This window comes from Nelumbo lutea, chromosome 1 (assembly GCF_056320005.1).
Source record: "Nelumbo lutea isolate HS-2025 chromosome 1, American lotus-T2T, whole genome shotgun sequence".
In the NCBI taxonomy this organism is placed as follows: Eukaryota; Viridiplantae; Streptophyta; class Magnoliopsida; order Proteales; family Nelumbonaceae; genus Nelumbo; species Nelumbo lutea.
In genome coordinates this window covers 137,376,478-137,437,834 of record NC_142684.1, presented here as the reverse complement: position 1 = coordinate 137,437,834, position 61,357 = coordinate 137,376,478, and the positions used below count along the sequence as shown (strand labels likewise).

Genomic DNA, 61,357 nt, shown 5'->3' with positions numbered 1-61,357 from the left:
AAAAAAACTTGTTGATATTCAGATAGCACAATTCCAAACAAGATATCAAATACCACAATTCCAAGCAAAGAGAGACACGATATTTAACGTGGAAAACCCCTCCAATGTGAAGGGTAAAATCCACGGGCCAAGGAGACCCAACAAAAAATCTCCACTAATAACTTGAGGTAACAATTACATCAACTCAAACACCACAATATGCTCACAAACTTAGAGCAAATACAGATTCTCAAACATACAAACGAGAATACCAAAAGCGGTGAAAATAACAGTAAAAAAAACTCACAAACGCGGCTACTATTCAGGCCACAACATAGAGACCTTCACTGCTCCAAATCAGATCTCCACCGTTCAGATAGTAGGATTTTGAGTTTTGAACAATCCCACCAAATTTCAGCCAAATCGAACCACAAATGGCCATTGATCAGAGTAATTGATGAAGACTGCCGCGAGATGTTTTCTTTTTCCGAACAACTACGAATTTCTTCTGTTCGACCTCAAATAACCGGCGATTCAGAGCTCCGATCAAAGATCCGATCGTTCAGAATAAAGAAAAATGAGTCTTCCACTTACTATGCAAATTTCTGCTCGATCGGACGGTGGATCAGAAAGTTCCGGCTGTTTGATGAATTCTGTGCACTGAGAAATCTGCACAATATTTCGATTTCTCTCTTTTCCTCTCTCTCTTCAACACACTGCGCGCAAAAAAGGATCTAACCCTAGTTTTTGTTTTTCTTTTTTTTTTTTTGAAAAACAAAAAAAACAATTGGCTAAAGGAGAGTGGGTTATAATATGGGTCAATATCCCATAATGAGTTGGGCCCAACAATTCTCCCCCTCCAGCCCATGAGAGAAGGGAGACACTTCAAAAAAGTCAACTATGCAAATTTAAGGCCAGCTGCTCCGGCATACAGTTCAAGCTTCTCTCGAGGCACCACTTTTGTCATCATGTCAACAACATTTTTGTCAATGTGAATCTTTTCAAGCTCAATCAACTTTGAATTCAAAACATCTCGAATCTAATGATATCTTACATCAATATGCTTCGATCTATTATGAAATGTTGGATTCTTACCAAGATGAATAGCACTCTGACTATCACAATATAAGACATACCTCTGTTGGGTGAAACCAAGTTCATGCACAAACTTTTTCATCCACAGCAACTTCTTACATGCTTCAGTAATAGCGATGAACTCAGCCTCAGTCATGGACAATGCAACACACTTCTGCAACCTAGACTGCCAGGCCACAGCTCCCCCTACAAAGGTAATCAAATAGCCAGAAGTAGACTTTTTAGAATCAACATCCTCAGTCATGTTTGAATCTGTAAAACTACAAAGAATAGGTTTCCCAATTCCAAAACAAAGTTTTAAACAAGAAATACCCCGGAGATATCTCAATATCCACTTCACAGCAGTCCAATGTTCTCTACCTGGATTGGATAGAAAACGAGTAACAACACCAACTGCATGAGCTATATCAGGCCTTGTGCAAACATTTGCATACATTAAACTTTCTACTGCAGATGCATAAGGAATACGTTGCATTTCTCCTTTTTCTTTATCACTAGAAGGAACTTGCTAGTACTAAGCTTAAAGTGTAAAGCAAGAGGTGTACTTACCACTTTAGCCTTATCCATATGAAACCACTGAAGTATTTTCTCAATATACTTCTCTTGAGATAACCACAACTTCTTGGCCTCTTTGTCACGAGCAATCTGCATGCCAAGTATATGTCTTGCTAGTCCCAAGTCTTTCATTGCAAAAGACTTACTAAGCTCATTTTTCAACCTGTCAATTTTAGAACAGTTATGGCCAACAATCAACATGTCATCAATGTAGAGCAATAAAATGATAAAGTCTTTATCATAAAACTTCTGCACAAAAGCACAATGGTCTAAGGTTGTCTTCTTGAATCCCTACTGGATCATAACATACTCAAACTTCTTGTACCATTGCCTCGGGGCTTGTTTCAACCCATATAGACTTTTCTTCAATCTGCAGACATAGTCTTCTTTTCCCTTCACCACGAAACCTTCTGGTTGCTCCATGTAAATTTCCTCCTCCAAATCACCATGAAGGAAAACAGTTTTTACATCCATCTGCTCAACCTCTAAATCAAGACTGGCTGCCAAACCAAGAACAACTCGGATAGAAGACATTTTGACAATAAGGGAGAAAATCTCCTCAAAGTCAAATCTCTTTCTCTGACGATAGCCTTTGACAACTAATCTAGCTTTGTATCGTGGATTAGAAGTATTCTCCTCAGTCTTTAACCTGTAAACCCATCGATTTTGCAAAACTTTTCTGTCCTTAGGCAACTTGACTAGCTCAAAAGTATGGTTGTCAACCAAAGATTTCATCTCATCATTCATAGCGGCAATCCATTCTTTCTTGTGCTCAGACCCCATAGCCTCTTTGTAGCATTCAGGTTCTCCCCCATCAGTGAGAAGCACATATTCATTAGACGAATAGCGAGTAGAGGGAATATACTGTCTAGAAGACCTTCTAAGTGAGGCAATAGGTTCACCAATAGCACCATTGGTAGAAGCATCAATATCATCAACAACATCATCATCATTATCTTCAACCAAATCATCATGAATATGATTCTGGCCATTATCATAATTACCAACCTCAGCTACACTGGACATATGTGTCTCAAGAACTGGATTAAGATCAGCCAACCCATCAGTACTCGAAGACTCTGATTTCTCTGCCTTATCAATATCCTTAATGGTCTGAACCTCCATAAAAATAACATCACGACTTCTTACAAGCTTCTTTTCAATTAGGTCGTACAATCTATAGCCAAATTCATCATGATCGTAGCCAATGAAGATACATTGTCTTATCTTGACATTTAACTTGGACCTTTCATCTTTTGGCACATGCACAAATACTTTACAGCCAAAGACACGTAAGTGGTCATATGACACATCTTTTCCGTACCACACCCTATTAGGAACATCAGCTTGCAAAGCAACAATATGAGATAAATTAATAACATGTGATATCACTTGTTGGGAAGAAACTAAGTTTATCCACGAACTATTTCTCAAAAAAAAAATTGTTGATATTCAGATAGCATAATTCCAAGCAAGATATCAAATACCACAATTCCAAGCAAAGAGAGACACACACGATATTTAACGTGAAAAACCCTCCAATGTAAAGGGTAAAAACCACGGGACCAAGGAGACCCAATAAAAAATCTCCACTAATAACTTGAAGTAACAATTATAGCAACTCAAACACCACAATATGCTCACAAACTTAGAGCAAATACAGATTCTCAAACATACAAACGAGAATACCAAAAGCGGTGAAAATAACAGTCAGAAAAAACTCACAAACGCGGCTACTGTTCAGGCCATAACATTGAGACATTCACTGCTTCAAATCAGATCTCCACCATTCAGATCGTAGGTCTGTGAGTTTTAAACAATCCAACCAAATTTCAGCCAAATCGAACCACAAATGACCCTTGATCAGAGTAATTGATGAAGACTTTCGCGAGATGTTTTCTTTTCCCGAATAACTGCGAGTTGCTTCTATTCGACCTCAAATAACCGGCGATTCAGAGCTCCGATCAAAGATCCGATCGTTCAGAATGAAGAAAAATGAGTTCTCCACTTACTTTCCAAATTGCTGCTCGATTGGACGATGGATCAGAAAGTTCCGACCGTTTGATGAACTCTACACACTGAGAAATCTGCACAGTATTTCAATTTCTCTCTTTTCCTCTCTCTTCAACACACTGCGCACAAAAAAGAATCTAACCCTAGTTTTTATTTTTCTTTTTTTTTTTTTAAACAAAAAAACAATTGGCTAAAGTAGAATGGACTATAATATAGGTCAATATCCCATAATGGGCTGGGCCCAACAGTGGAATAGCCCGAGAGAGAGAATATTCTTGAACCACTACCATACTACTAGCTAGCGATAATCTTGTAACTGTAATACAAATGGAATGGCGAGCACGAGCAGCACATCCGGGTTGCTCGCCAAATTGTGTATATGTAATGGGCCTACATAACATAACACACTAGTGTTCATTGGCGAGCAGCACATCCGGGTTTCTAATACATGAACCTAAACACAGTTGTCATTATTTCATTGGATAAGCTCCTTCTTCGATGGTTGGTCCCCGTCAGTCAGGATTTGCTGGGCGCGCTACAAATAAACCTTCCAACATCGCCCATAGCCATACATCTCATCTCTGACATGATTGCGAAACACGTTTGAGGATGTGCGGCTACAGATCATGTTGGAAGCTGCGTTGGTAGCACAAGTCCAGACCACTCAATCAAATGATACTACTGGAGGAGAAACGTTGGTTCGACCACATATATCTTTATGTGTTTTTGTTTTGATGGATGATGGATCCTCTCGTCGAATCGCTTATTGGCCTCTTCTCTTATAATGCTTTCCTCCCTCACGTTTATTTTGGCTTTGCTCTCTGCTATATAGTCTCTACCACCCCCCCAATTCTGCTTTATTACGACCGATTTGAGTTTTCAGCAGGATTTGAAGCCATACACAGTCACGAACTTGGATCTTTTTCTAGGCTCTTCGTCCACTCTCTCTCTCTCTACCCAGCCGCTCGCTCTCCGCCGAAACACTTCTGTCTGTCTGTCTGTCTCTCTCGCTTCCCCATTGGGCAGTCGACATGGGTTATAGTTATGTATATCCTGTTCTGTTTTTAGTTTTGGTTTGATCGAATCGGTGATTGACATGGAATCCAGATTCTAATTTAAAAAGTTGGATCTTTTTCTTCCTAGCTCGTTTCTCATCAACTTTAATCTGTTTTCTTTTATCTTCTATTTTGCTTTTTCTTTTTGTTTGTCAATCCATATCTCATCTATTTCCCGAGAGAGCGGGCGGCTGGCAGCAGCAGGCTTTCCTCCTTTCAATTTTCGGCTTTAAATCCAGCAGCATCGAGCAAGGGAAACCTTGTTTCTCTAGTTCGTACGTATCAGAGTTTGTATTATTGGTGCAACCGACATGGCAAACGTCAACAGCCGTAGCACATCGAAACAGGGATGTGGTGAGACTCAGGACAAGGGCAAGAATCCGGTTAGCTTAGAGGGGCGCCAATGGATGCCGGTTTTTGAGGGGGCGTCCATTTCACCCAGGCCTCTCAAGAAGATTCGAAGCCCTGAACGTCAGAATCCTTGTAATTCTTCTGTTTCAATCACAGGTCAAGCAACCCACGTCTCACTTTTTTCTTCTCCTTCTACTAGTACAGCTACTATAACAGATACGGTGATTACTCAACCTTCTTCCAGGATTGTATTCCCTTTTGCCTTTGATGGATCTCAGCATACAGAGATGACCAATCATTTCGGAACAACACCATTTGCTCTGTTCCATCAACCCCATCCACAGCACCAGCAGATGATTTCATTCACTCCCCAGAACCATGGGATGGGTTACTACCCGCCGTTCTTCGTCGGAGAAGGGCAGTCGACAGAGCAACAGCGACAGCTTCTCCGGTATTGGAGTGACGCGCTCAATCTCAGCCCGCGGGGTCGGACGATGATGATGAACAGATTGGGACAGCATGGTAGGAACTTGTTCAGACCTCCAGCTCCTCCAGGATCCACCACCAAGCTCTACAGAGGAGTAAGGCAACGCCATTGGGGTAAATGGGTAGCCGAGATTCGTCTCCCTCGCAACAGGGCTCGCCTTTGGCTCGGCACCTTTGATACAGCAGAAGATGCCGCCTTGGCCTACGACCGCGAGGCCTATAAATTAAGAGGGGATCATGCTCGCCTCAACTTCCCCGAACTCTTTCTTGGCAGGGACGGTGCTGCGACTGCTCCAAGTTCATCATGTTCATCACCCCCAACTCTCAATTCAAATCCTCACCAACCCCGCCAGCAGCAACCGTTGCCGCCTCAGCCTCATTCGGAGTCTCAGCATGTGGAGACTGCGCCCATGCCTCCCAACAATCCAAGCGATGATGGCCCAGAGAAGCCCAATTTTCAGGGAAACTCTCCTGCCGGAATGGGATCGGGATCGAGTGGTTCCGTAACTGGGGAAGGGATTTCTGCATCTTCGGAGTTGGTATGGGGAGACATGCAAGAGGCCTGGTTCAATGCCATACCAGCTGGCTGGGGTCCAGGTAGCCCTGTTTGGGACGATATCGACACCACAAATAATCTACTTCTACAGTCCCATCTTGCTATGCCCACCTCTAGTCAGCAGGAACTTCAAGCCACTGACTTTCAAAATCAACTCGACAGCCCAACTCCTTCTCCCTCTTAATCTTGTCCCTTTGGCCATTTGGATGCAGAATGGAACCTGCCTCTCGTTGGCTCATCCCACCAGACTCGATCCAGTCGTCAATTCTCTTCCTTCTCCATCCCCAGTTAGGCGTTAGCATTTAGAAACAAATTAGAACATCCTTCGAGTTCTCTCACAGGTTGCAGATTTTTTAACAAGGACAGCCCGTGATTTCTTAGGAATTCTGTTAGTTTTTCTTATTAGAAACCCAGTTCATGCTTCTTCCTCTTCTTCTTCTCGCTTTCCCTCTCTTGTCGATGCCAATACACCCCCCCTCCTCTTCAACACTTGAGTATTCTATAGATTTTCAGGTTCTGCCACTGCTGAACAAAGGCTGTGCATTTTTTATTGGGCCTTACAGCAATGGCGGGTCTTAAATTCCAACAAGTTCGATCTCCTGTCTTCCCCTTTCTCTGTCTTTCTTTTCCTTCTGTTTTCTTTATTATTTTTAATCTTCACATTTCAGGATTCCAGCGAAGTAGTAGTTAAAGTAGTTATAGCCTTATTGGCCCCATATCAGTGGTTGTTTCTCTGTTTTGGATCTTTTGGTTGTCGTTACAGTAACAAAGCACATGTATTTGAGTTGAGATGCTACTGCGTGGGACCTAGGAGGACGCTGAGACGGTTTTGTGATCTCGCTCTCCCACGCTTCTGTCCATTCCATCACCAGCCTTGCTTCTGTTCTTCCACTACTGCACAGCATAGATGATTTGTACAATGTGGGGTTTTCATCAGGTAGCATGTTCATACTTTTGTAGAAATAAAATTGAAGCTCTCTCTCTCTCTGATTATTTTATCAAGATGAAATTATCAGTTAGCAGAAGGGCTTATTGTTGTTGTTGTCAGATTGTTGCTTATTGATCATAATATTCTTCTGGTTTCATGTTAAAAGGCCAATATACAATGACAAGACTGAACCGACGTTATGTTAATCAATCTGGGTCCACTAAATTACACAAACTAGAGCTGACATTGCCACCATCAATGAAATTGCCTAGATCCATCGTTTCATATCAGAGCCCTTCCTCATTGTGCGTAGGATATCTAGCTAGCAATAGTGCAACGGAACAGATCTGTGTGCAGCATTCCTTGAAGGATGTTCTACTTGCTACCATTTATAAGCTTTTCAAAGCTGCTTAAATGTGCTTCTGTGTTGAGGTAGGAGCAAAAGGGGTGCGTGCAGATCAAACACGGAATTCAGATTTGGTGAAACACTACGACAGAAGTACTTTCAGCTAGCACTGGAACTATAGCTTTTCAAATCTTAAACGCTTTCATTGAAATAGCTTTCCTAGGGACAATTTAATTGCAGCTATTTTGCTATCCCTTAGTTATAAGACTACATCACTATATATATATATTCAGGTGCTGCCAGAAACTAAGCCAGATTTTAGAATTAAGACCCAGTTTTCTGTTGATCCACTGATGTCTTAATTGGAATCACCACAATCCAAACTAAGACATAAGGAAATTGCTTTGTTCGCCAAACTTATTTCCATTTTTGCCAGCACACTATAAAACAACATTCATTTGAAATATCATCCCAGCTTAAATATACATCATTAAAATAGCCTTCTGCAGGCTCTGTAGAGCTTGCACCAGAATCATAAAGAAAACTCCTGCACTCTAAGAGCTTCCATTAGTTGAGTGAAGTCCATTCATCAGAGCTACAAACCCATTATCCATCATCTCCAGAGTACTCACTTTTTCAAACTTTCATTGCACAGAAAGAACCCATGTTATATCTCTCACAATACAACCGAAGTAATCAAACTTATGAACATTCAACCCAGTCAATAAGTCATTCCAGCAAACACACCACGACCAAACGTGAATTGACTAATCAAATCAATACCTACTGAAACAAAATTTTAAACGTTGATTCTGGACCCAACACCTGTCCCATCTTCAGGGAACGATGGTGGTTTCTCATTTGAAACCTGTCCTTTCTCTTGAAGAAAACATGTTCCATTAGGATTTGTTAAACAGGGGAATCTCTGTGGAACTTCAACAAATACTTCTCTAATCCATTGTTTATTGCATTGACCTTGAAAAGAGAGAGGGAGGGAGGTTAAGATGAAATATTATAATATATGCACGGATGGGTGAGGCGCCGTCCCATGAGATCATCAACCGGATTTTTCTTATTTGTATGAAGGAGGAGCTTTAGGGAAAGATACAAAAGCAAATGGGATGAGATAATCAAGGTCTTGAAAACAATTTCTTATCTTTTCAAAGCCTAACCAAGCCAACATTCATGTCATGATGCTCTGCGCCTTTGGTTTGTTTGGATATGCAAGCTTTTGTCTTTCCTATCCTGTCATTTGTCTACTCTTCAATCATTTATGTATGTTTGGGCTATTATGTGGGTGTGGGTAAATAAAGCCCACTCTTCTCATGGTTGCACCGGCACCGGTGATGGTAGATTATTATTTCTTATATTTTCAGGTTTGATTTGGTTTAGTTTATCGAGTGTGACATTTGTGAAGGCTGTAATTCCATGAAATACCATCTCAACCCAGTCAATATTTCTTAGAATTTACTTGGCCCCTACCCGGTTGAAAATGATCACTCCTGACTTTATGAATTAGGGGTTTTGGGTTTAGATATGAAAATCAAGGGGAGGCTGAAAATGGACCGGCCCAGGCTGGGCTGAAAATGATTACTCCTGTCCTGACTTTCTTTCGAAAGACCATCCTAGTTGGCCCATCTCATTCGTCCTAATCATGAAGATATTTAGGGGTCCGTTTGGTTTTTTAGAATTGGAATTGGAATAGCTCATTCTGATTTCAACTGTTTGTTTGGCAAGAATGGGATTCCGATTCTCATTCTTGGGGGAATGGCCATTCCAGGTTTCCCCTCCCCTTAGGGAATAGGATTCCCATTCCGAAGTCTATCAAGAAGTAAAGAACTTATGACAAGAAATCGCCCAAACACTAATATTAAAAAAATTATAAAATATTATTAAATCAATAACAAGTTAATAGTAATAATAATAAATAATAACATATTGGTAATAAAATAATCATAAATTAATGATAAATATTAAGATATTAACTATTAAACATAATAATAAAGTATAAATAAAACATTAATACAATAGAATTAAATTAGTAATAAAATAATAATATATTAATAAAATATTCATAAGTTAATGATAAATACTAAGATATTAATTATTAAATATCAGAAAATAATAATAAAAAATAAATAATAAAAGAAAATTACTATTTATTAAATAACAACAAAGTACTTTTAAAATCACAAACAAAAATAATAGAATATTAATAAACTAATAAGAAGATGACAATAAAATAATAGAATATTAATAAAATATTCATAAATTAATGATAAATACTAAGATATTAATTATTAAATAATAATTATATATTCATAAAATAATAATAAAATAAATAAATAGACTAATATAAAATTGAAAATTTTCAATTGATTCTGAATCCAACTCCAAATGAACCAAACATCAGCAACCAGAATCTGATTCCAATTCCCAACCAAACCAAACAAAAGTCGGGAATAGGTGATTCCGATTCCAATTCCTGAGGATTCTGATTTCGATCTTTTCTACGAACCAAACAGACCGTTAGTATGCCAGTCATATGATCTCGAACATTTAGGGCCCAGCCCCCAGATGTCAATTGGACCGGATAACCAGACCCAGCTTTGGCCTTGTGGCCTAAGCATTTGCCGTCACAGATCATCAGATTCGACTTTATATCTTGAACTTAAGGCTGTTTATGGCACTGTTTCATAGATAAGGTTGTTTCCTTGATATAAACACTTACAGTCTCAGAGAAATTTTTAATAAGAAATAGTTTGCATATATGAAGACATGTTGACATCACCTTCCTATCCCACCTTTCTTTCCTCTTTTATTCCGAATAAACCAAACATGTGTTTTGTTCAAGAAAGTGCTTTTCTTATGGGTTAGAGAAAACCAAATTTTATTTTGGGAAGGCTGTTTGGTAAAGCTAGTTTCTTTTTTTCTTTTTTCTTTTATTTAGGTAAAGAGAAAGATAGGTTTGAAGTGGGAAAGAAATTCAGGAAAGGAGTTGTAAGAAGATTTTGAGTCTGTAAAGTAACTTTCATACTTCCTTAAGTTTTTATCATTAGTCTTGTGTAGCTTTCTAATTGTTCCAGTTTAAGAAGAATAAAGGAGCTTTTGAAGGCAACAGTCATGGCATCCTACAAGTCTACAACAGGAATTTCTTGTTCCACAAGAATGTCACAGCTCCAAAAACTGATTTCAGGGTTGTCAGTTAGCCAAGACAACTCTTCTTGTTCACATGCCCGGGCCTCAATTAACGACCCTGAACAGAACTTCCGTGGGCTCAAGTCCAATCCAGCCCACAAGCAATTCTGCCTGCCTATAAGTATTAGCTAATTAAGTACCCGTTTGCGAGGGCTTTCACACAAGGCTTCTGGCGTCACATGAGTTGATAAACCCAGCAATCTATGAAGCCGTGTCTGGTAAGAAACCAGAAAGCCAAAAATAAGCTTAAATGAGCCCAAAAAAAAAAGATTTTTTTGTAGCTTCTCCAAAGCGACTCCATCTGATGCAGCTCAATTACGCAAAAGCCCTCCCAAATAGGTCCTAAGATAACAACTTTTTTTGTGAGCTGCTTTCAACAAGTTCGAGATCAGATGCTTTTTCTAATTCTATTACCTTTTCTGATGCAGTCAAGACGTGTAAAGGTCATCTAACTATGTGGAATGGAGCGTTGTTGCTGGAAATATGAACGAGGAGTAGTAAGTAAGGCTGTGTTTGGTGGTAGTACTAATTTATTTGCACGAGTACAAATGTATGGGAATATAAATGTAAAAAATGCAAATTCTTGTTTAATTTTGTTTTGGATTTTCATTTATACTGCAATCAAATAAAATAACCTAAAATTTGAAACAAAAATAAGTCAAAATTTACATTCAAATCATTTACACTGTCACAATTTTGCAACTAAACACAGCCTAAAAGGTTTAAGTTGCTCTTCCTTGAAAGTAAAGATGGAAGCATGGTAGTTTTCATTTTTCGGTCCCCCAGACAAGCTTACACAGGGGTTTCTGGTGCTGCACTTTGCTGCCTACACATTTTCTCCATCCCGTTCATAATTCAGACTTTTTATACTTGATCTATTGTAACTTTAGGTTGTGTTTGGTTTTGGTATCATTGTTGTTTTTGCCTAAAATATTTTAGATTCATTAATACAAATTAATGAAAAATATGTATATGTTTGGCATAGCTTTTGTTTATTAAATAAATATTTGTACTTGATTTGTCTTCAAAAACCGAGAAAATTACTTGATAAGCCGTTTATTAACAACTAAGCGGCACTAGGCACCACATCAGTGGAACAATGAATAAACACTCAACTGTTGGAGGAAGCATTAAAATGAAACTTCCCCCCTGAAAGAATGGTAGGATCCATCTAATGGATGCCAAGAAAGGTGCAGAATGGGTGGGCGAATTTCAAAAAAATTTCCTACCTTCTTCCAACTGGGAATCATATTCCTTAAATTTAGAATACATTATTCAAGGATTCTACTTGAACCATAATCAAACCAGATCTGAACCAAAAGGAAACAGAAATGATTATACTTGATCTGGAGAAACAATATCTCCCAAAGTTGGTGTTCACACCCAAAGAAAAAACCAAGATCCGCTCCTGCTGAAGATGACACAGCTGTGGATGGAACGGAACCAGTAGGGTGCATCCTACACACTGGATTCTTCACAAAAACCCTCTGGAAACCTTGAACACCGAATCCTTTTTGTCTTTCTTGCAAGACTATTGTCAAAAACTGATTTCTTGACTTCCTGTTGCTGCAAAGATCCAATCTTCCAACAGGGAATGACAGCGGCTGAAGGAGGAGAAGTCCAGGATGTGTTTCTTGCTTACTCAAACCCCTAGTTTGAAATCTGATATTTCTGCTGGGGTTTTCTCCTCTTTCTTCTTGATTAAGAAACCTCCCAACATTTTGGGAGTTATCCCAATCCAAATCAGTATTTGGATAGGGGTTAATCTTAATCCTATTTGTAGATTAAGTTAGTTAACTCCTGATCTTATCAGGAGGTTTACTAGATTCAAATCTAATTTGAATTTGGTCTCTTAGAGTGGATAAGGTTAAAGACCCAATCCTTTTACTAACATTAATCTCAGATTCGCCCCATGAACTGGTGATCATATCAGCCCAGTTAGAAATGGGCTTTTGGCCCATTAAGTGTTCAATGTTTAACTAGTTTCCAATCTGTTGCCCAGTTGGGCTTCTTTGTATGGCGTGGGACCCAAGCATTGATCTACACACCAGCCACATGGGTTCGGCCCTGCCTTTATTACAAGGCCCGACCGAATTCACTAAAAGACTCAGTGACCCCCTTGAGCTCATCACATGGACCCTATGGGCCCAACACTTACATTAAGTGGCCCATGGGCCAAGCCATCTTATAAAAACCCAGGGATTGTGGGCAGGTGCAAGATTAGCCCATCAGGTATTATTCTAAATGGTCTTACACTTAACCTCTCAGCCCTTAATGATCAAGAACTGCCCGACAAGAGAAGACCTCTCCCTCGGCTAGAAGGAACAGTGCCGCACTCTCCACTCACATGGATCCCGGGAATTAAAACCTTTTGCAAATCTTTTGAAACCGTACATATACATATATATATATATATATATATATATATTGCAAAACAAAATTCCAATGATTGAAATCAACTGCCGGCAGTTTGGTTTCCATTAGAGAGAGTGCATTCCCGATCATTACCATTGTCCGACAAAGGGGCTGATCCTGTCACTATGACCATTCACTCAGATGAATTCTCAGACTGCCCCAACATGTCCAGGTTTTGACCCCCACTAAGGATCTCACTGATTGACACATCAAAGACAGCCCGATCCGACACCTAGTGATGTGTCATAATCGAGTCTAGGGGTCAGGTGTAACTTTCCAGTTTTGCCCATCTATCTCCAAGGTCTAGGGCAATGCTGGAAATCTGGTCTGGTTCAAGGGTTCAAACAATCCTATACTGCATGTGCCTTGGGTCTTACCCTGATGGCCCCAACACTTGGTGGCACATCAGTATCAGCCTTGGCAAGATAAATCTCCCCAGACTTATCCAATGGCTGTGAACATTTAAAACTAACACAAATTTTTATAAGTGTCCAGTTTTAAGGTCTTACACAGAATTATACCAAACAACATGAATCAAACATGCACTTTTATTTATTTCCACTAAATAATAAAGTACATCAAATCCGATTGAAGCTAAGGGCATACAAGACTGTCTAACAGCTCCCACTTGCACTTAGGTCCAATCTGGTACAAGATGGTGTCCCATACTTTCCACGTGTTTCTCAAACACCTTCTATGTCAGTGGCTTAGTCAATGGGTCTGCCACATTATCAGCTGATGCTACCTTCTGAATTAGGACGTCCCCTCTACCAACGATCTCCCGCAGTACATGGCATTTCCTCTTGATGTGCTTTGACTTCAAGTGGGCCCGAGGCTCTTTAGCCTGGGCGATCGCTCCATTGTTGTCACACAACAACGGGATGGGTGATGTGCTGGACGGAATCACTCCCAATTCGTGTATGAATTTCTTCATCCACACGGCTTCCTTGGCAGCTTCACTTGCGGCAATGTACTTGGCCTTGGTTGTGGAGTCTACAGTGGACCCCTGTTTGCTGTTTTTCCAGCAAACAACACACGATCCTATTGTGAAAACATACCCAGATGTAGACTTTCTATCATCTGGATTCGATTGGAAATTGGCATCGGTTTACCCCAGAACTTGTAGTGAACTACCATCGAATACCAGACAAAACTCTTTTGTCCTTCGAAGGTATTTAAATATGTTCTTCACAGCAGTCCAATGCTCCTACCCTGGGTTAGCCTGGAATATGCTTACCACACTCACCGCCTGAGCTATGTCCGGGCGTGTGCACAGCATGGCATACATGATGCTCCCTACGACTGAGGCATAGGGAACATCGTTCATGCCCTCGATCTCCTCAGAAGTCTTGGGAGACATCTTCTTGGAGAGAGTTACTCCATGTCTGAAAGGAACATTTCCTTTCTTGGAGTTTTCCATGCTATACCTTTTGATAATTTTGTCAATGTAAGCAGCCTCGGATAATCCAATTATCCGCTTTGATCTATCTCTATAGAGTTGAAGACCTAGTATATATGAAGCTTCTCCAAGATCTTTCATGGAGAACTGCTGTGATAGCCATACCTTGACTGAAGTCAACATTCCCACATCATTCCCAATGAGTAGGATATCCCCACTAGACTTCCTGTAAACATAGGGCTCATCCGGATTCTGCTCAAAGTCAAACGTTTTGATGGCAGAATCAAAACGGATGTTCCAACTCTTAGAATCCCGCTTAAGTCCATATATGGATCTATTGAGTTTACATACCATGTGTTCCTGACCAGCAGCAATGAAGCCTTGCGGCTGCTGCATGTAGATATCTTCACTAAGATCTCCATTCAGGAACGCGGTTTTGACATCCATTTGCCAAATCTCGTAGTTATGGTATGCTGCTACAGCTAGCAGGATCCTAATTGATTTAAGCATGGCCACGAGCGGAAAGGTTTCCTCATAATCGATGCTTTCTTTCTGAGTATACCCTTTTGCCACCAAGCGAGCTTTGTAGGTCTCAATCCTGCCATCGGGGCCCTTTTCCTCTTGTAGATCCATTTGCAACCAATTGCTTTTACCCCGGAGGGCGGATCTACTAGAGTCCAAACTCCATTGGTCTCCATCGAGTCCATCTCAGCTCTCATGGCCTCCACCCACTTCTGGGAATCTATGTCTAACATAGCTTCCGTGTAAGTCACGGGATCCTCTTCACTAGTCAAGGCTTCCACCAGGTGGTATCCTGGTTATAACCATATCGGACTGGTGGTCTGGATACTCGGGTGGACCTTCTAGGTTGGTCACTACCTGAAACTTGTGGGACATATCCCACTGCTCGTGAGCTCTCCTCATCAAGAACTATTTCCTGACGGTGAGTGTCCATGATGTATTCAGATTCTCAGAATTGGCCGTTTCGACTGCAGAACACTTTCTGCTCACTTGGGTCATAGAATAGATAACCCACTGAATCCTTTGGGTAGCCTATAAATAGGCAATGACTGGTTTTGGATTCCAACTTGTCCGCACTTGTTCTTTTAATGTGTGTAGGACAACCACAAATCTTCAAGTGTCTTACACTTGTCTTCCTTTCGGTCCATAGTTCATATGGAGTTTTCGGAACTGATTTGGTTGGAACCCAATTCAGCACGTAGATAGCAGTCTCTAATGCATATCCCTAAAAGGATGTGGGTAATTCTGAGCGTACGAGAAGTGATCGGACCATGTCCAACAATGTCCTATTCCTCCTCTCTGAACCGTTGAGTTGAGGTGTAGCAGGAGGAGCTAGTTGTGACACTATCCCATTGTCCTTTAAGTAGTCCCTAAATTCGTCAGAGAGATACTTGCCACCTCGATCCGATCGAAGGGCCTTAACTTCTCTCCCTAACTGTTTCTCGACTTCCTGTCTGAACTCTTTGAACTTTTCAAAGGATTCAGACTTGTGTCTCATTAGGTACACATAACCATATTGTGAAAAATCATATGTAAAGGTGATGAAGTACACGTGTTGATTCCGTGTCCTAACACTCAGGGGACCACATACATCAGCATGTATTAGGTCAAGTGTGCCTCCAGATCTTTCAGGCTTACTGTCAAATGGCCGCTTAGTCATCTTTCCTTGAAGGCAAAGCTCACAAGTGGGAAGATTTTCTACGGTTAGAAAATTCAAAGGACCATCCTTTACGAGTCTTGTGATTCGGTCAACACCGATATGGCCAAGTCGGTAATGCCAGAGGCACGTGGGATTAACTGTATCACGATTCTTTTTCTTGGGATTTTTGACCGACGTAGTTTTGGTTAGGTTAGTTTTCTAGAGAAGGATGTAGAACATAGAGACCATTCTCCAGTTCCCCGCATGTGATGAATTTGTTATTCCATTTAACAGTAGTCATATTACTAAAATAAACAATATATCCATCAGCACATAGTTTAGAAACAGAAATTAAATTTCTTCTCAAGTTCTATACATAAAGACAATCTTTAAGTACAATGACTCCTTCTCTAAAAACTAATTCTACAGTTCCTATCGCCACAGCTGCAACACTTGCAGTCGTTCCCAAGAATAGTGTCACTTCGCCATCACTCAATCTTCTGCTAACTTTGAACCCCTGCAGTGAGTTACACGCATGAGCTGAAGCCCCAGAGTCAACACACCAGGACACAGAAGTAACTAACATATTAATTTCTATGACACAAGTTTCGATGTTAACTTTCTTAGATTCCAGGTAGGCAGGATAGTTCATCTTCCAGTGGCTGGTCTGTTTGCAGAAGTGACAGACATCAGATGCCTTGTTCTTCTTCTGCTTCTTGGGTTTGGCAGCTTTCTTCTGGGGCTTCTTTGCCTTTCTCTTTTTCTTGCCCGATTTGTTAGCTTTAGCAAGCATAACCATAGGCTCATCCTTCTTTAAAAGATCCTCGGCCCTCTGCAACATATTGTTGAGTTCCTCGACGTTGACATTCAACTTATTCATATTGTAGTTCATAGTGAACGCATTGAAGGAAGAGGGCAAAGAATTCAGAATGGCATCCACTTGCGTGCCAAGATCTAGCCCGGATCCAAGAGCTTCGAGTTCGTTAATGCATCCTATCATCCGAAGACAATGGTCATGAACTTTCTACCCCTTGGACATCTGGGCGGTCATGAACAATTTCAGGACCTTCTATCGAGTAGAACGGTTCTGCTCTTCATACATTGTTCTTAGACTGTCCAATATGTCCTTGGCTAGTTTGATCTGATCGAACTGCCTCTGTATTGAGTTGTCTAATGAGGCAATGAAAAAGCACCGAGCTAGGGAGTTCTTATCCTCCCAATCTTGATAGTCCTCCTACGGGCCTCAGAAGCCCTATCACCCGAACGTTCCGAGGTAGGATTTTTCACCTCCTTATCTAACTTTTCAGAAGTTAGGACCAGCATAAGATTTCTGTACCAGTCGGCATAGTTTGGGCCCTTAAGCTTGTTATCGTCAAGAAGCTTTGCAAATTGACCGTTTTCCATTTTCTGATAAAACAACAAAAACGTTAGTCCACAACCTTAGTTTGATTCATGTTACCTACATAGATATGGCTTTTAATCTATGTTTCATTTCCATTTATTCATCTCTAAGATTTTCCCTCCCTTCTCAGTGACAGGGACGACGGAATGTCTCTAGAAATGTGGGAAATCACATAGGGTGCATGAAGCCAACTATTTCAGCTGCATAACCCCATCGCCTTTCTGTGACGGATCATATCCACTCATCAAATGAGTTTCCCTTTGGCCTCTGTCAGACAAGGTTCAGAGCCGTTTTCAGGTAAACCTTTCTGTCCAGTGAGTGCACACCCATCATATTTAGGTTACGCCAAGGTACCGTGAGAGAGTTCCCATTTTCTGGTGAAGCCCCTCCCACATCGGTCTATGACGCCCTTATCATCTAATGAAACACTCTAACAGATCCAACAGCAAATGCATAGCCCAATTTTATGGTGTGTTTCCTCATTACTGATGGACCCATCATCGTGCTAATGACAGAAGGCTTTTAGAGAGTCCATCAAATGGATCTTCCTATCACACGCACTCATATTTGCTTGGAGGGGACAAAATTACGCCCTAGTTCTAATTTAGGACAAACCAAAGTGGCTCCCACTGACTTTCATAAAGTCAGATTTCTGGTGGGCCTCAATCGGCTAGGGGTTCTGTACGCATCCCTTTTTAGGGTTGTGGGGCCCACCAAGTGAAGAGGGGTCATCCAATGACCTTAAGGAACACCATGGCAATGATGTGCATTCAGCCATGGTGTGCGCAAGAGCCACTAACAAGTCAACACGGGCCAAGTGCTTATGGCCCATGGTCGCAACACATCAAACATCCAAACATCACATGTAAAGGAGGAATTGATCCAATCAATTAACTACTGTAAAGCCCATTGAATAGCCCATTTAAAACTTAAAGCATTAACAATTAATATCTACTAGGTGTATGGGCTGAATAGCAGTTAGCAGTTCGATCCATACAGCTTTTCTCACAATAATGGGCTTTTGCAGTTTTAACCCTTTAAAACTGGGCTTTACAGGTGGGCCGAATTAATCCCTGTAATTGAACATCAGATTTGGAATAACCAGAAAAATGGACTGAAAGACAGCCCCCTATGAATCTCAGATTCGGTCCAAACAATTTTGGTCCAATCTAGTCCGAAATGGTCCAAAACTGATTTTCAATTCAAGAATTTATTCATGAGAGATCTGAAATTAATAATTTTTTATTTTAGACAATCACAAATCAAAATATGGACTGTTTGCACCACCTGCAAAACAGAGGTTAATCACAAAAGTTACAGTTTCATAAATTGTAAATTGCAGTATGCGATTTCTCCATCTGCAAATCTCCAGTGCCGCCATCTTTTTCCTTCTTCTTTAATCAAGAAAATAAATAAAAACCAAAAATCCTATTTCTATTAATTAATTACATTATTGATCAAATCCTATACATTCAGTCTAGAAAAAAAAATTTACAGACCGAATAATAATAAAAGGAAAAAAAAAAGGTTGCGCAGACTATCTGCGCCAAACCTGCACTGCGATCTCCAGGTTCAAACAATCCATTAAATCAAAAAATAAATAAAGAACAATTCTAAATAAATTTTTGGATTTAACAAAATTAATTTCAAATCAATCGCCCTTAACAAGAAACCATTTCTTGAAAAAAAAAAATAAAGCAATTTGCGTAGATCTTGGCAGAACATCTTCTGTCCATCTATGCAGGGTCAGATCTGATTTTCTTTTGGTTCAAGATTTGAACCTGTAGCTTTGATACCACTAAAAGAATGGTAGGATCCATTTAATGGACGCCAAGAAAGGTGCAGAATGGGTGGGCGAATTTTAAAAAAATTTCCTACCTTCTTCCAAATGGGAATCATATTCTCTAAATTTAGAATACATTATTCAAGGATTCTATTTGAACCATAATCAAACCAGATCTGAACCAAAAGGAAACATAAATGATTATACCTGACCCGGAGAAACAATATCTCCCAAAGTTGGTGTTCACGCCCAAAGAAGAAACCAAGATTCGCTCCTGTTGAAGATGACACAGCTGTGGATGGAACGGAACCAGCAGGGTGCGTCCTACACAATGGATTCTTCACAAGAACCCTTTGGAAACCTTGAACACCGAATCCTTTTTGTCTTTCTTGCAAGACTGTTGTCAAGAACTGATTTCTTGACTTCCTGTTGCTGCAAAGATCCAATCTTCCAACAGGGAATGGCAATGGCTGAAGGAGGAGAAGTCTAGGGACGAAGAGGGCAGAACTGTCTCTTCTCTCTGGAGTCTGTGAGAGATCTTATCTCAATTCGTAGGATGTGTTTCTTGCTTACTCAAACCCCTAGTTCGAAATCTGATATTTCTGTTGGGGTTTTCTCCTCTTTCTTCTTGATTAAGAAACCTCCCAACATTTTGGGAGTTATCCCAATCCAAATCAGTATTTGGATAGGGGTTAATCTTAATCCTATTTGTAGATTAAGTTAGTTAACTCCTGATCTTATCAGGAGGTTTACTAGATTCAAATCTAATTTGAATTTGGTCTCTTAGAGTGGATAAGGTTAAAGACCCAATCCTTTTACTAACATTAATCTCAGATTCGCCCCATGAACTGGTGATCATATCAGCCCAGTTAGAAATGGGCTTTTGGCCCATTAAGTGTTCAGTGTTTAACTAGTTTCCAATATGCTGCCCAATTGGGCTTCTTTGTATGGCGTGGGACCCAAGCATTGATCTACACACTAGCCACATGGGTTCGGCCCAACTTTTATTACAAGGCCCAGCCGAATTCACTGAAAGACTCAATGACTCCCTTGAGCCCATCACATGGACCCTATGGGCCCAACACTTACATTAAGTGGTCCCTGGGCCAAGCCATCTTATAAAAACCCAGGGACTATGGGCAGGTGCAAGATTAGCCCATCAGGTATTATTCTAAACGGTCTTACACTTAACCTCTCAGCCCTTAATGATCAAGCACTGCCCGACAAGAGAAGACCTCTCCCTCGGCTAGAAGGAACAGTGCCGCACTCTCCACTCACATGGATCCCGGGAATTAAAACCTTTTGCAAACCTTTTGAAACCATACATACATACATATATATATATATATATATATATATATATATATATATATATATATATATATATATATTTTTTGCAAAACAAAATTCCAACGATTGAAATCAACTGCCGGCAGTTTGGTTTCCATTAGAGAGAGTGCATTCCTGATCATTACCATTGTCTGACAAAGGGGCTGATCCTATCACTATGACCATTCACTCAGATGAATTCTCAGACTGCCCCAACATGTCCAGGTTTTGACCCCCACTAAGGATCTCACTGATTGACACATCAAAGACAGCCCGATCTAACACATAGTGATGTGTCATAGTCGAGTCTAGGGGTCAGGTGTAACTTTCCAGTTTTGCCCATCTGTCTCCAAGGTCTAGGGCAATACTGGAAATCTGGTCCGGCTCAAGGGTTCAACCAATTCCATACTGCATGTGCCTTGGGTCTTACCCTGATGGCCAAAACAAGCCATCCCAACACTTGGTGGCACATCAGTATCAACCTTGGTAGGATAAATCTCCCCAGACTTATCCAATGGTTGTGAACATTTAAAACTAACACAAGTTTCTATAGTGTCTAGTTTTAGGGCCTTACACAGAATTATACCAAACAACATGTATCAAACATGCACTTTTATTTATTTCCACTAAATAACAAAAGTACATCAAATCCGATTGAAGCTAAGGGCATACAAGACTATCTAACATTGTTGTTTTTACCTAAAATATTTTAGATTCATTAATACAAATTAATGAAAAATATGTATATGTTTGGCATAGCTTTTGTTTATTAAATAAATATTTGTACTTGATTTGTCTTCAAAAGCTGAGAAAAGTACTTAATAAGCCGTTTATTAACAACTAGGCGCCACTAGGCACCACATCAGTGGAACAATGAATAAACACTCAACTGTTGGAGGAAGCATTAAAATGAAATTTCTCCCAACGGTTGATGCACACATATATAAAAATCCACTTTTATAAATATCAATGCGTATTGACGAACATGATGAAAATATTGCTGATTTGGCGATAACATGGTAGAGTTTTGATAAGCGCTTATCATAAAACGTCCATAGAACAAAAACACATGCTATGTATTGTCACATATATTGTTTCCAACCTGTCATTGACCCAGATGGTTCTAACCATTCAATATTGCCTAGCCCCTTTTCCAAGTTCAGATTTTCTAAAAACTGGAATTTGACCAAAACTCTTGATTTGATCAAAACCTGTCTGACTTGGATGGTTGAACAATTGACCATTTGACCCGATCATCAAATCACAATATATAAACTTTCGGGAACATAACTTTGTATTCAATTATCCAATTGGGGTGATTTATTAGTTTAGATAATTTTTCAATATCTATGCATTCCAAGGTGTTGAGCCTATGAGTTACTGATTTACCCGACCTGATTGGTTGGACCACTGAAATGCAACCTGAAGTCAAAAACGATTTAACCTTCGAGCCAGTTTTTAAATCATTAATTGCAACATGCATAAAAGAATCACTTCAACCAGATAAAATGCGTGTATTGAACTGATCATTGGCGTTTATAGTTGGTAGAAACGGCAATGGATGACATGGGATCATTGTCTTGTGTAACTTCATAAAATGGAGTCTTGTTTCTGACAGTTGATGGCTTGATGTCAAGCAATAAAGGGGCAAAAATAAATGAACGAGAAGGAAATTCATTAGCTTTTGGGAATTCTTGCACAGGATCCGAGCTTTTATAACAATTCTTTCTCTTTAATCAATTAACCATGCAAAAATTTCAGAGCACATCATATCCAGATTCCAGAATATGTTCTCTCAGATTCAAAGCTTACTGCTTCCATAATTTATGGTTATTGCTCTCTTTTTGATAGACCAAAACCAAAAGTGATCTAAGATTTCATTCTTGGACGTCTCCATTTCCAAGTTTAAGTCCTGTACTCTACTTTTGATTGATTGGAGTAAACATAGAAATGATAATAGACTTCATTCTTCTACTGCAGAACTCTAATAAAATCAGCAACTTGGGCTATGGATCTTCTCAGCTTCCTATTGGTTCCTACTTTATCTGAACCAGCAGTTCCTCCAGCCAATGATAGAATGTAATTAATGCCGGCAGCTGTTGGAGGTTTGTAGCTTCAAAACCAGACCTGTTCATGGCCAGGTAGCCCGACGGATAGGATTTTAGGCTCGTGGGTTTGGGCTCGATCTCGGGCCTAAAACATTGGACCTAATTGAGTTTGGAATTTCTTAAAAAAGCCCGGCCTAAGTTTGAAGAATACTTAATAATGTATTATATAATAAAAATATATTTTATATAATAAATATATATATAATATTTTTTTCTTTATTATTCTTCTCTTTTTCAAGTAATAGTGAGATCTTTCATTTCAATAAAAAAAGAAAAAATATTTTTTTCAAATTTCTGGTCGGACTTGAGCTCGAGCCTGGGCTTCGAGCTTTATATAAAAATCGGACTCAAATTCAAGACCTAGGCCTAATGGTTGGGGCAGATTTGGACTCAGGCCTGAGCATATTTTATTAATATAAAGACAAAACTCAGCCCCGAACCCAACCCATAAACAGGTCTATTCAAAACTATACCTTTCCTACAATATCGTCCAAAACCTATCCACTATTTGTTTGTTGGTGAGGCATTTAATTAAATTGTCAAGCTGGTTTGGTGAAAGGTCGGTGTGTGACCACACCCTTAACAATAATAAGTAGAGCTGGGCCAGCTTACGCCTGATTCCGGACCGACATCGATATGTTGCTAGAAATTAACTAATTTGGATTGAATAAGTAAAATGGATTATCAGCAGCTGGTTCAACTGCTGACCCGGGGCTGTGATAAACTGATAATTGCTTTTACTCTAAAGTAAGTCTAGTTTGGGCTTTGATGGGGTGGCAGAGCAATAAGAGCTCAAAGGTCGGCCAATGTTCTACTTCATTATTTTGCAACGACCAGATCTACTTTATTAGGTTTTAGTTGTAATAAGGGCAGCAAATTGAATGAGCTAGCAGCAATGGATGGTCAAATGGTACTTTATTAGGTTTTGTATTGTATCCATTTGTATTTACATCAGGGGTAATCATGGGCCGGGCCAGGTTCACGACTATATATATATAATGTACATATATAATATTCTATATTATTATATAATATAAAATATTATCATATAATATATACTACAAGTGATATATATATAGAGAGAGAACATAGAATAACATATATACATACATATAGGGGTGTTCACGGTTCAGTTAAATGAACCGTAGACCTTTTTTTCCAAACCCAACCAATTGTACCGGTTTTTAGAAAATCAGTAATCAAAACCAAACCAACATCTGGTCAATTAGTTTGGTTAACCACCTGTTTGATTCATCGGCTTTTTGGTTTTTTGATTTTCATAATATTATATAAAAGACTAAAAATACATATAAATATTATATTATAAATAATAAATAATATATTAAATAATATAAAATATATATGAAAAATATATAATATACATAAATATATATATTATAATAAATATATGTATATTGGTCAGTTCAATTAACCACTGGTTTTCTATATTGGTTAACCAAAACCAAATGGAACCTTCAGTTTTTCCAAAATACTGAACTGATCGGTTCGATTAACTGAAATTTTTTATTTGATTTGATTTTTCGATTTTTCTTGTTCACCCCTACATACATATACATGTATCTAAATATAGGTGGGCCTAAAATACAAAACCTAGGCACAAGAGTTCGAATGGACACCCCACAAGCACTCCACTACACATTGCCTTCGTGCATTGTGAACATCTCCGACACTTGTGGACACCCCACAACACAAAGGGGATGTGTTGTGGGGTGCTTGTGGAGTGTGCCTAGTGGGGAGCCCCTCTGAACTTTAGGCATAAGCCCAAAATTTCTGAACCAAGGTTGGCCAGGTGGGGCCGATTCAGGCTGAAATGATCACCCTTAATTTGAACTCTTCCCAAATTGGGCCTTAGGGTCCATTTGAGAGGCTCAGCTATTTCAGCTCCTTTGAAGTATTCCGAATAAGCCATAATGAATGACTAATAATCGATTTGGGTTCTCCAAATTTCTCACCATACATATCTTATAGGTTGTTTATATAGGGGCCACATAAGCCTTGCACTTCAGCCCTCCCAAAGGGCCACTGAAATGATTACACAAGGTGGTAGGATTTAATGACCTACCTATAGTTGGATTATGTATGATTTTAAAGAGGCAAATCAACCACCACCACTGAATTTGACAAATTCGCCTATTTATTAGTTTTTTTTTTTTTTTTTTTTTTTTTTTTTTATGAACAAAATGCAAAGTCCTGGTCCTTTTGTACAGCACGAGTATAGTTATGTAGCAAAGTATGTTCCTGTGGGACATTTTTACACCATTTTGCTATTTGATGCAGAGGAACATTATACCTTCTGTTAATATGTAATAGTTGGAAAGAAAGTAAAATCAGAGAGTAAGTTCTGAGTTTCAATCAAAAGTCCTAAAGACGACTAAGGGAGAGAGAGTTGATTTTGGAGAGCTTGGATTATAACTTGAGAGTCTGAACAAAATATCGGATGAGATTTTCCAATCTGTTGTATTGAGATGCTCCCTTGGTGGATTGCAAACAGTTCAACTTCTTCTATGGATTGCAGCTCTTTCTTTCCTCCTGAAATTTGGATACATTGTAATTGAGTATTGAGTACAATAATTTCATATGAAAATAAGGAATGATTAATCTTTTATGCATCTGTAAAAATGAGACAATTAGTATTTAAGTTAAGCTTTAAGCACAGTTGGGAGGGGAAAATTATATCTGGGGATGACTGTAAAGGAGAGCTTGAAATTGCCTGAAAAATAGAATTAGTTTTTTGATTAACCCAAATATTAGAAATATATGAATCTTTGAAGATCTTTTCATTTCTAGAATGCCAAATGTAATATAAAGCAATAGCATACCGGAAAAGTATTACTCGAAAAGTACCTTTATCTAGACTTTTATAATCAATATAAAGGATACAATCAATCCAAGATGCAGGATTCATTTCTATAAAATTGATATTCCAAGGAGAAACAGACAATACAAACTTTGTGAAAGAACATTCAATGAAGAAATGATTTGAGGTTTCAGGATGCTATTGACAAAAGACACAAGATAAATCTTGAGAGTCAAGAAGGATTTTCATCTTGACAGGGATATAGTTATGGATAATTATCCATAAAAGAAGTTGATATCTTGGAGGGCAGGAGAGTTTCCAAATCCATTTAGTACAAAATTTGACTTGATCGGGAAGAATAAGCAGAGAGTTTTGAATCAAGTCATAATAGGCAACTGAAGTCTTAAACATCCCAGAAGAGTATTTTGTCCAAATCCAGTGAGTGGGAGAATTTATAGGTAATATGGGAGTATTTAGGATTTGAGACAATTGATGAAAGTCAAATTGACTTTGAATAAATCCAGAGTTCCAATGACCATTTATTATGAGATCAGAAAATGTAGTATTTATTAAATGATTAGGAACTGGTTGAATGATTACATGGAATTGATGATTTTCTTGAACCTAATGAATTTGGATTATATTTTCTGTAAAGAGCTGGAGACTAAAAATCCTATCTCTAAAGATAAATTTTGCAATTTGGGAGCTACAGATTTCCAAAAGTAAGAGCTAGATTGAGGAATTCTATATGGAAAAACTATATTGTGAGGTAGATATTTGGATTTCCAAAGTTGGGCCCACCATTGATGCTGATTATTGAGTAATCTCCAAGTGAGTTTCTTGAGAAGGACAAGGTTGATTAATTTGGTTTGGCGAAAGCCTAAACCACTAACTGATTTAGGAATAGCTAGTTTACTCCAAGAAGCCCAATGGTAGGGATGGGGATTTTTTTCAGATTTATTCCACCAAAAGTTTTTAATGATTTGATCAAATTCAGAAATAGTTTTCTTAGGTGATTGAGTTATAGATATGGAATGGGTTGGAATTGATTAAAGGACTGATTGTATCAAAACTCGTTTACCTGCTTAACTAATGGTAGAAGCTTTCCATCAATTAAGTTTATTCTTAAGGTTATCCAAGAGGAAAGAAAATTGGGAGTGCTTATTACGTCCCCAAATTAAAGGGAAACCCAAATGTTTTGAATTCATAGGAGGGGGTTTCATTTGGAGCTGTCTTCGAATCATAAGCTGGTGTTTTGGATGTCTATTTTTACTTTAATAAATACCAGATTTATCCAAGTTAATTAATTGTCCTGAGAGATTCTGAAATTGGTGAAGTAAAGTTTCAACTAAATCCAGTTCATCTCTATGGCTTCTCAAGAAGAGAAGAATATCATCAACAAATAAGAGGTGAGAAGGTAGGGGCTTGAGGTGAAATTTTCACACCTTGAAGTTGGTTATTATTCTCAGCTTTGGAAATCACTCGACTAAAATATTCCATGGCAATAATGAAAAGATAAGGAGATAAAGGATCTCCTTATCTCACCTCTAGTGGGTGATATCCTACCCTCTTCTTCCCTTCTTTTTTCTTCTTCTTCCTCTTCTTCTTCTTCTTCTTCAATACAACCAACCAGAAGACAGAACACAAAAGGATGTGATTTCTGCCTTTCATGAGGGGAAATATACAAGGCAAGGAAGAGGGTTCATTTTGGTGTTACACATTTAAATAGAATTGTAAAATCAACTACAGAAAACATGAATTAGGAAAATGGGATGTTTCTTTGAGTTCTAGGTGCCCATAGCACCTTGGAGAGACCGAAACCACTACCAGAGGTTGAAGCACCTGCCTCTGCAGAGGCAACAACAGTGGATGCCGTCAAGGTTGAAATAGCGATCGAGAAGCCAGCCGAAATTAACCCACCTGCCAGCAAATCCTCCACCTGAGGCTATAAATCCTGATAAAACAATGTTTCCATAACCAAATGAACTAGCCCCAGTTGTAGAACCTACAGGACCACCACCAGAAAATACCCGTGAGCCTATAAAACCACCAAAATCTAACCCACCACAACCTAAAGCAAGAAAAAATTCAGTCGATCCATCATCATAACCAACACAAGTTGACTCTGAAACTTATTGCAGAAACTGTGATGCAGAAACTTATTACGGAGGTTAAAAAAAGAAGATTGGAAGAAGAGGAAGTTCATAAGTGAGAGTGAGAGTACCTTTTTTATGGTTACCACTAGATTTCTTACCAGCCGATGGATTTCACATTACTAGGGCTCAAAGGAGAGGAGGAGATGAAGGGAGTTCCAATGAAATCCCCTGAGAAGTTATTCCTTTTGTGTTCGATTCGACGGGGTTCGAGCCACTAACGAATGAAATCCGTTAACTTTATGATCAATTTGAAATGCTGACATATCACATTTTTATTGGTGGGTTCATGCGTCCAATGCACCCATTGGTGCACAGAATGCAAATTCCAAAGGGGAGAGAGAGGAAGTGAGAACAGCTCGATCAAGTTTGTGTGCGGATAATGGGGAGACCAACTTTGGCCATTGAATTAGAGGTGTCAATTGGACTGGATTTGGTTAAACCTGATCTATTCCAATGTGAGTCCACTTTTGAATGGACTGGACTCAAACTTTTATGACCCTTTTGGCATTAAAAGTCATAAAAGTATACTTTCATAGTAAAAGCACTTTAATGAAAGTACTTTCATAAAAGTATTTCCATAGAAGTGCTTTTATAAAAGTGCTTTTGTAAAAGTATTTTTATAAAAGTACATTTTGTAGAAGTGTTTTTATAAAAGTACTTTCATAAAAGTTCTTTCATAGAAGTGCTTAAAAGTACTTTTGTAAAAATTCTTTGTAAAAGTGCTTTCGTATAAAGTGCTTTTGTAAAAGTATTTTTATAAAAGTACATTTTGTAGAAGTGTTTTTATAAAAGTACTTTCATAAAAGTTCTTTCATAGAAGTGCTTAAAAGTACTTTTGTAAAAATTCTTTGTAAAAGTGCTTTCGTATAAAAGTACTTTTATAAAAGTGTTTTTATTAAAGTGCTTTTATAAAACTTCTTCTGTAAAAGTGCTTTCATACAAGGAATTCTATGAAAGTGCTTTCATAAAACTATTTCTGTAAAAGTGCTTTCATAAAAGTATTTTTTATAAAATTACTTTTATAAAAGTGCTTTCGCAAAAGTACTTTAATCATAAAAGTGATTTTATGCCGATTTCAGTTCCGATTGGTTTCAAATTGAACAAGGGTTTGGCCTCATGATCAGATTATTGGAAATTTGGTTTAGGCCCAGTTCAGACCAATAAGAGTATGGTCCAATTTATTTTAGATTGGTCCAATCCAATAATTATAACGGACCGTCCAAATCTGATTTAATAAATTTTGAATTGGATTTGATCCAATCCAAAACTGGTCAATTGACACCTCTACCCAAGAAAAAAAAGAAACCGGCTTCTTAAAAATCCATTTTGATTCCATTTCTTTTCCCAACAAAGAAAGCACTTTTTTAGACGATAATTCATAATTATTTGATTTACCCAAAAAGGAAAGGGTAAGGGAAACAAACTTGCTTTGCTAGTAAGGTAACCTCAACGTGTTCTCTTAGAACTTTTAATTTTGATTCCATTTCTTTTTCCGTCGTGGAAAGTAGTTTCAGCCGATACCGATTTATTCCGAAAAGGAAGAGAAAGGAAACAAATTTACTTTGGTAGGGAGGTGACCTCAACGTGTTTTAGAAGAAACCAGATTGACCAAAGATAATTTATCATAAGTGCACACACTAATGTTCTCTAAGCATAGGGTGTGGTTTCATTTTGGGCTACATGTGTATGAAACACTCGTATGTTCACTCAGATTCGTCAAGTTTACAAGGTTGAGCAACGAGCATAGAGGTGAATGCCCATATTCATCATTTATTGGAAACTGTTTGGGCTTTACCAAATCTAACTACAATTCTCTTTTAGGCGAATTATTATTAAACCCTAAATTAAAAATAGAGAATGATGGTTCAATTCAGGATCAGAATTTGTAGGTCCAAAATACTGTTGGAGTAGATGTCAGTTCAAAATTAATGCTATTTCATGGGCCGGGCGTTGATGTATAGAGTGTAGATTGTTGACATTTTGAATATTTATAATTCTACAGTGAAAATAAAAAATCTGCATTAAACTTATTTATACTTTTCTAAATTAAAAATGAACAAATAAACGTAACACAATATTGATCCGATCCGGTGATGTCATGTGTGAAATATTGCATTGAAATAAGTACATTATACAACATAGTTGCGGAATATTATGGGATGGGTTCAGGTGGAGGTGGGTCATCTGTCTGTCCATCCCAGGGCATAAAGATAGAAATTTGTGATATTTGTGAGAAAGAATTGTCTTCTTAGCATTGTTCATCTTTAGAGACCGGATCTGCTCCTCACACCTGACGTCTCACAGGCATCTCACACACACACATCCTATCATACATTGAGAATATCTCCTGTACTTATTTGTTATTATTCATAAGAGATGTTTCTAAGGCATGGTAGATGGGACTGTGAGGCGCCCATTTATGAATGCCAGATCCCGTCAGTCATCGTTAAAAGAATTCAATTCTATCATGGTGCAGAAAAAAGGTTTTTGCCACATCATCGAGTCAAAGTTGAGCCATTCAATTTTTTCGTTTTTTTAACAAAACTGTATTGTTTATACTAATGTTTTTAGCAATAGCAAGTAACAATAGAAGCTCCAACTTTTGACGCCATCTTAGCGTATTTCGCCCACTGCGCAGTGAAGTTTAATTGGTTCTTAGGACGGTAAATGGTGGAGATCATTGTATCAAATCCTGGATTGTCTACTACTAGAGTGTGTGTTGCTTTATTGTCATGGAAGTGATCTTCGCCCTATTTTACCAAAAAAAAAAATTCGCCCTCAATTATGCTTTAAAAACATAATCATTCCAGCGTAGTTGATAGAACTTTGTACTAAAATATTTTAGGCATAACATTTAGGTTGTTACAACCAAAGATGAGGCGTCTGTTTGGCATTTATGCGGTTGCTCAGAAAATGGTGATACAACAGTATCATATCAGAAAGAATGGTGTTTCAGGAAAGTCTATTTGTTTGAAATCATTTTTTTATAAAAAATGGTTCTCCAAGCCATGTCTTAGAAATCGGGAAGATATGGTTTGGAGTAACGCCGAATTTGACATTTCTTGGCGACAGTGATAGGGACATGACGTGGCACTGAATAATAGGTACAAGTCTGAAAACGTTTCCTGGAACATTAATACCAAACAGAAAATGTTGTTGCTACAGGACACATCCTACCTGACATCAACGCTTTCAAACAAAACAGACACTTTTCTCCGAAAACAATACTGTATCTACAGCATTGGTGCTAAACACATGAGAATACCAAAGGTTTGATCAGACTATCGAGACCCTTTAATTTAGAACAGGGGGTTCTAACCACTTCATAGGTCAAGAGATCCACGTTACTTCCAAGATTTAATCTTGATGTTTGGGGGAATTTGATCTCTCTTTTTTAATTGAGTATTTAACACCGCTACAAGCAGCACTAATTGAGAGAGAGAGAGGGGACTTGTGTGATGCACAGGCTTTCTTAAGTGAAAGTTAAACAATAAAAATACATAAAAGTATATAATTGTTTTATATTTTAACTTTTTAATAATCAATCCGATCAAATTTGACCCAAATTGTCAGTTTTCTAGTATTTTCGGTTGGATTTGATTCACCAATTTTCCAACCCAATCAAATTAGGTCAGTTTCAGTTTGACCATTCGTAAACTGAACAAAAACTGAACCAACCCAACCATAAATATTAATATTTGGAAAAAAAATTTAAATTACCCTTATGATTTAGTTAATTGGCTAATTATACCCTTACTTTTCCCAATGAAATTCACTCGGATGAAGCGACAACAAAGCAGAACCATTAGATGTTTGTCTTTGAACTCCGATGTGATCGAAGCCTTGGCGATAAAAGATATCGAACAAGTCCATGTACCCGTCAAAGAGCTCCTCGATAACACCGGAGAGGTATCACTGGAATTTTGATGGTGTTGTGCATGGCAGTCACCTTCACCTTCACCCTTAGCGATGCGGCGGTTCATGCAGAGCCGTGTTAGCCTCCTTATGCCGTTCCACAAGCTCACCGACTTCAATGCATTCTGGTATTCACACCACCTTCTTGCCATTGTCAACACACTACTCTGTCATTCACAACACTTTTCTCTATCTCGTCCACAAATGGTACATCAACTCAAGATAGTAACCAATACCCAATCCTCCTCTTCTTTGTGTCCCCTGTTGATGCTAAAATTAACATTTCATTACTGGTTTCTTTGGTATATACACTTTGAAGGAATGAGAGATCCATCATATGGATGACCGAACCTTGTAGGAAGGTTAGGAAAATTTTCAAAAAATTTTCTCTTCCCTCATCTGGGAATCGCATTCCATGTTTTAGTAAATCTGCATTTTCAATGATCAATCTTGAAACATAAACCGAACAAGATTTAAAACCAGAAGCAGGAGAGGGATATACTTGATACGGAGAAACAATATCTCCCAATGGAGGTGTTCATGCCCAAAGAAGGAACCAAAGATTGCTCCCACTGAATATGGCCCAGTGTAGGATAGAGCAGAATCTGTAGTGTTCTTCCAAAGAACCAGATCCTTCGCAAGAATCAGTTGGACGACACGTGAGAACGACTTCCAATCAGCCCTTTCAGAAAGGACTGATATCAAGAACCGTTCTTGATCACTCCTACTATCGTGGAGATGCACCGGCCATGGCGGCGGCGACAGGAAGGAGACGGCAAGGAGAAATTAGCGCAATCTTACTAGAAGTTGTTTTGTCTCTTCTGTAATCTCTTCTCTGTATGTGAGAATGTGATCTTCTTAAAAGCTGCCGCCCCTCCTCCTTTTATAACCTTAAAGGGATCAACTCCTAATCCCATTAGGAGTTGCTGATCCAAATCATATTTGGATCTGAATTCCCCTTAAATGATAAAGATAGACCCTTATCTTATCTGCAGATTAGATCAACCCTCTCTTAATCTTATTAGGAGGTTTCCAGATTTGAATCTGTATTCAGATCTGGACTCTTTGAGTGGATAGGGTTAAGGCCCTATCCTATCTGCTAATCTAATCTCATATTCACCCTTTTAATTAACTGATCAAATCAGCCCAGTTCGAAATGGGCTTTAGGCCCAATAAGTATATGTGCTCACTTAGCCTTCCAAACTGCTGTCCAGTTGGGCTTCCTTGTACGGCATGGGACCTAAACATTGATCTACACATCAGCCACAAGGGTTCAGCTCAGCCTTTGTTACAAGGCCTAACCGAATTCACTGAAAAGCCCAGTGAACACCTTGAGCCCATCACATGGACTCTATGGGCCCAACACTTACACTAAGTGGTCCCTGGGCCAATCCACCTTGTAACACCTAGGGACTATGGGCAGATGCAAGATTATCCCATCAGGTACTACCCTCAATGGCCTTACACTTAACCTCTCAGCCCGTAATGATCAAACATTGTCCGACAAGAGAAGACATCTCCCTCGGTTGCAAGAAACAGTATTGCACTCTCTAATCACATGGATCACGGGAATTAAAACCTTTTGCAAACAATTTGAAACCTTAATATATATTTTTATATCCGTATATAAAATATATTTTGCAAAACAATTTTCAACGATTGAAATCGGCTACCGGCAGTCTTGGTTTCCATCAGGGAGAGTGCATCCCCGATGATTACCTTTGTCCGACAAAGGGGCTGATCCTATTACTATGATCACCCACTCAGATGAATTCTGAGACTGTCCCAACATACCCAAGTTTTGACCCCTTTACTGCCTGACCAATGTCAGGACGAGTGCACAGTATGGCATACATGATACCCCTTACGGCTGAGGCATAGGGAATGTCCTTCATGCCCTCAATCTCCTCAAAAGTCTTGGGAGACATCTTCTTGGAGAGAGTGACTCCGTGCCTGAAAGGAACATTTCCTTTCTTGGAGTTCTTCATGCTGTATCTTTTGACTATTTTGTCAATGTAAGCAAATTGGGATAATCCTATTATCCGTAGAAACTACCAATAAATTGGTTTCTATGACACAATATATGAAATTACCTTTCTTGGATTCCAAGTATTGAGGACAATTCCTCTTCCAATGGCTAGTCTGCTTGCAATAGTGACAGGCATCTGATGCCTTGTCTTTCCTCTGCTTCTTGGGTTTAGTGGCCTTCTTTTGGTGCTTTCTCTTTGCCCTCCTCTTCTTGCCCAATTTGCCTACTTCAACAAGCATGGCTATGGGCTCATCCTTCTTAATCAATTCTTCGGCCCTCTGCAACATATTGTTGAGTTCTTGCAAGTTGACATTCAGCTTGTTCGTGTTGTAGTTCATGATGAATGAATTGAAAGACAGAGGCAAAGAGTTGAGAATGGTGTCTATCTGGGTTACCAAATCTAGCCCGGATCTAAGAGCCTCCAGTTCATTAATATAGCCCATCATCTGAAGACAATGGTCGTGAACTTGTTGGCCCTTGGACATCTGCGCGGTTATGAATTGCTTCAAGACATTCTGCTGAGTAGAACGGTTCTGCTCTTCGTACATTGTCTTGAGACTATCCAATATGTCCTTGGCAAGTTTGATTTGATCGAACTGCTTCTGTATTGGATTGTCCAATGAGGCAATGATATAGCAGCGGGCCGGGGAGTTTTTCTCCTCCCATTCTTGTTATTCCCTTCTCCGGTCCTTAGAAGCCCTATCTCCCGGATAGTCCGGGGCAGGATTCTTGGCCACCTTATCCAATTTCTCAGAGGTTAAGACCAGCATTAGGTTACGATACCAGTTGGCATAGATTGGGCCCTTAAGCTTATTGTCGTCAAGAAGCTTTGCAAATTGTTTATTTGCCATTTTTTGATAAAAGGGCAAACATCAGGCCATAATTTAATTTGATTCATGTTATCTACATAGATATGGCTTTTAATCTATGTTTCATTCCCATTTGTTCATCTTTGAGATTTCCCTCCTATCTCAGTGATGAAGACAACAACTTGTCTCTAGAAATGTGGGAAATCACATAGGGTGCATGGAGCCAACTGTTTCAACTACAAAACCCCACCACCTTTTTGTGAATGATCATATCCACTCATCATATGAGCTTTCCCTTTGGCCTCTGTCAGACAAGGTTCAGAGCCATTTTAGGTTAAACCTTTCTGTCCAGTGAGTGCTCACCCATCATATTCGTGAATGCCAAGGTACCGCGAGAGAGTTCCCATTTTCTGGTGAAGCCTCTCCCACATCGGTCTATGATGCCCCTATCATCTTATGAAAGACTCAGACAAATCCAACAGCAAATGGATAGCCCATTTTCTGGTGCGTTTCCTCATTACTGAATGACCCATCTCCATGCTAATGATGGAAGGCCTTTAGAGAGTTCATCATGTGAATCTCCCTATCACATGCACTCATATTGCTGGATGGAACAAGAATTACTCCCTAGCTTAATTTAGGTCAAACCAGAGTGGCTCCCACTAACTTTCATAAAGCTAGATTTAGGTGGGCCCTAATCGGCTAGGGTTCCGCACTTATCCTATTCAAGAGGTGTGGGGCCCACCACTAAGGGAGATCATCCAATGATCTTTAGGGACACCACGACAATGATGTGCATTCTACAATGGTGTGCGTAAGAGCCACTGTCGAATCTGCATGGGCCAAGTACTTATGGCCCATGAATGTTGTACATCACACATCCATACATCACATGCAGGGATAAATTGATCCAATCAATTAAATATCTATAAAGCCCATAATTAAAGCCCATTTTAATCCATAACATTAACAATTAATATTATCTAGGTATATGGGCCGAATTAGGGTTAAGCAGTTTGACCCATATAGCTTGCCTACAAATGTGGGCTTTTAGCAATTTTAACAATTTAAAACTGGGCTTTACAGGTTGAGCTGAATTAAACTCTTAATTAATTATCAATCCTTAGGCTCATTAGTGGAAAATTAGGGTTGAGATTAGCCTTGATCAAACCCTAGATCCGGTCCAACCAGTTTGGACCAATCTGGTTCGAATGGGTCTAGGGTTTGATCTTTAATTAAAGATTTAATCCAAGAAAATGATTTGAAATTAAATATTGATTAAAGAAAAGCAAGAATCAGTAAAAGAGGGCAGTTCGCACATTCCATCTTGCAAAACAAAGGTTAGATCACAGTATGCAGTTTCACAAACTGCAAATCACAGAAAGCGATTTTCCCATCTGTGAAATCTCCTTCCTGTGCTGCCATCTTCGATCCAAAAACAATAAAATAGAAACCCTAAAATTTCTGTAAATTAATACATCAAATCGAATCCTATGCATTCAGTCTAAAAATAAAAAAATAATTATTTTACAGACCAAATGTAATCAATAAATCAAGAAACTACAAATCGCAGATTCATTGTGCCAATCAAGAATTCGATCTCCACTTGTACGAACAACCCACAAATCAAGAAAATTATGAAGAACAATTCTAAATAAAATTCCATATTCATAAAATTTAATTTCAAATCATTCATCGTTTATTTGGGAAACAATTTTCCAAAAAAAACATAATCTACGCAAATTGGGTAGAACGCCTTTTACCCATTTGTGCAGGTTCAGATATGGTTTAATTCGGTTCAAGACTTGAACCTGGCTCTGATACCACTGAAGGAATGAGAGATCCATCATATGGATGGCCGAACCCTATAGGAAGTTTAGGTGAAATTTCAAAAAATTTCCGCTCCCCTCATCTGGGAATCGCATTCTCTGTTTTAGAAAATCTGTATTTTCAATGATCAATCTTGAAACATAAACTGAACCAAATCTGAAACCAGAAGCAGGAGAGGGATATACCTGATATGGAGAAACAATATCTCCCAATGGAGGTGCTCACGCCCAAGGAATGAACCAAAGACTGCTCCTACTAAAGATGGCGCAGTGTAGGATGGAGCAGGATCTGTAGTGTTCTTCCAAAGAGCCAGATCCCTCGCAAGAATCGGTTGGACGACACGTGAGCACTATTTCCAATCAATCCTTTCACAAAGGACTGATATGAAAAACCGTTCTTGATCACTCCTACTATCGTGGAGATGCACTGGCAATGGCGGCGGTGGCAAGAAGGAGGCGGCAAGGAGAAATCAGTGCAGTCTTGGACTGTCCCAACATACACAGGTTTTGACCCACTCTAAGGATCTCGCTGATTGGCATATCAAAGACAGCCCAATCCGACACCTTGTGTAGTATCATAATCGAGTCTAGGGGTCAGGTGTAACTTTCCAGTTTTTTCCACTAATCACCAAGGTCCAAGGCAATACTGGCAGCTGAGACATGCCACCCCAACACTTGGCAGCACACCAATGTCAGCCTTAGCATGATAAATCTCCCTAGACTTATCCAACGGTTATGAACATTCTAAACGAACATGAGTCTCATTAAGTGTCCAGTTTAAGGGTATTACACAGAAACACACCACTATAAAATGAATCAAATATGTACTTTATTCATTTACAATAAATGTCATAAGTACATCAATCTGACTGGAGCTAAGGGCATACAACTATCTAACAGCTCCCATTTGCATTTAGGTCCAATCTGGTATAAGTTGAAGTCTCATACTTTCCATGTATTTCTCAAACACTTTCTGTGTCAGTGGTTTAGTGAATGGGTCTGCTACATTCTCCGCTGATGTTACCCTCTGAATCAGGACGTCCCCTTTACCAACAATATCCCGCAGTACATGGTACTTCCTCTCGATGTGCTTTAGCTAATGTTTTAAATTGTAGACGTGGATGTATCTAACTAGTTGTTCCTATGTTGATCTATGCGGGAGAGAGGATCCTGTGATTCTTTTGTTGTGTCTTAAACTCTGTTCGCTTATTAAAGTTAATTAGCATCCAACAGTATTTTGGCCTTAGCTAGCATTCCAGATATCTGAAATAGCCTAGTCCAATATCATCCATGACGCTGATATTACAAATTTTAAGTTATAGCTCGAACAGATGAAACGAAAAAGCAAACCTTACCAACATAAGAATTCAAGATGCTTAACAAAAAAAAAAATGACCATGCAAAAATAGATACTTTTTAATCAAAATAAATGTTAAAGGAGATTCAACTGGAGCATCAGGGTTTCGAGTTTTACAGATGTCACCGACGAGGAATGATCAAGAGGGAGTGAAATTTCTACAAGTATGATTTTGAATCAACGTCTTTGATTCTCAAAGTCTATTGTTGTTTTGCGAAGAGACATGTACAAGTCCAAAATGCGTGTAACTCAAACGTAGACCAAAATTGCCAACGACAATGCGTGCGAGGTACGCATTCCAATTTCCATTATGAAAGCAGTTCATCAGTATGTTCTAGTCACGAAATGCTCCAAACACCCACTTTAGTCGGTATACCTATGGCAGGGGAGAGTGTCTGTGTGTGGCAAACAATCATCACAAAAAAGGTAAAAGGGTATTTTTGGATTTTTAAAAAGTATTGGTAAGGTGATGTGACGGGGTGTGATGAAAAGTTAATGGCAAGGGGAGGTTTTAAACAGTTATTAGAATTTAAGGGTACTTTAAGACAATAATATGTAAACATTAAAAATAGAGTTAGTCAATTAATTAAACTATAAGAGTAGTTTAAGAAATTTGTCCTTAATATTTTATATTTTAAATATAATTTTTTAATATGGGAAAGTGGGAAATTTTCCATATTTTTTAGTCTAAAATATTTTATATCATAAATTTAATTTTTTTACTTTATTTTTTAATAATACCATTGTAATTTATTAAATTTAAATTTCATTTTTAAGTTTGAATCTTTAGAACAAACAAACCAAACTGAAAATATACCCAAATCGGTACAACCCGAGTTGTTGGGTTTTCACTAACGGTTAGTCAATTTCGGGTGACAAAATTGCGACCTGACTAGGTCAATTTGGTTGGCGAAACAGCATGCGACCAAATTGAACTAATCCTTGAACACTAATTTTAGCTAAATTAATAGTCTAATTTCTAATAAATAGCAATAATTTAATCTACAATAAAAAATGAAAATTTATAGCAAAAATACATAATAATCAAAAAGAAATTAATAATAAAAATACAATAGACATCTAATAAAAATACAATAATTACAAAAATACATTAAATTAGTCAGTAAATAGTGTAATCTCAAATAAATATTAATCAATAAATTATACAAAATACATAATTATTAAAAATAAATTTCTAATAAAAATAAATTAAATTAAATTTCAAAAGTTAAATGATAGTTGTTTAATCTCCAATAATTATTGACAATTTTCTATTAAATAAAAAACAAAATAGATTTATAAATAACTATTGAAAATATATTTATCAAAAAATACAATAAATATTAATTATATTATATATAAATATATAATGAATGAACACTATTATTGTAAAATTGTTACTAATAAATATTAATTTATTTGAAAGTTATTTTGTGTAATTATTAATTAATATAAGTGGCATTAGTTATTTACAATATTATTTAGTTATTTACTAGTCAATAAATAGTGTAATCTCAAATAATAGTTTAATCTCTAATAAATATTAATTAATAAATCATAAAAAATACATAATTACTAAAATAAATTTATAACAAAAATATAATAAATTAAATATCAAAAGTTAAATAATAGCTGTTTAATCTCCAATAATTATTGACAATCTTTTCTATTAAATAACAAAAAAATGGATTTATAAATAATTATTGAAAATATAACAAATATTAATATTATTATATATAAATATATAATTAATTTACTTTTATTTTAAAAATAAATACTAACTTTTTTGAAAGTTATTTTTTATTTATTAATTGATATAAGTGAAATTAGTTAAATTTTTAAAATATTAAACATTTATTGAATTTATTAATATTCTGTAAAATTATAGTTAGTACTGATGAAGGATGATTTGGCTCGACCTCTCTATTATGTGACAAGTGGCAGAAACAACAGCTCGGCAAAAGGGGCCAAGCCTAAGCGGGAACAAGGGGACACACTTCGCCGAACTGACCCTTGTAACAGCTCGGGATACACTTCGCCGAACTGACCCACCTTGTAACAGCTCAGGATACACTTCGCCGAACTGACCCACCCTGTAACAGCTCGGGATACACTTCGCCGAACTGACCCACTTTGTAACAACTCGGGATACACTTCGCCGAACTGACCCACCTTGTAACAGCTCGGGATACACTTCGCCGAACTGACCCACCTTGTAACAGCTCGGGATACACTTCGCCGAACTGACCCACCTTGTAACAGTTCGGGATACACCTCGCCGAACTGACCTGCCCTATAGATACCTCCGAGCTCAAGACCGCCTCGCTCAGCACTTCGCATCACCTTCTGGGCACCAAAACCAAACAAGTCGTACCATGCTTGACACTAGGGAAGTCCGTGCCCGAGGGCGCCATGCCTGACTGACTTGGGATCTGACGTTTGGCAGCAACACTCTAAACGGCCACCTGCCACCACCACTGACACCGCCATCTCCAGTTAGACGGTTAGGCAGTGACGGTTCTGTCTCAGCAGAAAGGACGACGGCCGAATTGACAAGCACAAGGGTAATCATACCCGATCTAACAAGGGCCTCGGGACGAGTACACGAAGTGACTATAAGAGCCCCTGCCCCCCGACAATGGAGGTATGCAAACTTTGCACTATCTGGTATTACCTTGCTTTTGAAGGATTCTAACTTGAGCTTCGGAGCCTCTACACCGGGTTCCTCCCAGAGCTTTCCCATCTCCTCCATTTCAGGTTCCCTACTACCCCGTTCGGAAGCAAGGCAGCGGACAGCTAAGACCAGCTGGATCGCGCTCCATCAATTGGCGCCGTCTGTGGGAAACGCTTCAAAAAGCCTCCCTCCAAACTTCGATAACCCCTTTTTCTTCAAAAAACCCAACACTCATGGCCTCCTCCAGCAACACCGGACGTGGCACGGAGACAAACGCCACCGGGGAGCAACTTCAGGTCCCCGTAGTGTGCGTTGGACAGTTCACCATCCCCCTCTCGGCGGATGGGATCCCCATCTTGAACGCGCCACAAGCAGTGGCACCTGTAAACCCTCCTACCACAAGCGTCCCCTTTCCTCTCCCCATTGAGACAACCTTCACTGAACCAACTGCCGTCCCCCTGGCAGCTAACCAAAACCGATTGGAGGACCTGATGCAGTGCATGTGAGCAATGCAAGCCCAAATGCAAGCCCAATTGCCGTCTCCCAGTATCACTATCAACAGCAGTTCCCCCAACTGTCACTGAACCAACCACTACTTCCACCTCGCCACCCCGCTCCGAGGCCGGTCAAGGCCTCCCCGCAGGATGGGCGCCCCCGCCAGGCGAAGGCCTCTCGGCCCCAGAACCACCCCAACAGCCAGGCCTTGTCCCCAGGCCGAAGAGAGAAAAATGTCATCCCCGCCTCGCAACCCGCAGGCGGGTCGGGAACCTCGCTCGCGAGGTCGGCACCCCGGCACTCCAAGCCCGAGCTCCCGCTCACCGAAAACCGATTCAGCGCCCTGGCGGTAGACTACCAGCATTCCGGGCCCATCGAGCTCGGTAACATGGAGGCCAACAGCGCCAGCACAAGGCCCGCTCAACGGCGAAGGCGCCGACGAAGTCGCCGAACCGCCACCCGCGCCTTGTCGGAATTCAGATGCAAAGACACGAGCTCGGACGAGGTAGGGGCTGCCCCGGCTCTCTCCATTCCTTCCCCCCTCGCATCGGAACTCCTGGCGGTCCCCTTACCCAGAGACTTCAAGCTCCCACCTCTAGACAAGTACGACGGGTCCTTCGACCCCAACGACCATGTTGACGCCTTTCAGTCGCAAATGCACCTCGCCAGGGCCAGCGAATCATGCATGTGCGTGGCCTTTACCACCACCCTCAGGGGGGTAGCCCGCACTTGGTACAGGAACCTGGCCCCCGGGTCGATAAAGTGCTGGGCCCAGTTCGTGCAAGTCTTCACCACACACTTCGTCACCAGCCGACGGTGCCCCAGAACAGAGGAAAGCATCTTCGGAGTGGTCCAAAGAGAAGGAGAATCTATTCGGGGCTACATCAAGTGGTTCAACGAAGCATGCTTGCAGATACCGCGGTTGGACCCCGCAGTGCAGCTCGCGGCGGCCAAAAGAGGGGTGACGCACAAAGAATTCAAATGGCACATGGTGGCCAACCAGTCCGCGATCGTGGCCGAATTCCTCAAACTCGCGAATAAGTTCATGAGGACAGAGGAAGAAATCAACCAACGAACCGAAGGCGGGAACGAGAAAAGAAAGAGAGAAGGTGAGCTCTCCAACCCGGTGAATAGAAAAAACCCGACCCGGGAGCCGAAGCCGAACCAGTCCTTCCGGGCCCCCCTAGCAGTTCGGACGGACTACACACCGTTTAACACGAGGCGGACAGAGATCTTAATGACGATCAAAGACGCTCCGTATGTTAAGTGGCCACCTCGCCTAAAGGGAAATCCGAATGAGAGAAACAAGAATTTGTATTGTAGTTTCCATAGAGACCATGGTCATAGCACCGAACAGTGTAATAACCTCCGGGACGAGATAGAGGGACTCATCCATCGCGGATACTTGAGAAACTTTGTACAACACAACAATAACAATAAAGCATATCGGCAAGGGGAGCACGAAAAGGATGCCCCCGAGTCTAGCAACAGACCTGCCGAACCGTTGCAGAAGCAGCCTCCGGAAGAGAGGCCAGTTTGGGGAACCATCCATGTAATAGTGGGAGGTTCGATGGTAGCGTGGTGTACCTTGGCAGCAGCCCGGACTTCAGTTCACGAAGCGGCCTTCGAAGAACAGAACCCCCCAAAGAGACCAAAGACCGAAGAACCAATCTTTTTCACGGAGGACGACGCGCGAGGAGTCCACTACCCACATGATGACGCGCTTGTCATTAAGCTAAGGATCAACGACTTCGAGGTCAGGCACGTACTCGTAGATTCAGGCAGTTCAGCGGACATCCTCTTCAAATCAGCATTTGACCAGCTGCAGTTACAGAGGAGCGAGCTGAAGCCCACGAACACTCCCCTGGTAGGTTTCAGCGGAGAGGAAGTCAGGCCCCTCGGAAAAGTAACTGTCCCTATGGAAGTTGGCACATGGCCTTGTGCGGTCAGACTCAACCATGATCTCCTGGTAGTCGCGACCCCCTCCCCATACAATGCCATAATAGGGCGGCCAATCACGCATATCCTACGGGCGGTGGTCTCCACCTACTATTTGGCCATGAAGTTCCCTACGGACTTCGGTATAGGGGTAGCGCGGGGCGACCAGCTCGAGTCCCACAAGTGCTACGTTGCCGCCCTGAAGGGAAAAACCAAGGCGGCCGACGACCTCGAACTGGAGCGGCCTGCGGAGCAAGGTGAGGAGCGAACTTCGCCCACGGAGGAAACAGTCGCAATCCCGACTTCAGCTACGGACCCAGCTCGCACACTAAGCATCGGAGCTTCCATCGAAGACCCCCTACGAGCCGAACTTGTGAGTTTTTTACTTCAAAATTTAGATATTTTTGCCTGGTCCGCGACCGACATGCCTGGCATTAGCCCCGGACTGATAACTCACAAACTTAATACTGACCCTGTAGTTAGACCCGTTAGACAGAAGAAACGCAACTTAGCCCCAGAACGCTGGAGAGCGGTCGACGAGGAGGTCGAGAAGCTCATCGCAGCAAACTTCATAAGGGAAGTCCATTACCCAAGCTGGGTGGCCAACCCAATGTTGGTAAAAAAGGCAAGTGGCAAGTGGCGCATGTGCGTCGACTATACCTGAACCGAGCTTGCCCGAAAGATTGCTTCCCCCTCCCCAGAATTGACCGCCTAGTGGACGCGACCTCGGAAAACGAGTTGCTAAGCTTCCTGGACGCCTACTCGGGCTACAACCAAGTTAGGATGGACCCATCCGATGAGGAAAAAACCAGCTTCATAACCGAGTTCGGCCTGTATTGCTACAAAGTCATGCCCTTCGGACTAAAAAATGCCGGGGCGACTTTCCAAAGACTTGTAAATAAGCTATTTCGGCCCCTGATTGGTACGAAGATAGAATGCTATGTAGACGACATGGTCGTCAAGACTCAGTTTTCACAAGAGTTAATACAAGACTTAGATTCTGTTTTCCAAATCCTGCGTTAGTTTAGCATGAAGTTGAACCCCAACAAGTGTGTCTTCGGCGTCGAGCAAGTTCCTAGGCTACATTGTCAATCGGCGCGGTATTGAGGCCAATCCGAACAAAATAAAATCCATTAACCACCTCGGAAAGTAAAAGAGGTTCAGAGGCTAAACGGCCGCATAGCCACTCTAAGCCGCTTCTTATCTAAGTCAGCAGACCGCTGCCTACCCTTCTTCGAGGCAGTCAAAGGCAAAGGGTTCGAGTGGACCCAGGACTGCCAGTTCGCGTTCGACGAACTAAAAGGTTACCACGCTAGTGTGCCAACCTTATCCCGGCCCGAGGTGGGCGAGGTCTTAGAACTGTACCACTCGGTGAGCGACGAGGCGGTCAGTTTGGTACTGATAAAGGAAACAGACCGGGTCCAACGACCCATATTATATGCTAGTAAAATTTTGCAGGGAGCAGAGGCAAGGTACCCGGAGATAGAAAAACTAGCATACGCCCTAGTAATAGCAGCTCGGAAACTCCGCCCGTACTTCCAGGCTCACACCGTCATCGTCCTAACTGACAAACCTCTTAGACAAGTTTTACTCAAACCCGAAGTCTCCGGTCGACTGACGAAATGGGCCATCGAACTCAGCGAGTACGACCTCCAGTACAAACCGAGAACCACTATCAAGGCCCAAGTTTTGGAAGATTTTATCGCCGAGTGTACTTTCAGCCACGAAGCCCCACAGGTCAAGCCCGAGGTCCCCAGTTGCGGCGAACCCGGAGCTCCTGAGCCCATAGAGTCCGAACCCCATGAAGTAGCAGCCAGTGTGGCATCTCTCCTGGTCAGGCGAAGCGCGAACTGGGATGAGGAGCCCTGGATCTTTCACGTGGATGGTTCCTCGAACCGGCAAGGCAGCGGAGCTAGAATAGTGTTGTGCGGCCCGAGCGGCACAAAAGTAGAATACGCACTACGCTTTGATTTTGCGGCATCCAACAACGAGGCAGAGTACGAAGCACTGATCGCCGGACTGGACCTAGCGCGAAAGGTTAAGGCAAAACACTTGATCATCTACAGCAATTCTCAGCTCGTGGTAAACCAAGTTACCGGCGAATATGAAGCATGCGATCTCTCCATGATCGCATATTTGGCCAAAGTAAAAGAAGCCCTGCTCAACTTCCGGTCACACATCATCAGGCAAATCCCAAGGTCAGAAAACACTGAGGCCGACGCCCTGCCCCGGTTAGCCAGCACGAGTCACAACAATATGAGAACTGTGTACATAGAGGACTTACCTCGGCCTAGTATTCTCGGGGGGACAGAGGAGGTCGCTCCCGTCTTAGAAGCAGAGCCGAGCTGGATCGATCCACTCGCGAGCTTCCTGATAGACGGAACCCTCCCCGCAGAACGCAATGCGGCTAAGAGGGTGCAGCGCTAGGCGGCCAAATACGTCATAATAGACGAATGGTTATACCGACGGTCGTACACGCTCCCCTATTTGCGTTGCCTGCGACCTACCGAAGCCGAGTTCGTACTCTGCGACACTCATGAAGGCCTGTGTGGCGGACACTTGGGGGGCAAAGCACTCGCTCAAAAGGCACTTCGACAAGGATACTACTGGCCAACGATGAAGGCAAAAGCTGTCGAGCTCGTCAGAAAATGCGACAAGTGTCAGAAGCACGCTAACATCCCGAGCCTGAGGGCCCAGCCCACGTATGTGCAGACCCGGAGTGAGCAGGAGCACTTGAGTACGCAGGAGCGCCCGTATGAGTGGTTTCACCGTAAGGCGCCCCGGCAGTCTCGTGCACCGGTGGAGTCACTTCGGGCTCCCTGGGCAGATCCTCTGGCGTATGGTCTGGGGCTTGGGGCTCCTCATCCAGGGGCAGCTCGGTACGAGTTCGCTTGGTGACCTGCTTCCTCCTCTTCATACCTTGGAACAAACGCCCCCCACGAGTTCTCTCCGCGTCCATCACACCTATAGAAACGAGTTTGACATCAGAAAAAAATGAAAGAACAAAGCAAGCAAGAAACAGCATAGCTAGAAACCTACCCGAACTCAGGCCGGCTGCAATAAGCTTGGCCTCCGTTAAGTAGTGGTGGCACTTTAAGCCTTGTTGTGCCCATTGCCGGAGACCCTTCACCGTCTCTTTATCAAGAGTTACGCCCAAATCAGGAGCGGCCTCACCCCACCCAGTCTGAAAGGGCCATCCTTGTGCACTTCGCACGCCGAAGTAGTCCCGCTTCCAAGCCGGGACGTTATTAGGAAGATCGTGCAGAAGCTTGAAACCCTGGCGAGGAGAAAGGTAATACGCCCGTCTCCCCCCAGGAAGAGAACCCGCATGTCTCTTGAGCATCAAGATAGAGGAGAATATCTCTAAGTCTAAGGGAAAGTTCTGCTCGCAAAAAAGGGAAATTGTCCCCACTAGGTTCCGAATAGAGTTCGGATGAAGCTGGCCAATGGTGACACCGAAGTGGTTTATGACTTTGACAAGAAGGGGATGGAAAGGAAGTCGCAACCCTGCAGCGAGCTGCTCTCGAAAAATCACGATCTCGTCGGGACCGTGTTCCCAAGGAAAGCTACCTGAAGGAATAAAATATGTGTACCCCCCAGGAAGATTGTAAGACAGAAGTATGGATTGAAGCCCCTCAGGCGTCATGGTCGAAGGGCCAAACCGGTCTAGCATTCGACCTCGGCGGGAGGTAGACGCCAAACTGCTCGAAGCGACTCGACCTACTGGTTCGTAGTCCTCAAACTCCACCTCAGGATCACTGAGGCAGTCTAGGGACACGGCTCGGTTGGTGGAACCTACATCGGCCCTACTCGAAGAATCGTCTGAGCTATCAAAGCTAGACATTGAGGAAAAGACGAATTCAAGAAAGTACTCACCGGAAAGTTTGAAGAAAAACCAAAGAACCGTGAAGACTGTATAACCAGCCTTGACGCGAGCTGGAAAAGACTTGGACGCGAGCTGAAAGGTTGGACACGAACTCAGTAGACAAACCGCAAAAGTGACAAAACAACCGGGGTCCCCCACTATTTATAGCTACAGTAACCAAGAATCGACCGTGCAGACCGAAGACGATCCGACGGCCCACGTTCTTACCGACCGCACAACCCTTAAGGTCAGGACGTGATTGGCGCACGTCTTTCCGAAAAAAGTGAAATGTCAGCGCACGTCTTTTTGAAACCGACGTCGCTTCGACACACGTCTTTTCAAAACTGACGCGCCGCACGTCTCCCTAACAGTCGCCCGCGCACGTACAGTAGTGGCACACCTTTTTGAAATGACCCACTGTCATGTCCCAGCGGCGCGAATTGGTTTGAAATTTAAAACGCGCGGTCACAACCACTAGCGTTCTTGAGTAAGCACGTTTCCAGCCTTCTCGAAAACCGAAAGAACCCTAGCAAAAGCGTCTCGTGCAGTGAAGGTTCGAAGGATGGGACAAATCCACCAGCTACCTCGCGAAAACTCCCCGCACCATGGCAAGACCCCCGGCGCAAGGAGTGGGGGGCAATTGATGAAGGAAGATTTGGCCCGACCTCTCTATTATGTGACAAGTGGCAGAAACAACAGCTCGGCAAAAGGGGCCAAGCCTAGGCGGGAACAAGGGGACACACTTCGCCGAACTGACCCTTGTGACAGCTCGGGATACACTTCGCCGAACTGACCCACCTTGTAACAGCTCGGGATACACTTCGCCGAACTGACCCACCTTGTAACAACTCGGGATACACTTCGCCGACCTGACCCACTTTGTAACAGCTCGGGATACACTTCGCCGAACTGACCCACCTTGTAACAGCTCGGGATACACTTCGCCGAATTGACCCACCTTGTAACAGTTCGGGATACACCTCGCCGAATTGACTTGCCCTATAGATACCTCCGAGCTCAAGATCGCCTCGCTCAGCACTTCACATCACCTTCTGGGCACCAAAACCAAACAAGTCGTACCATGCCTGACACTAGGGAAGTCCGTGCCCGAGGGCGTCACGCCTGACTGACTTGGGATCTGACATTTGACAGCAGCACTCTAAACGGCCACCTGCCACCGCCACTGACACCGCCATCTCCAGTTAGACGGTTAGGCAGTGACGGTTCTGTCTCAGCAGAAAGGACGACGGCCGAATTGACAAGCACAAGGGTAATCATACCCGATCTGACAAGGGCCTCGGGACGAGTACACGAAGTGACTATAAGAGCCCCTGCCCCCCGACAACGGAGGTATGCAAGCTTTGTGCTATCTGGTATTACCTTGCTTTTGAAGGATTCTAACTTGAGCTTCGGAGCCTCTACATCGGGTTCCCCCCGGAGCTTTCCCATCTCCTCCGTTTCAGGTTCCCTGCTACCCCGTTCGGAAGCAAGGCAGCGGACAGCTAAGACCAGCCGGATCGTGCTCCATCAAGTACTATTATTACATCATCCGTTATTAATTTTGTAAAATATTAAATTATTATTAATATGAATATTATGAAATTTATTATAATTATTTTTCTACTTTGAAGAAATTTTTTAAATTTATTACATAATTTTGTTATTTTAACTATTTAAAATTTAGTGATGTTAAATATTTTGTTACTTAAATATTTTAGTAATATGTAAAATATTTAAAATTTTCATTATTTGAATTTAATTTATTTTAAAGTTTTTACATAATATTAAATATTTTATTATATAGTTATGTAGCTATTTTTAATGTTTTTCTTATTTAAGATATTTAGTTATTGAAATATTTAAATAATGTTTTATTTTTTAATGTTAACTTTTTTTTTATTTGAATAACATTTGAATTGAATAATTCATAAAGTTATAATTTATATTGTTACTACATAATTTCTTGATGAATTGTGTAAAAATATAGAATTATTAATAATATGAATATTATTAAATTTATTATAATTAATTTTTGTATTTTGAATAAATATTTTAATGTTAATATATAATTTTGTTATATTTTTTAAATAATTCTAAATTTTATAAATTGAAACATTCTTTAGATAGATGTAGTTAAAAAGTGGAGGAGAGGATAAATAGGAAGATTTTTTTGGGGAAAGTATAGTTTCTAATTGATAGTTTCAAATTTGGCATGGATTAAAAAAAAATTAAAAATCAAAAAAGCTGAAAACTTTTAGACTTCCTTGTTTTAATATATACAGAAAAGTACGAACATGCTCAAAATGTCAAATACCCCCACCCTATACACTAATGCCTGCCCATGAATTGGCATCAATTCCAAGCTGACACCTACCCCAACTGTACTTTGGGCCTAAGAATTCTGATCCTAGGCTGAACCGTCATTCTCCCTCATTATATTATATTTACCCCTTTCCAAAGAGCATTAATTTTCACTATGAAAAGATATACTCGACGAGTGGAATTAACATCGATGGGTTTATAATTTTATGAATCGTTGGAACATTTTTAAATGTGATAATGGATGTAAAAGTACATTTGATAAAAATCAATGTATTATTTACATTGATTATTAATAAAAAACTCAGTCGATGAAGATGTTTACATCGATTTTCAATATAAACCTCATGGCTGCATTTGGAAATAGAATAAATACAAAATTGTGATTTACATCGATTTTCAATCTAAGCCTTACGGCTGCGTTTGGAAAGGGAGTAAATACAAAATTGTAGGGTGTGAATTAACATTCCACCGGTTTTGAAAAATGCAAACCGGTTTATTTTATATTTTATTTGCACTCTTCACATTTAGAACCAAGATGTAAAGCAATCGGTATGCTTTTGCTGCCATTTGGAAACTTACACCGATGTAAAAAAAAAAAAAAATATTAACTATTTGTGTTTGATTGTGCACTGTGCCATTGAACATGTTTCAACAATAGTATCCAGGCTATTCAACTCCACCGTTTCGTGCTGTGCTGAACTATTTACTTGCATGAACCATTTTCTCACATGAAGCCGACAATAGTATCCAGGCTTAGTAGGCTACATGGCTTGTCATTGACGGTTTTCACCTGAAGCCCATATTAGTTTGTATTTTAGTTCGTTTTTATTTGCGTTTGGTAATATTACATTTTTGCATTGATAAATAACAAAAAATTGATTTTTCAATGCATATTTACATTGACAATAAGATGTAAAAGTATATTAATAAAAAAGAAATAAATTTGTATTTAAGTGAACTTTTGATAAAAAAAGACATGCTTTATTGGAATTTGGGTTTGCGTCCATTACAACTAAAAATCTGTTTGGTAAGAAGACATATTTGTCAATGCAAAACTAATCAAATTTTACAATTTATATGGACCATTTTACACTCTACATATTTGCATTCACACTTATTTGCATAATTTCCAAACACAGCCCTAGGAAATATATAAATACTCGGAATACAGTTTCAAACTAAGGATTTGCACTTCTCATCCATAGACCCAAGTTAAAGTATTCAAAAATAAGATCAATTAACAGGAAAGTTTTCTTTTCTTTTTAGGTTTTCCTTAGCATACTGCTGTCTTGCTTTGGAAGCAAGTGATTGATGTTTTGAACTAGTTTGGTGGGGTTAGACATTACTGCTTCCGTCCGGATTTGATGGTTTTTTTTTTTTTGTTCTCTGTTTACGTCTGAATGATTGGAAAATGGAAGGAAGCCTATACTTGGATACATATTTCTTTTTGCTAAGTGGATTTCTTATTGTTTTAATTGCTTTCACTTACTACATGGTTGTCCAAAGACGAGTTGTATTTTATTATATGAAGACGGATGAGGTGATCAAGTAGCTAGCTTCTAATGGAATTGCATCCTCATTTCTCTACATAATTCTTGAATTTGGATTGGTTAAGCTGATTGAAGTAGAAAACCAAAAGTTGTTTCCTTCCAATTTTTAGGAACATCGGATAATACCTATAAAACAATGACAACAACAAATAGTCAAATATACATATTGACATTTCAAGAAACAAAGTAATACTTCCAAAAAATGTACAAAAATCGAGAATGCTGCCAAAAAAAAAAAAAAAACTCATCATGGGTGATGGAGAGGGAAAAACACATCTCTGCACATTCCCCCTCTTACTAACAAAATCCATAATAGAGACAATGGTGACCATGTTCCAAATCTGCTACGTAACTGAATCAAGATTTAACAAAACATTGATTTGTACAAGCGGCACCACTGTTAATGTCTTGTTTGTAGATCTCACTCCATTATTGCGTCGTTTTTTTGTAAAAAGTTGCAATTCTCAGACTAAAACCTCATTCTTAAACTTGTCATCCAAAAAGTTGAAAAAAGTGGCCATTCTCATTTCTTGCATCTGAGAATTTCACATCCATGATAAATCCACTCTCTAGGCTTCTGTTTACCCATCTAGGATAGAGAAATTGGCAAGTCAAGTGCTAGATAGAGTGCATATGACATTAACGCCTCGTTCACTTTTCGGTAAGTTATTTATCTAGGTAAATGTAGTTACTTAGGTATGTCTTTCCAAGGAAATATTTACCCGGGTAAGTGCATTTACCCATATTCTTTTATTTTTCATGTAAATAAGGCAATAACCATTTTATTATTAAAAAGGGCATTTTTGTCCCATTCAAATGTTGGCAACTTTCCCCTAGGTGGGAAAGTTATCTATCCACCTATGAGATGGGTATCACTTAACCCAGGAAAATAAACTTTCCCTACTCCCCATTGACCAACTTTCCCCCCTCTTAAAATCCAAAAATAGAATGCCCCCTAAATCTAACATTACATTTCACAAGTCCTAAATTTTAGTTAAATTTATCAGTTAGATAAACTAACTGGGTTAAATTTAAAGTCCTTTTAGAAAAAGATTGGCAAACTGGACCTAATTAACCACTTTTGGAGATACTCCAACCTTGAAGTAATTTTTTTCTAAAAAAACTAGATGGAGCTGTCGGGGGAGAGCTGAGGGGGGTGTTAGAATCAATACCACTTGAGAAATTCGTACACAATGCTACTAAAATTTATTTCTTCTTATAAAAATATAGAGGAAAAAAATCTAGGTACTACTGAACCAGCTCAACTCAACTCAAATCAGCATTAATCCCAATTTCCAAGTCCCAATTATTTGGGATCAGCTATATGTATTATGGAACTAAAATAGGAAAACAGACAAAGAAAATCAATTTTTACTGGTAACAACCTTAGATTTATTGCTTAAAGAAATACAAGTTTATAATTGAACAATATGTATCCAACATTCTCGGTAATCTAGGCTTGTAAAAAACACCTAGCTAGTTTCTTGTACGCTTGAGTTGCGAAAAGGTTTAGAGAAAACAGTCGGGAACAGCTCCTCAAAACAGAATGTTTCATTGTACTCCCTGTCTAGATAAAAGATCAACTAGGCAATTGATTGACCTTGCTACCCATATATAATGCCATGTCCAACCCCCTTGCTAGTTTCCTCACTTCACAGATAGTATGTTAGTATTGCGAAGGTCTCATACTACCATTTATAAATCAGCCCACTACCATCTTGGAATCACCTTCTACTAGTCTATTAGGGGTGTACAATCGATTGGTTCGGTTTGGTTAAGTTCAAACCAAAGACCTAACCGATTATTCGGTTTTACCATTTCCTCTAATCAAACCGGCCCTAACTTAATTCGGTTCGGTTTAATTTAGTTTTCAGTTCAATTGGACCCTGTTTCCACATAAATGACAAGCATTTAATAAGTGTTATTAATGAAAAGTTAAAATGGCCCCAAAACCCAATGATTTTAATTAATTAATTATTAACTAGTATTAATTAAAAGTAATAATGACCCTAAAGTCCTATGCCAATGGGGAATGGCGAATTGGTCCTTTTCAAAAGTAATTAATGATTAATGAACAATTAATGACTAATAAACAATTAATAATGAGTCTAGATTTTAATTAACTATTATTAATTGTTAATTGGAAAATATAATAATTAATTATTAAATAAAACATTAAAGTTTAACATACTTAACTAAATAACAACATTAATTCGGTTTTCAATTTAGTTTGATTGAAAATTTCAATCAAATCAAACCAAAACTGAAAACCAATTTAAAAACTAAAAAATAAAAACCAAATCAAACCAATAGCTGAATTAACTGAATCGAATTAGCTTATTCAGTTTGGTTTGGATTGGTTCGGTTTTTGGTTTATCAACCGAATTTGAACACCCCTATGGTCTACCACTGGTTTGGTTCATATTCTTATGCATAGAAAAATGATTTTGGACTAAACCAATTCTGTTAGATTCATACTACAGAGATAGATCGTGGGTTGAACAGTCCAACCATCTAGTTAACTGTTCAACTTGTTGAATTATTAGCAGTTCAGTTCAACTTGTTTCACTTCGGAATCAAGCTTTCTAGTATAAACAATAAAGGTAAAATTGTCTTTACCTTTATAAAGTTCTAACTATTTGACTTCTTTCCCTAAAAAATAAAAATAAAAAAGGTCTTATAGAAATTAAAGAAAGCTATAAACATTAAGGCTATGTTTGGTTTGAAGGAAAAGGTAGGGAAAGGAAGGGGAAAGGTAGGGAAATCCATACAAAATTTGTAAAGGTTTCTCTACCTTTTCTTTCATTTCCCTACTTTTTCCTTTAAACCAAACACAACCTAAAAGAAAGAGCAATGATCATTGTAGCATCACATTCCACAATCTATTTCTTTTCAATACTTCCACAGAATATGAGTATAGGGGAAAAATGTACTTGTGCTTGACCAGGATTCCCACTGAATTTCCATAGAAAGGATTTGTTGTGTCATTAAAAAAAGGAAATGAAAGCTTCACATTGAAACCAATCCTTCATATCCACCAGAACTTATGTGACTGCCACTACAAGAAAAATGGGCTTTAGTGACAGACATATAGTGATGTCCGTCACTATAAATAATTTATGGTAACGAATTTAATGTGTTGTCACTATAAATGCAATCTTTATGACAGAGAGATATTCTGTCACTATAAAAGAGACTATAACAATGAATGGTTGAAATTCTATCACCAAATCATGATTTATAGTGATGGATAATTAAATGTTCATCACAAAAGTACAAAATTTTGATATATAGTGATGAACAACTATCATCTGTCACAATTGATTGACTTATAGTGGCAGACCACTTAACCATTGTCACTAAATATTGAGTAATAATGACGAACAAATGAATCATTGTCACTAAATGTCAAATTATAGTGATAGAAATAAAATTATAAAAGTTGATTTATAGTGATGAATACTTTATGTCCGTCACAAAATTATAAAAGTTGATTTGTAGTAATAAATACTTTAATGTCAGTCACAAAATCTTTATTTATAGTGATAGACAATTAGGTATTTGTTTCAAAATCTTGATCTTTAGTAATAAACAATTAAATGTTTTTCACAAATTAAAATCACAATATCTCCATTCTGGGACATTTTTATAGTGACATTTTCTCATAATCATTGTTTAAAGTTTATTTCATTTAAAATAATATAATCAGTTATACATATTAATATTATTTATGAGTTTATAAATATTAATATTAGTGTTTCCAAATTGACAACATAAAACCAAACCAAATCCAATTGGTTATGAAATCTTGTTCTATCAACTTGGTTCATTAGTTAGTTAGGTTCTTAATTTTAACCATATCAAGCCTAATCAATTGAAGAAGTTATAGTTATATAATTGTTATTAAATCACTAATAGTAAACATTAAATAATTAAAAATTAAGAAATATAATTAAATAATTAAAATTCATCAATAAAAATTAAAATTTAATTTTAAAATAATTTTATTAAGAAAAATTTAAATTGATTACTAAAATATTTTCCAAACCCAAGTTTCCTAAATTTGGGATTTAACAAAAAATTGCTGACTTAGCGAAAACCCATTCGAATTGGGCAGTTAAACCATTGTATAGGTAATACAACAGTGTCTTAAAAGGGCATCACACAAGAAAAGCACAAAGCATTCTAGGTTCTAGTGCCCAAGGTGCAAGACACAAGGTGAGGCATGTTCCTTCGGGAAATTAGGTTTTGCATTTTTTATGTATTACCTTCTTTTTTTATTTTTTTAACCTTGTGCTTTGCTTAGAAAAGGAACATGCCTCACCTTGGGCACTAGAACCTAGAATAAGTTGTGCTTTTCTTGTGTGATGCACTTTTAAGACACTGTTCTATTACCTATCAAAAAAAAAAGAAATTGTTCTGTCCTCACAACCTTCACTGAACTAATGTACTCACTCTCTGGCAGCATGTAAACCCATAAATCTCTCACCCCACCCTCAACCACAAGGACATCACCCAAAAAATATGATGGAAAAACAAATTATTCAGAAAGACAATGATGGTGGAGGCCTGGAAGGAGTGCAGGAAAGGAGTCTTCACAGTGAAATCCTATTACAACTGTTCAGCGAGAAATCAAGTAGAAATCTCAAACATGAAACTTGAAAGACATTTGGGAGATTTTGATTCCACCTAGGGTTGAAGCTTTCACATGGAATATTGATTTGGATAATATTCAGACCCAAGATCACCTGAAAAGTAAAGGGCTACAAATTGTAAACAGGCATTATGTGTAGACCTATTCACAGGCCAGGCTCCAAGCTCGACCCATGAGCATTTTACACTGCTTTGGACTAGGGCTTCAGGCCAGGCCAATTTGCTGATTCAAATTTTGGCAAAAGCTAGGCCAGACGCCAGCCGATGATCAGGTCTAGTTAAATGTGTGGTGAAGCAGACGAGAATGCCCATCTTCTTGTGTTATGCAGATTTTCATCTTGTATTTGGGGTAACTTCTTTTAGAAGGAGTCCTAGTTGCCTAAAGGATATATTTGCATGCTAGTCAGATCTAAATGGGAATAAGAAGGCAAAAATAGATTCGCCTTGTGTTCCTTTTATGTAGTTTTAGGAGATTTAGTACGAAATGAATAGTAGACTCTTTGAAGAGAAAGCTAAGTCAAAAAAGTTATGTTCAACTATTGGGAGAAGAATTCTGGATTGGATTCTTGTTCTTCCTAAATTTTGAGGGGTTCTGAGAAAGACTTTTGGGGATGGTTTTTGGGCATGTTTGGATACAAGTGAAAGATCTCGATGTACTAAATGCAGCTGCAACAGAAGGGCATGATAAAGCCTTGAATTAGGAAAACAATTTATACAACTACATGTCTAATACATGATAGAGAACTGCTTCAAGCTACATCTTCCAAAAATTTTCATATATGTAGCTTCCCTTCATCCATAAGATAAGGGCAAGAATGTGTCCACGTTTCTGCTCAGCTAACCAAAGGAGATTGGTGAATTTCATTTTGCTTCAATTAGACTATAAATTTGTTTTATGATTTAAAATCGTATCCCTCCAAAAAAAGTAAAATAAGAAAACACAAATAGACCTCCTTCAAGGCCAAAAAAATGAAATAATAAAACAACAATGAGTGACAGAAAAATCTGGAAAATGGCAGCATGAATGCCTCACTTGAGATTCTTCGGTAGAACAATACTAGCAATTAAGATAAACTCAGGAGAGGAAATTAACAAAAATATGGAATTCTATATCATAAATGCTAGTATGCTACAATGAATCCATACAAAAAAAGGAAGAACAAAAAATGAAGCATAAGAGGTCAAAGCTTGATTGACTCAAATATATTTAATGGTTCAATTAATCAGTTCATGATCCAATGCAAAAACACACAAAAAAAAGTTGCAAGAATAGGGCGGGTTATTCCCTCCTTCTCATGACCTTAAGATTATTATGTTAACAGGTTAACAATGCAAAGCTTGTGGAAATATAGAATGCAGACTTGAGGGCGGTAGTTGAGATAACAAATGGCGTTGGAAAAGTAGATCAGGAAGATTATCATATTTTTCAGATGCAGTTGATGTGGTAAAGAAGATAGACAAACCAGATAAATTACTGTTCATAAATTGAAAAACCTCTATTAGAATGGAATTAGTAGGGTGTTTTCAGACTTTTTGTGTTAGACATGTCAATAGAATAGTAACACGTTAGCTCAATAGAAATCAATAATATCTTCAAATTCTACCCCAATGATATATTAACAGAAATAGAAGACAAACCCAAAATTTCAATAAAAATTAATTTTTCGATTCTCGTTTGTGTCCAGACTATCAGAAATAGAAGACAAACCGTAGATGTTAGAAGACCGTAAGACATTAAAATTAAAAAATCTGATAGAAATAATTCACCGATACGAAGTTCAAATAAACCCAGAAAACAGGGTCCCTTTAAAACAAATAGACATGCGAAATTGATAAACCAATATACATCTTACATTGAAGAATTGAAGAGGTCTATATCGTTCTTCAAGAAGGAATTAGAAGGAACCCATACATGTACACTTATAAAGAAGACGCAACCACTCCGATCAACGGCCGACTCAATCAGAACAGAAAGGGTTGCTCGTGCTAGCCTCACCATCCTTGGAACAACAACCATGATCGGCGTCAGCATTCCCGGGGGCACCATCTTTGTTACAGCAATGACCATTCATGTTTTCATCATCCTCGTCGCTGTCGTCTTTGTCAAAGGGCTTCTGTTTATGGAAGATACAACACTTCTTAGAGCTCTTCTTGTTAAGGAACTCGTTATCGACCGTGCCTTCCTTCCATGTGACTTTCTTTTTGGGCTGTGAAAGGCAAAGAACTAGGGTTTGTTGTTGTGGCCTTTGTGCAGATGAAGAACTAGGGTGGTTTTTTAGGGTTAGGGTTGTGGTGGTTGTTGGGGAAGATGGAGTCACTGTAATTTATGAGGAGAAGCTCTGAGGCGCGTCTGAAGACACTGTTTTTAGAACGTTATTTGTCCGCACTCAGTTTTACTGAGTTTGCTGTTGGGTTACAGGTAAATTCGTTCCTAGGATACAACAGAGCCTTGGGCGAGAATCTGCAACCAACAAAGTTGAAGAGTCTCCAAAGAAACCTTCTGTGAGATTGTAGCAGGCCGGACTGAGAGAGAGAGAGAGAGATAGTGAATTTCGAAATTGTGTTTTTGGAGTCTGATTCATGCTCCTTAAATAACTTGTGAAGAGGTATGAGGAAAAGGTAGGTGCTGGTTTAGAGAAGGCACCTTGAACAGTCACAATTTCAACCATTGTGACTGTTTAAAAAGTTGTTAATAGTTGGTGACTGTTAACTTTGAATTGTGCCTCTTGATCACACCCGATCGAATCGTGACCGTTGATCTCATCAATGGTGATCAACGGTCATCAACGTACCAAAACTAGAGCCGCCCATCGCAAGCACGCGGGTGCGAGCAAAGTGCACCTCTAAAGCGCCTCATTGCACCACACACACGCGCACACATGCGTGCGCGCGCGTTGCGCGGTATCGAATCTCCATACTCTCCTCTACTAATTCTAAGGAGTGTAAATCAGCTCCTATTGAAATATTGAAAACAAAACTTATAATTTTTCAATGTGGGACAAGTTCAAAACTGGGTTTTTGTAAGAGAAAAACTTAATTTTTTTATTTTTATTTTTTAAACAAGTGTACAGGTGCAATTTCTCATGTAATTGACCAATCAAACCCATTGGATTTAATCTCTTATGAGATTAAAATCCAACAATCCCCCACATTGGTTGATCAATTATATAGTTCTCTCTCAATCCAAACTACTATGACACAATTATGCATACAAAAGGTGTTTATCAACTTAAACTTCTTGTTAGTATAGTTATCTCAGAGCCTTGTCAAAGTTATTAGTGGTAAGACCTTAAACCAACTACTCTCAAAATAGATCGGAGACACCTATACACATAAAAATGTTCAGTCTCTACAAGAGTTTCAAATTTTGCTCAGCACTGTTATGGCCATGTGCTTCTTTTTTGGTTTCATGAACAATCCCGAGAGCAAATCCAAACCCTCATGAGAAGCGACACCACTTCTATGTTCACATAGGTGAAGTTCCACTATGTGCTCCGTTATTTGACACATTTCAGAACTTCATTAAGAGTTTATCTCAACCTCTCATCATAACGGACAACACTGTTTATGTTGTGATGGGAAATTTCTCAATGTCAGTGCTAACAGTCACATTGCTGTAACTTGTTTTTACCCATTAAACCAAATACTGATGGTTTTTCAGTTTAGGTTGGGTTACCATTACAGGTGACTAAGTAAAGGGTTTTAATCCCATATCTTTGGCTGTCATTCTTACCAATTCTCTAGCTAAACCCTTGGTAAGAGAATCAATCAAGTTTTTACTTGACCTCACATATGTTATAGTGATGACTCCATCTTGAATCAGTTGCCTAACAAATTCATGTCTCAGACTTATATGTCTGGACTTACCATTGTAGGTACCACTGTAGGCCATTGACAGAGTTGCCTTACTATCACAGTAAATGGAAATTGGAGGCATATGACTAGGCCAAAGTTTTATATCCAATAATAAATTCCTAATCCATTCAGCCTCTTTTCCAGCAGTCGCCAAGGCTATGAATTCGGATTCCATGGTCGAGTGAGATATACAAGTTTGTCTCTTGGATGCCCAAGAGATCGAACCCCCACCAAGGACAAAAATCGATCCAGATGTGGACTTGTTATCTCCATTACCGGTAATCTAACTTGCATCAGTGTACCCTTCTAGTACAGCTGGATAATCACAATAAAACAAGCCAAGTTTCAGGGTTCTCTTGAGATACCCAAGAACTCTCCAAATTGCCTTCCAGTGCTCTGCACCGGGATTACTTGTAAACCGACTGAGTTTACTTACTGCAAATGCAATATCAGGTCTGGTACAAAGCATAGCATACATCAAGCTCCCTACTGCACTAGCATACTCAAGTTGTGCAATTGCTCTACTAGTATTTTCTACTAGTTTTATCCTAGAATCATATGGGGTGCTATATTCTTTAAAACCTAAATGCTTAAATTTCTCAAGTACTTTCTCAATATAATGTGATTGGCTTAGTGCATAGCCCATACTATGCTTTTTAACTTTTATTCCCAAGATGGTATCTACTTCTCCTAAATCTTTCATCTTGAAAATAGAGGATAAGTAGTTTTTAGTTTCATTTATGCCAATCATATTTGTACCCACAATAAGCATATCATCCACATAAAGACACACACTTACTCCATAATTTTCAGTGAACTTTGAGTAGATGTATCTATCAGCACTATTATGTTTAAAACCAAAAGCTAGAATGCAAGAATCAAATTTCTCATGCCACTGTTTAGGTACTTGTTTTAATCCATATAGTGATTTAACCAGTTTACAGACTTTCTTCTCGTTTCCAAGAAGAACAAATCCTTCTGATTGTTCCATGTAAACTTCTTCATTTAAATCACCATTTAAGAAAGCAGTTTTAACATCCATTTGGTGAACAGATAAGTGATAAATGGATGCTAATGCTATAAGTGTTCTAATAGAAGTTGTTCTAGCCACTGGTGCATAGGTGTCAAAGTAATCAATCCATTCCTTTTGACTAAATCCTTTGGTTACCAATCTAGCTTTAAAAGTTTGCACAGTTCCATCAATGTTGTATTTTCTTCTAAACACCCATTTACATTTTATTGATTTTGATCCTGAAGGCAGATCTACTAGTACTCATGTGTTATTTGACATTATTGAATCCATTTCATCATTTATAGCTTCCTTCCAAAAGGCAGCATCTCTAGAGGTCATGGCCTCACTATAGGTTTTTGGATCATTTTCAATGTTTAGGACAATGCGTATTTTATTTAAAATCTTCTCTCTATCAGCCTCAACCAAAAATACAATTGACTGAGTAGAGATAAAATCTGAACCTAAGTGTTTCTCTGTTCTTTGTCTTTGACATCTTCTAAGTTCTATTGTATGTGTTATAGTTGTGTCATTTCTTCTTTCAGTCTCATTATTATCAACAGGTATTGAGATCTGAGTTTCTTTGTCATTTTTTGTTGATTCATTTTCTATAGGTTCAAAACACAGTTTATTTTCAAAGAATTCAACATCTCTAGTTTCAATTATTATGTTGGACTCTAAGTCTAGAAGCCTATAGGCCTTGCTATGTTCTGCATATCCAACAAACATATTTTTCTTAGCTCTGAGTCCTAATTTGGTTCTTTTAGGATCTGGAACTCTATAATATGCTAAGCACCCCTACACTTTTAGATATGCTAAAGTAGGTTTTCTTCCTGTACATAATTCATATGGGCATTTGTTATTAACTCTAGAAACAATTCTGTTATGTAAATGGCAGCTGTTAGGAGTGCTTCCCCCCACAGGTTTAAGAGTGCATTAGCTTTTAACAATATGCAGTTTATCATTTCTGTAAGTGTTCTATTTTTCTTTTTAGCCAGACCATTCTGCTGAGGGGTATAAGGAGTAGAATACTGATGTATTATTCCAAATTCTTCACAGAAAGAATTAAACTCATTTTTAAAGTATTCAACACCCCTATCACTTCTAAGGATTTTAATTTTCTTTTCTAGTTGATTTTCAACTTCAGTCTTATATACTTTAAACATGTCAAAAGCTTCATCCTTAGTTCTCATAAGGTAGACATAGGTGTACTTAGAAAAGTCATCTATAAATGTTATGAAGTATCTCTTGCCTCCTCTAGTTAATACACCATTGAGTTCACAGATGTCAGAATGGATTAGTTCTAGAAGTTGAGAATTTCTCTCAACACTAGGGAAATGTTTCTTAGTCATTTTAGATTTTACACATATTTCACATTTTCCAGTTGATTCATTACTGTAAGCAATTATACCTAGTTTGCTCATG

At 39.3% G+C, this 61,357-nt stretch overlaps 1 long non-coding RNA gene and 1 pseudogene across 3 annotated transcripts; one reads left to right on the top strand and one right to left on the bottom strand.

The window, feature by feature from the left end:
* The first annotated feature begins 4,384 nt into the window (after window positions 1–4,384).
* LOC148877838 (ethylene-responsive transcription factor ERF054 pseudogene) lies at window positions 4,385–11,162 on the top strand (annotated as a pseudogene). Of its 2 annotated transcripts, none has more exons than XR_016099310.1 (2): window positions 4,385–7,027; window positions 10,991–11,162. The product of XR_016099310.1 is annotated as an ethylene-responsive transcription factor ERF054 pseudogene, transcript variant X2 (transcript). The 2 variants fall into 2 exon arrangements; XR_016099308.1 differs by lacking the exon at window positions 10,991–11,162 and adding an exon at window positions 7,185–7,228.
* A 15,739-nt stretch (window positions 11,163–26,901) lies between these two features.
* LOC148877837 (uncharacterized) lies at window positions 26,902–27,845 on the bottom strand. Its single transcript, XR_016099531.1, has 2 exons — window positions 27,701–27,845; window positions 26,902–27,481 (listed from the first exon to the last, which is right to left on the bottom strand). It is a non-coding gene; the product is annotated as an uncharacterized LOC148877837 (long non-coding RNA).
* Window positions 27,846–61,357: the final 33,512 nt, after the last annotated feature.